Consider the following 65,096-nt stretch of genomic DNA (forward strand, 5'->3'; position numbering starts at 1 on the left):
GCTGTAATGGACACACTACAAATATCACTGAATTCATTTCAATATGCATATTTAAACAGAAAGCCAACTGCCACCACACTGACTTTGTAATTAATAATTTTGTAAACGAATATTCTAGAACCACCACTAACATAAGTAATGGGTCACCTACCTCTTTGTGGCATTATGAAATGTCTGTCTGGATGAGTAATGACTACCATTGCACCACACCTAAAGGCAAGTGAAGCCTCTTTAATACCAGAAGATACAAGCAGGTGAAGTACTTATACAGCACTGGAAAACATTTATTTATCAACACTTTTATCAACTTCCCCAGAAGCTTAATTCTTGCCCAAAATGGGTGACAACGAAACAATCTCACTTGGTGTTCCTTTACAATGCAGCATCTCTAAAAAGATCATGGTCCAGATGATTGTCTCAGGTGATTGTAGTATTTAAAACACTATAGTTCCTGTATTATTACCCTACTACAGAGACTTTCATCCTTACAAACATTTTTCAGAGGCTTCAGAATAATGGAGATGCTCCTGTAGTACTGTATGAGTACGCTCAAGTACAAGAACTAAAACCTTCTGAAAGCTTGTGTACCATTTAGTGAAGGAAATGGAACACAAAAAAAACCAAACACTATTTCCCCCAAAAATACAAAAAGGAAGGGTGAACAAAACACCACAAAACTCATGACATGTTAGATTTCTCATCTCATGATCGTCATCAAAATTCATAGTTACCAAGTAGAAAATTTTATTCCTTTATGTTCCAAGTACATCCTACAGGTAATGATGCCCATTGAAAGGAATGGGAGGAGAAGGACTGAGAAGGAAAATAACTAAACACAGAACTGAAATTAGTTTTATAAACAGAATTCTCAGTGTCAAGTTATTAGAAACAACTTACAAAATGTATAGAACAATGCTCAGAATATAAATAACTGATAGTTGGCATGATAGATAAGAAACAGAACTGAGCGAATACAGTCTGTAGTACAATTCATTCCTTGGCTCTGGATTGTTTACAAGTAAAAATACAATATTTCAAACTGAAACAACCATGTAACAGTTATTGAGGTAGCTTATTAGTTTTCCAGAGAAATTAAAGTAATTGACTGTATATCACAAAATGGTCCATAACGTCCACATACATCTTTTGATTGTATAGTAAAGTAGTACTTCTTGGAGGCTGTAAATTGTGATAAAGAACAAGCCATTGGTAGGGGCAAAGCCTTTATTTCTCCTATTTTCTTCCAGTGTGGTACAGTACTGTTATTGGAGTGTTCATGGTATATGAACAAGTGATAGCTCTCTACAGGAGCGCACATGGGATCAATCTCTGTAACAGTCCATGAGAGTGCAATACCTTTTGGATTTTGCACCTGAGCCAGTTTTAGTTCAGGTTTCTGAGGTGGCACAGTGTCTCTGACTCCATCCTTGAGTTCTGGGTATGGAGGTATCCTTGGTAGCGGAGGAAGATGTGGAAAATGTTCAAGAACCTACGGAGCATAAAAAAAGAAAAAAAGGTGAATAACTTAGCATTACTGTAATATTTCTTTAATGAACAAATCAACCAATGTGCACTAACTTTTGATTCAGATTAAGTGTTACCATTTTAGGAAACAGTTTTGAAAGTGTTAAGGAGTTCATTGTATCAGCTTTACCAAACAAGTTTTTTTGTATTGTGGTAAATAATGCTGCATTAGTTTCATTTTAGGTATTTATTAGTTCAGTAGTTCTTAGAATGACTGTATGGATAAGAATACTAAATTCAAACCAACAATAGTATTTTGTTAAATTGTTTTGTTTTCTGGTATGTCATGCTGCAATGCTTTATTTACTGAATTTATGTTACTTTACCACTTTTTAAAAAACCCTTCCAAAGACTCCCTCTAAACTAGCCCTATTTTACAGTCTCTAAGAGGTCAACAGACAAGAACAGCCACAGGAAATGATCTACTGCTGCTACATAAACGTTTAAGTTTTGCTAACTGATTTTATTTTCCATAAATCCAATACTCCTCCTCCTCCTCCTCCCCCCCGACACAAAAGCGCAGAAGACACTACTAACAAGCATTGTGTTAAGATTATTTTTGGTTGTCCCAAAATGAGTGTTGTAAAGGTCAACATTATATCTAGATAGATTTGCATAGTCACAGTTCAATTAGTGTTCTGTTATTGCACTCTGATAAATTTTCCAAAAAATACCTACAGATTCAGCCAGACAGCAGCACATCCATAGGACTGAAAGGTTTTAAAAAAGTTAACTTTACCAATATGAATAATACTATAGGTATCTTGATCAAGTTTAATTATTATTAGTGAATTTTGACAACCATCCTATAATCGGATTGTTCTGTACAGATATCATACAATGTAAGATGCTGAAAGAAAGAGCTTATGTTCCTATCTCACTAGCAATTACCAGAGCAGAAAGCTTGCACTCTATGTAGGTCTTCAAAAAGAAAGAAAAGTTAAACTGACAGATCTTTAAAAACTGCTGCTTAGATTTTATCTCAGAAGAAATCCAAGAAGGCAGCTGTGAAGAGAGTGTCATAGCTATTTTAGAAGGTTTATTCTGGTTTCATATCCTTTTGAACATCCAGAAGAACAGAATAAAAAGCAGAACTGACATAGTGGTTCCACCCTCCTCATAGTACTAGAGTTAGTTACAAAAAAATCCCAAACCACAGAACTGTCTTTTCTCCCTGTACATTTTTCTTTTTGATAGTTAATTATCTCTGAGGATATACTGTAGACAGGTCTGTACATCTATTAACAAAATATTTTAGGCTGAGAACAATTTACTGCTCCTGGAAGCATCTGTACTGATCCACTAAAGAGTTATAGTCCTGACAGGTCACAAGATAGATCATAAAATCCTGTTATTACATTTGGTTTTACACTTTTAGCATAAGGCACACAAAAATTTCTTGGGTGGATAGAAACAGATTTTTCTCACACCCGGATGTTCCCTGGCAGTAGTCAATCTCTTCTCTCCTATCATCAAGCTCTTCCAAGAATCACAACTCCCCTTTTTATTTCCCACGATGCTTCCTTAGAAGGATCCTGGCCAATCTCTTTGAGGTGAAAAAGACACAAAAATTATTGGAGTCACCCCTTCACCGTGTGCTGGCAACTTCTGCAGATACCACTCTCCCATTGTTGGATCATATTAAAGTAGTTCTGTATTAAAATCACAAATGAGTTTGATTCCCCATAGTTTAAATTCCAGGATATTACTAATTAAGAGTACTTGTGGCACCTTAGAGACTAACTAATTTATTGGAGCATAAGCTTTCGTGAGCTACAGCTCACTTCATCGGATGCATTCAGTGGAAAATACAGTGGGGAGATTTATATACATAGAGAGCATGAAACAATGGGTGTCACCATACACACTGTAACCAGAGTGATCACTTAAGGTGAGCTATTACCAGCAGGAGGGGGGGGGGGGGGACGACTTTTTTAGTGATAATCAAGGTGGGCCATATCCAGCAGTGGGGGGTGGTGGTGGGGGATTAAACATGCAGAAATAGTTTACTCATTATTACACAAAGTAAAACTATTTCCCCATGTTTATTCCCCCCCAGGTGACAGCTCTCTACAGGAGCGCACATGGGATCAATCTCTGTAACAGTCCATGAGAGTGCAACCTTTTGGATTTTGCACCTGAGCCAGTTTTAGTTCAGGCTTCTGAGGTGGCACAGTGTCTCTGACTCCCCCCCCCCCGCCCCACTGTTCCTCAGACATTCTTGTCAACTGCTGGAAATGGCTCACCTTGATCATCACTACAAAAGGTCCCCCCCCGCCACCCCCCCCCCCCGGCTCTCCTGCTGGTAATAGCTCACCTTAAGTGATCACTCTGGTTACAGTGTGTATGGTGGTACCCATTGTTTCATGTTCTCTATGTATATAAATCTCCCCACTGTATTTTCCACTGAATGCATCCGATGAAGTGAGCTGTAGCTCACAAAAGCTTATGCTCAAACAAATCTGTTAGTCTCTAAGGTGCCACAAGTATTCCTTTTCTTTTTGCGAATACAGACTAACATGGCTGCTACTCAAACTAATTAAGAGCTCTCTTGGTTTTTGGTACTGTTTCTCTCCCTCTATGTGTGAAACTTGCAAGCTGCTAATTGTGTTAGTACATTCTAAGACAGAGTCTGTTCTCAAAGCAATTCTTTGTAACAACAACTACTCACACAGAGAGAGATTCAAAGCAATACTCTGTAACAACAGAAACAGCACCCAGAGACTCCCCGCCCTTTTGTTGTATTCATCTCGCTTTGTTAACAATTGTGATTAAAAGAGAGATAGAGGATGTATGTGGATGGATGCTTGGTGTGGATAATAACTGAATGATCAGGGAGGTGCCAGCCTAAGAATCCAGTGTCCATCGGCTGAAAAAGGTGTCAAGTGGAAATAATCAGAGGACCCCTGGAGGGCAGACTAGAATCCACCCAACAGCCTCAAGAATGGGAGAACCAAAGAACAAGATAACATCTGGCAGCACGGAGCCGTCAGGAATGTGCCATCTGCTGATTGATTCAGCAACAGCATGATGAAGCAATTCCCATAGACTGGCATAGGAAGAAATTTCTATAAAAAATGGACTCTAGAAAGTGAGAACTTTGGGGTCTGATTCTGCAAACCAACTTCCAGGAGCATCAGATGGGCATCTGACAAGGCCCTGCTCCCTCCTCATGTCCAGGCCACCTGGCCTATGGCTTGGCATGAGCAACTCTAAGGCTGGTAACTATGATAACAACCTTGCAGAACCTGTGTGTGTGTGTATGAATGAATGTGTGAATAAATATGAGATTGAATGGAATGTTACAGCTATAACTAACTGCTCACTATGATTCTTTCTGTATTCACAATAAATGTGGCATTTTGCCTTTTCCCCTTTAATAAGATCCTGCTGGTTTTTATTTTGTTGGTATAACACCATGGCTCCCAGCCCTAAACCAATGGAAAGCTCTGCAAGTCATACAAATCACTTTCTCAAAAGCAGGGACATCATTTCAGAAAAATTCAAGGGAGCAAAGCTGTGTCAGCCTATACAATACTATATGTGACGAATGTGACACTGCACTCCATATTCTTCATAGTGATATTATAAGTCATGGGAGGTGTCATTGGAAAAGTTCTGATTTGCTAAATATGATTATCCTATTTGTATGCATGTATCATTTTTGTATCTGAAGTTATTAATATTGGCTATGTATTTGTATTTCAAATGTAGTTACACCTGGGTAACGTCCTCTAGACAAGATGCTTTCAGTCTAGATAGTGGGTGGGGAAGGACCTATTCAGGGCAATGGGCCATTCGGGAAAAAAACAATAGGCCTCAGGAGAAGCTTATCTCCCACCAGGGGAGCTTTCCTGAAAACGCTACAGACAGCCTCCAAGTCATGGCTGCTTTGACTCTACAAGGACATGTGATGAGACCACATGTCTCTGGATTCCATCTTGGGATGTCAGTATTTCTCCACAGACTATTCTGGGAACCAAGTTTTGGGAACAAAGAGATCCTGCCATATGCAAAAGCTATATAAGACAAGGAGTGACATCATCTGGTGTTCTTCACTCCCCACCCAAGGAGACTCCTAAAAACACCTGTGGAACAAAGACTGAACTGGGGGAAGTGCTGGACCCAGGCTAAAGGGATTTCTAGCCTGTGAATGAAACACCTGGGGATTCCAAGCTGTAAAGCAAGTGCAGCTTGCCCCTTAAGAATCTGAAGCCTACTTGTATCATCTCAGAGAATCTGCTAGTCATATCCAATCTATTTAGTATATTAAGCTTAGTTTGCATTTTTTGTCTATTTGCTCAGTAATCGGCTTTGATCTGTTCGCTATCACTTAAAACCTATCTTTTGTAGTTAATCAGCTTGTTTTTGCTTTATCTAAACCAGTGAGTTGGAGTGAAGTGAAGTGTGTGGGAATCATAACTCAGGGAGAAAAGCTGTACTGCAGTTCCAGGTACCCTGGGTGGAATCCATCACAATTATCATGTAATATTCTAAAAAATTGGTGCCGGGGGGACGGGATGGACAAAAAGATAAGAGATATAATGGAGCATATAGACCTATGAAAAGCTGTAGGGGTTGGGGGGGAGGGAGAAAGAGGCAACTGCCACTGCTGTCCCATAACAAATGATGCTCCTGTCCAAGAAGGGAGAGCTCCATCCAGAGTTATATTTTCAGTCTCAGTGCTCAGAAGCCATCCCCAAACCCTTTAATGGAACTGAACTAATATTAATTATTTGTTTCAAGGTAGTGGGCAGAATATGCTAGGCATAAACACAAAAGGCGACAGTACCCATCCTGAAGAGCCTGCACTCGACAGAGCAAGGCTCTCTTTCATCCATAATGTGATGCTGCAGTCAGGGAGAGGCTCCAGCCTCTCACTTGTCATGCTTCTTGTCCAGCTGCTGTGTGGGTTGCCTATAGATATTAGATAGTTTTGTCTCAGAGCTGCGGATGGATGGGTGGATGGCAGATGCTCAAATGTTATTAGGAGGTAAGAAGAAACTGATGTCCCTTGTTGATGACACTTTGATCTGTCTTGCCATTACAAAACTGAAGATGCTGTTGTGTGGTATATCTTTTATAGTGGCACGTCCAGGGCTCAAACTGGGCTAGTATGCAGCAGTATGATATACCAGCTCCTCTCCCAAGTTGCTATTATATAGATAATTTAAGAGAAGAGTTAGCGGTTATGGTTGAAGAGAAACTTGAAAACGTGAATTAACCAGAAAAGTGACACCTACCTAACTGTGTCTGGAATAACAGCTCCAAGAAATGTGAGGTGACGTATACATCTCAGTGGGATGTTAACTCACATGCCCAATCATGATACTTTAAAGTAAATATGCCATTGCTAATTAAAGCATGCAAGATAGAAGAATGGGGTGGGAGTACAGACTGCAGATCTGCACTATCCACAGTGAATGATCTCTCATTTTGGTACCATGAGTGGGTGATGTTTTAGAGATGCCATTGCGTTCTTTTTATTTGTTTTTTTGGTCCTCAGCCAAGGAGGAGCCGAGCACAAAAAGCACCACAGAGCCTGAGCCCCACCACGGCTAAGCAGCCTAGTAGAACCCAATGGAATATTCAAATACCTCAAATATGAGACAAACTCATGGACCCGAGAGACCACACATGATCATGTTTTGAACACTTGCACAATCGATTGTGAACAGTGCCTCATTCTGGCAACTCACAGGAGTGGAACTTATTTGTGGGTGGAACAGTAATAAAACATGCACACTTAGATACTTGATGTTTAAATTACTGCTCCCTCATTCTCGCACTCATTTTTAGACACTGGAGGAGGACTGAACACAGAGTCTTGGACCACCGATGGCTGAAATTTTCAAACCCCTTTCCACTTGCTCAATTTCAGAAAGGTTTTTTCCCCCCTTGACTGAAATTTTCCTTGCTGGTCTTTGCCCCACGATAGATTTTCTACTGCAACATTTTCTACAATATTTTTTAGAAAAGTTCATTTTAGCCTGCCTATCTGATTCATTCTCTTGCTTCAATATTGCTTCTTCTAATAGTTAGTATTTTCATTAGAAATCGCTGCCATTTTAGGAGCCATTATTGCAATAAAAGTATTTCATGGTCACTGAAGTCTTTATTACTCTTTTCATAATACAGTACTACCTCCTTGTGGCTCAAAGGAGTAAGCTTACCCTTTGCCAAGGAATCTAGTTTAAAACAAATGTAATGATACATTTTCATCAAAAATGTCCTTTAAAAGTCTGTTTTAATTCCCATTAAGTTGTACATCATAGATTCATGAAAAGCTAGTCAGTTGGAATTTGTAAACACTACAAATTTAAAAATAAAAATTGTAGAAAGCTTAATAAAGAAAAAAATTACCTGATTTGATGCTTGTGCTGGTGGCTCAAGGCGATTTGATTTGGGGCTTGCTGTCTTTGAATTACTTTTGTTTGACACAGAATTCTGGTCTTCTTTTAACTTACCTGTAAACAAAATGCAAGTTTTAAATACTGTAATTTACCACCTAATGAAAGTGAACTGGGTTAAAAAACCACAAATCTGTGAAACAAGGTTATGTTTACATACTGAGGATTTCTCAGAGACTTGTGAAAGGTGCTAGACTGTGGATCCTGGAGAATGAAATCTCCATTTTTCTATAACACACACAAGCAGCAGAGTTGTTCACACTGTTAAAGTGCTTCAGCCAGACGTGTACGGGCTATCATTAAGTGAGAGTCAGAGGGATAGTTCAGTCTTCATTTCATTTAATTGTCCATCTTGATATTTTACATCTTGATCAAAACAGAATTAGGTAAGTTAATGGAGGATAGGTGTATCAATGGCTGTTAGCCAAGATGGTCATGGATGCAACCCCATGCTCTGGGTGTCCCTTAACCTCTGATTGCTAGAAGCTGGGAGTGGACGACAGGGACGGATCACTTGATAAATTGATCTGTTCTGTTAATTTCCTCTGAAGTATCTGGCACTGGCCACTGTCGGAAAACAAGATAGTGGGCTAGATGGACCATTGCTCTGACCCAGTATAGCCACTCTTATGCTCTTACTTACTGTTCACACTGGAGGCAGACGACCAACTCAGTTAACAGAGTTTTAGCTGAACATCTCTGACTAAGATCTTACACTAAATACAACATCTTCATTCATTCCAAAATGATCTCTGAGTTTCACATATTTTACAGGTTTCAGAGTAACAGCCGTGTTAGTCTGTATTCGCAAAAAGAAAAGGAGTACTTGTGGCACCTTGTGGCATCACGAAAGCTCATGCTCAAATAAACTGGTTAGTCTCTAAGGTGCCACAAGTACTCCTTTTCTTTTTACATATTTTACAAACTACTATACTAAATACCCACCACTAAAATGCAACATGCTCTTGCATCCCACCAAGACACTTTTAACAGCACAGGAACACTAACGTGGCAGTTTAGAAGAAGAATATGACAAAAAAGAAACCAGTTAGCTGCAGGAAGAATTTAGGAAGTAGTAACTTATTTATTCCAGGATACTGCCCAACACCCATTCTACTGCAAAAAAGTGGCATGTGATCTTAAATTACTACAAAGATTCTGATCCAGTTTTAAAATTCATACGAAACACAAAATTAACAACAGTACAGTACTTTTTAACTCCAGGATAGAGCATTAGTTCTGTACACACTGAGATGGAAGAAGGCAACCTACCAAGCCAGCCACTAATACTATTTCCTGCAGCACCCTGAGTTCTCCCATCCAGGTCTTGACCTAGAACAAATCCTGCTTAGTTTACAAAAATTAATGAGATTACAAATCACCTCAAGGCAGTATATCGCCAAGTAACAATTTCCACTGAAACCAAACTACTTGAGTTCAAATCCTGAAGTTGGACAACTGCATATGATTTATAGCAAAAGGAATGTTACTTACCAGCAACTAGAGTTCTCCAAACATGTGACCCATGAAAGTCCATATTAATCTCCCTGTCTTTGGTTACTACACTTCCTCCTCACCTAAACATAAAACACTCTTCACCTAATTTGGGGTCTTCTCATTGCAGGAGCAGTGGTAGGCAAGTAGCCAACTCATTCTGTGCTGGAGAGCAAGTCTTCACCCACAGATGGATGAGGAACAGGAGTCTCTCCTCATTATGGGGAATATTTAAGATTTATATGCAAGAAGGCAAATCAGGCTGTGTTGTGACTAACTGGCTCTGGGTTCCTGGCTCCTATTTCAGTTGTTAGGCAGGTGGGAAGAGATTGGTCAGCTGCAGCCTTCAGTCTTAGTGAAACACCAATTAATGACTGGCATCTGCTTGCAGCATTGGAGAGAGGGACTAGGAACAATTGTAGTAGCAGGGTCTAATATCATTACAGTGGGACACTGGATCCATGAGTCAATAAGCATACATCCCTTAAAAAACAAACTACTTTAGAACTGTTCTTGAATTGCAAGGTACTCTACTGCAGTGAAGATATGCAGAAGCAGTTCCCTTCAGGAGAAAGATTTTTCTTTTAAGGAATGGGTCCCAATCTCAACTCCACAAGATTATTTTCTCTTAGGTTTAAAATTGATTTGATTTAGTACTTTTTCATACTTACACTTATTACATTTTAAGTTCTCATTTTCAGAATCTCTATAAACAAAATTATTTTTTCCTTCACCTTTATCAAAATTGTGCTTTTCTTCTTCTGTTAGATCAATCACTGCACATTTTTGTTCTTCAGCACGCTGTAAAAACAATGTCAATTCCAATTAAATTGTTTCTACAATGGCTTAATTGTAAATATTTCTGTTAAAATTTATGAACTGTCAGGATGCAAACTTACTTGTAAATTAAACTACCAGAAATGCTCATTTTTATATAAAACTTCTTGTAGATGTGAAAAACAACAGAAATAAATACAGTGTATAAGTGTCAGTATCTGTAAGAACTCAGACATTTAAAAATACACTTGATATATCACAGTAGATCACCTAGCCAATCAGTCAACAGTACGAGGACAAAAACTATAAAAGATGGATTTTATAAACATTAATGGATCTCAATGATAATTATACAGGTCTTGGCTCTCTAAGAGCAAATCTACATAGACAGTTTTTCACTAGTTTCCTTCCAGGTAGGTATGCTTTAGGATAAGTTTTCACACAGCTTGCCAATGCACAAGACTGCCAGTAAGCTTCTTATTTCTAGAGCTGTCTGAAATAAAGCCTTTTTTCCCTCTTGCTAAGGGAAGATGTAGAATTGTTTATTATTTTATTCAATACAGTAATTCAGTTGTAAACTTAAGGAATCATTTAATGTAACTGAACAAGTGTTTGTAGAATGGTTTTATATAGATTTTAAACAATTAGATCTTATACACACTATCCCTTCCCCCCACTAATTCCTGCAGTTGCTCCCATTGGTGTAGTTCCACCATTGGTAGCAGAAGTGTAGTGGGAAGAGAGCAGTTTTTCCACCACCATCTTGTCTAAATATTCCCAAGCAGGCTTATACTACATGGTAGTAGAAATCCCAGGTGCCCCGTATATACCAGTGTTTGCACTTTTGCTACCACCAGTGAAGTCCCACTTTTCATTAACCAAAACAGGCTTTTTATTTTATTTTATTGGGAGGGAGGGGGAAGGGAAGGCAAGACAGGAAGCTTTGTGTGTAGACTGACCATTTAAATGATTTAGAACAATTTGGACACAGACCATCTAAAAAATGGATATAATTTTAACATGTTCTGTTGCTAAAGTCTAACCAAAAGCTTAGCCTGCTTACATTATATATACACAAATTGGTTTATATAAAAAATATTCTCAGACTTGAACTAAATAAAAAAATGCTGTTTTGAATAGCATTTTCAAACTGTTATGTGAAAGACCGGGTGTAACATTTAATCTACATTTTGAAAAGTCAATGTTAAATTAAACTCTTCAGCGATAAACCCAACCTAACGTACTTCTGTACACAGTGGGGAAATGCACTCTAAGGAGATGCAATTTCTAAAGTGCACTAATGTACTGATCATTAATTGGTCCACACGCACCCTGCTGGTACACACTAAAGGTTCTCTAGTGTGCTTTAACGTGTTTCAAATGGCACTATGTTAAAGAGCATTAAGAAATCTTTAGTGTGCAACAGCAGAATCTACACTGACCAATTAATGTGTACCACATTAGTGCACTTTAGAAATCACACTCATATAATGCACATTGCCACACCATGTAGAAAAGCTCTTAGTGTGTTGTAAGTGAATACCAGATAAGCTTATTAACCATTGGAATAGAAGTATACAAATGACATAATCCAACTGTACTAGTGTAGCAAAAACATTCACACAAAAAAATGGCTACGGTGAAGTTAAGGTTGAGACTATATATCAGTAATGTAAGAGTTAAAGTCCCTATGTTAATGTTTTTGAAGAATAAGTCCACAAGTCTGCTTTAGACTTTAGAGACCACTCTTGTTGACCTTATCTTGGCAAATTATATGGTTTCCTAGCCCAAATTTTGCCTGCAAGATGAGAGCCTTTTGTTGGGTCACCAGTCCCATAGGAACACAGACTCCTGACAAAGTGTTTGGGATTGCACCTCACCTTGCTTATCAAAAGGGAACAAAACATGAAAATATTTAATACTTGTTACATACACGCAAAAAGAGATGAAAAAATATTTCTATTGATGATCAAAATTTATAGACAGGAAAAGAAAAATGCTGCTTGAAAACTTAATACAGTTTGATTTAAAGATACTTACTTTGTATATACTGACATGTGATGTTGACAATTTGTGTTTTAATGATGGTAAAGCTTTAGCTTTTTGAATATCAGTGTCTACTGTCATTAAATTGTCAAATCCTCTCCACAAAAAAAAAAAGCTTTAAAAATAAACATCATTATCTGTCAAAAATTATAAACAGCAGCTAATTCTGCCAAGTACACAGGAAGAGAGGAGGGTCTGCTTCCCTGATCTTTTCCTTCCCAAACTGCTTGTACAGCAGATCTCCTAAAAATTTCAAGAGTAGATATTCCATCTGATGAGCTTTGGGACTGTGTGTGTTTGGGTGGGTGAATCCAGGGTCCTTGGAAGAAAGGAAACAGATGAGACACACATTTTCTGTGTGTTCTATAATCCACTCGATATTAAGGCTTATCTTTTTAAGGAATGCCAGAAGTGACTACCACAGTTATTTATTTTAGGGAATACGTTCTGCTTTTAAAAAGGGACTTGTACATGATTATTTTAATTGGAATTGCACTTTATTTTGTTTCCTTCTGATGTATGAAGATGGCCTAAGAAAGTTCTGCTTATTTTTTCCACATTAGAAATATGAATAATGTCAAGCCTCGTTTTTTGCTTAGAGATATCAAAGTACGCTTATGGTGAGCTCTTACTTGAGGGATGGCGGTGCTGAATTTTTAAAAAGTTATCCTTTACCCAAACTATTATTCACTGAAGTTGAATAGGTGCTTACAAAAAAAAAAAAAAAAGGTTTTGGAACAGTGAGAAAAAAATCCCTTCTCCCTTTCATATACTGAACTTTTCGGTCTCTTGTGATCTCATCATTTCACTAGTTCTCCAGACATTAAAGTCATCCAGGGTAGACAAGAGCTACAGAAAAGTAGAAGGTAGCACAAACCCAATATTATTTTCATTGCAGTTCACCTTTATGATGTGAAAATGAGGTAACACAGCAATGTGAACAACAGTACCTCCTTCAGCAAGGTGCAAAAGAGGAACCAGAATGTGCTGTATCTGCACAGAATGGTAAATGACCCGAAGTAACAAGCATCACTACCACAACATTGGAAAAAACAGGCTTTGTTTCATTATCTTATGTACAAACAATTAAATTTAGCTTTAAGTTTTAGCAGATGAGCATGAGAAAAAAAAAAAAAAAAAAAACTCTTAACCTACCTTGTTTTTGGATTGAGCTTCAGTGGAAATTTCTGCTTGTGTAGAAACTAATTTTTTTCGAACATCTGAAACAAGTTTCACAAAAGATTAAAAAATTCAACTTTCATTTAATAAATCTGGTTGATGCAGGATACAAAAATGTCCATCTAATAAGTGGAATACCAAAAAATTACCAAATAGACTTGTAGACATACATGCAGCAATCAGCCATAAGTGAATGACACGGAGACTCACAGCCCCAATGCAATGGTCTGGCAATCAAGTCAGCCAGCCAAGATTTCTTCTAAAGGGGCCCCTGAAGTCCAAAGACACCTCTGTAAGACTAGGGAGAAGCCTCTGCAGCTGCGTATTTAGGAATGCTCACAGACAATGGGCCAGCACAGATGCTAAACTCTTTTTCAACTGGATAGTTCCCTCAAAAGAAAAAAAAAAAAAAAAAGCAGCAGCGCTAATTGTTAGTGAGAAAAAATTTCAAGCATGGTTAGTGAGATGGGTAAAGCAAATGGAAGTTATGGTTAAAACTGATGGGTTGCTCTTACTTTTCTTAAACAGCAACCAAGGAAAATTATATTTTGATACAATTAAAAAAAGTAAAAGCATTAGTTGTAGGCTAGTATGGTGGTTTAATTATTTTCATCAAATCTGTTTTGATTAGGATGTATGCATGCCAAGGTTAGTTTTGGATACCTGAATTGTTTGTAGTTGTTACAGTTGTTGAATTTCTGCTTTCCACAGAAATCAGTATAACTTCATCAGAGCTGACAAACAAAAGAAAAAAATTATTCACCAAAATCAAAATGTTAGAGATGCATGAAAACAGGCCCCCCTTCTCTTCAAATGTAAGATATCAAGAACTAGCTACAGCACATTTAGAAGTCAAGAAGCTCAGACGGTTGATTTAACAAGAAATCAATTGTATTTCACTGAAGAAAACAAATGCATTTTATAGCACCTTGGCTAGCTGTAAACTCCAAAATAATAGAATATGAATCATTCAAATAAAGAGCTCCCCAAATACCATGACTCAATATCTGATTAGGCAGACACTTTTTAAAATCCCTTCAGCTTGGCATTACAATGTACTGATCTGACCGTTACTATATCTCCATCACATAACAGCAGAGAAGGTAACATACTTCAAAAGTGTTCATGTTCTAAGATCCCATTTTCAAAAAACAACCCTGGTTGTTTCATCTTAGAAAAACTAAGAGATTGTGAAGGGTTCATGCACTTGGAAACATTCAGGGCACACCCTGAGTGTTGTGTAGGAGCAGTGCACACACTGCTCCTTTCAAGGACATGAACCATGGGAAGTCGCCCAGAGCACATGAACCGTGGGAAGCCTCCCAGGACTGGGCTCAAGGCCCGAGAGCAAGGAATGTAGTAGACAGAAGCTGGTAAATAAGAATATTAATCAAAGTCATATTATTCCTTTTGCTGTTTCCTTTTGCTGTTGGAGTATGTAATGCGCATGGGAAGAAGGAGAATAAAAGAGAGGGTGGAAAGCCGACACGGCAGACGTTCCCGCTTGCTTGCTAAAAGCTTTGTTTGTCTTGCATTTGAACCACAACAAGATTGGGAAGTCTATCAATTTCTTTATGGCAACAATGACCCTAAACGAATCCACAACAGAATAAATGTGCACATCCACAGAGGTGTGGGTATCTGAAATTTTCTTATCAATTAGAAATTTCTATGTACGCTTTGAACCTGTAACCTTCTAGCCCCCCACATTAAAACAAACAAACAAAAAAATCAAACACCTTATTATCCCAAGGTCCTGACCTATGACATATCAAATATCCACTGATCAGATCTCTTATCTCAAATCCCAGGAACATGTATAGTACCTAAAACTACTATTAATGTTTTTTTTTTTTTCAAATTTACTATGTTTCATGCTGACAGTGTTGCCTGAACACCGGACACCATCCAACAATAAGTAGTTTTATGAAGTTCATATTAAGATCTATATTCACTATGAAATATTTCTTACATTGCTATTTGGATGCAGATTATCTGTTTGATAATACAAACAGTAAACAAAATATTACAAGATTTATTAATTCAATTTCACTTACTTGATATTTTCACCTCCTGTGACTGGATCAGTACAGAACAATTTCTGGGTCTTCCCCTCCTGCCTGGGAAAGGCATGCAGGATTGACCAATCAATCAATCTGTAGCATGTTAAAGCCCTCTAAATTCTCTCTTCAAGCCCAATGTTTTGATCCCACCCCAAAAGTGAAGGAAAAAATGCAACTATCTTATCTCCTTAAATCCTACAAACCTCCCTCCAGGAATCAAAATCCTTGGGTGGAGGGGGGTGGTTTCTGTGCTGTACTGATCCAGTCATGGAAAGCAAATTAGCACGTAAGTGGAATTAAGGATTTGCAGTTTATAACCGCATTTATTATAGCACTAGCTTTGTGATCTGAAAAGCAATACCCCAGCTAGCACCCTAAGAAAGACTAAGAAGTGAAGAACAAGGAAGCCTTAGGAATGTGGGAGGAGAACTCCATTTCCCATTCACTCCCTTTGAAAGATGTCTAAGTACAGCTCCAATTAAATGCTGCTTCAGCTGACAACATTTTCTAAAAGGTACAGAGAGACCACCACATGATTCCTTTGCAAAATCATCCAGTGATTCTTCCCTTCTGTGTCTAGAAGACAGAACTGTTCTAGTGTAATGGCATGAATCTATATACCAAGGGACCCGGTATGCCCTGACGCAGGATTTATTTGCCAGAGACAAAATTTTGAAACATTTTAGATTCTTCAGACATGATGAAAAGAGACCACCTTCCTGATGTTAACATCTCTAATTAACATGGTGCTTGCAATTATGGCGCCAGTAAGAGCTGAACAGGTGATAGCAAAGATGGCATAATTTTTAAAATTTTTACCAGTGGAGATGGGTCCAAAAGGTTAACGGTCTAGAGGGCCAATGATAACCTGCTAGGAATATGAAGGGGAGAAGAAAAAAAAAAAAGACTGCCGAAAGAATTCTAGTGGGGATGCTCTCACTGTTTCCATCGATCTATGAAAGGCATTAAAGGCTGATGCTTGTTCCGCCATTAAACGCTACAAGAATCAGATCATCAACAACTTCCTCTTGGAAGACATAGAAGGTAATTAAAACCTTAAATTAACAGTTCTCTAAATCACTGGTAGAAATCTAGCAGAAACAGTCTGAGTGCACTTAGCTTGAGGGAGTTTATAAATAGTCCTTCTCTTCAGAATGCAGCCCCAACACTTACAGCGCCCATCCATTCAGACTTACACCAACTATTCAAAGATTATAAAGCTGAAAGGTACCACTATGATCATCTACTCCGACCTTCTGTATAACACAGGATATAGGACTTCCCTGAATTAATTCCTATTTGAACTAGAGCATATCTTGGAGAAAAAACATCTAATCTTGATTTGAAAATTGCCATTGATGGAGACTCCACCACAACCCTTGTAAATTTTTCCAATCTGTTAATTACCCACACTGTTAAAAGTCTGCATCTTATTTTCAATCTGAATTTGTTAAGCTTCAACTTGCAACCATTACATTATGTTATAACATTGTCTGCTAGATCGCAGAGCCCATTATCAAATTTTTGTTCCCTGTGTAGACACTTTTAAGCTTCAAGTCACCCTTAATGTTCTCTCTGATAACTGAAATAGATTGAGATATGTGCATCTTTCATTATAAGGCATGCTTTCCAATCCTTTTATCATTCTCGTGGCTCTTCTCCAAACCCTCTCAAATTTACCAACATTTTTCCTGAACCGATGACACCAGAGGTGAACAAAATATTCCACCAGAAGCTGCACCAGTATCAAATACAGAGGTAATATAATCTCTAAAAAAAGAAAAGGAGTATTAGTGGCACCTTAGAGACTAACAAATTTATTTAAGCATAAGCTTTCGTGAGCTACAGCTAACATCCGATGAAGTGAGCTGTAGCTCACGAAAGCTTATGCTCAAATAAATTTGTTAGTCTCTAAGGTGTCACAAGTACTCCTTTTCTTTTTGCGGATACAGACTAACATGGCTGCTACTCTGAAACCTGTCAATATAATCTCTGTACTCTTATTTGAGATTCTCCTGTTCAACATCCAAGGATCATATTAGCCCTTTTAGCCACTGCATCGTAGTGAGAGCTCACATTCAGCTGACCCACCTTATTACTTTGTATCCCCCAGATTAAAAAAACTGCCAGCGTAAAACTACTTTATCCCCAAAAAGGGAAATTAGAGGTTGTTGATTACTCTGCATTAGAGAGATACATTAGGTGGGGAAAAGAGTTCACTGTAGAAGTTGTTAGCATATAGGCCAAGTTTCCTAAAGCTTTATGCAAACTGTGCTAAATGGAACAATGGAAAAATATTAGCAGATAAATCTTATACTGCTTGTAGAGTGAAAATATATCTAAGAGCATGACACATTTTCATAACCTATTTTTATGGCTGCTTAAAGGTATTTTTAACTGCATGTATGGTTGTTAAATAAACGTGACTGGCTATGAAATTATAACCAAAATCAAAGAAAGGAGTATAAAGGGAAACACAGACCATCTCACAGGTGCATAGGAGATGCTGACATTATTCTCCAGCTGAATAACCCAAGTGTGTTCCAAATTGCAAAGGGCAAAATTAAATGATTGATTGAGAAGTATTATGCCATTAAAACACATTTTGTTAAGTTTGCCAAAATATGATGAAATTGTTTAAGTACGTCAAGCTGAAAAATTAGGGTGTATTAGTTCATGACTTACTCTAGCTTGCTGACCACAAGATAGATATTTGAAGGTGACTGAATAGTGCTAGGTGCACTAACCTCAACTGTCAAAAGAAGTAAATAAGTAAGGTATTAAAAAACCATAAAACAATGACCAATTCGGAACTGTGCAAGCTACAGGCCTGCACCAGTAAATGTATTAATCTGTGTCTGCTGATTAATCTTACATGCCTAATCTTTGATTAATAAAAACTGATTGATCTTGGCTAGTTCATGTGTCACTGATTAATAATCTGAGCTGAACCCATTCTTACAAAGTCATTCTGTAAGTGGCAACTTTGAAGCAGTCTTTGTATTGCTTCAGAGGGCTAAGAAGCCGACTACATTTCCAGAGTAAAGTATGTACAAGAATTAATCGTATGCCAATCTAGCACCTTTAGGAAAAGTAAAATTTGAGGAAAAGTAGATGATTTTTTCCAAGTAAATGCTTTAAAACTATACATAATATGTGGGTTATATTTATTGAATTTATTTTTTTTGTGTGGTCATTATAGACACCTACCTTACAGGCTCTTCTGCAACACATTCAGAAGTAGAACCAGTTTGTCTATGGGATGATGATACATGTTTAACTGAAGAAACTGATCGTCCATTTATGTTATCAGGAAGCAGTGGAACAGATTTAGTTCTATTTAGTATCGCATTTTGTGAGTTTGCACCTGGAAGATTTGCCTGAGAAAAAGAAAAAAGGTCACAAGTCATGGCAAAGTCTGTTCGTGTCCACAACCAGTGCTGAGTTAGTCGGATGTCCTGGATTTCATGCACACCTTGTTTTTAGAGCAACAGATGGCATTTTTTGCCTCTGGGTGATTTGTGCCTTTCTAAACCTTCCCCCGCCTCCATAATTTACATTATATATGTGATCGTTAAACGAGGGCCTATCTTTACAATAACAAGAGATTAACATTTACAGATTCACTAGACACACAAACAGCTAGTAAATGGTCCAAGAGACACTGATAGGAAATTAAAATTAAATAATAAATTAACTTGACTGTCAAATATCTAAACCACACAAAACCTACCAATCCCTTCTTATTCTGTGCGAAATAGTTAGTTCCACTATCTCCAATTTTGAGCTTGTATGAATCTCGAAACTGCCCTTCTAGACCAGACATTGAGGGCACGCAGAGACAAACAAAAAACAGAATTACAACCTTCTTCCCGAATACTTCCTGCTCCCTGCCATGGGAACTGGGTGATAATTGTCACCTTATTGTTGGATGATGTCACCTTTCATCACTCTCCAGACCCTGCACACTGTGTTTCAGTAGCTCACACAAGCAAAGCACTCATTTCGTTCCCCAACCTAAACATTCCGTTGTTTTAAGAGCAAGCACTTAAACATATTCTGGGCCTAAATTCGATTACACAATTGGTTCCTTTAGTTAACTAGAGAAAAAAATCAAGGTCAAATGTAGTAGGGATATAAGCATGGAGTAGCAGCAGACAATTAATCTATCAGGAGGATATAAGAAGTCAGGTTTTCAGTATCCACTACCACCAGTTTTGCTATTTTCCTGCTAGACTCTCTTGTTGTGTAGAGTTACTTGTTCTTACACGCACTGAACGTTAAGTCAGTACAGAAACATTACTTCACTGTTCATACACTTTTCGAATTAACATTATGTTATTTGCACATCTGTGCTTACGCTGTGTTTGAATAGCTGACCTCAGAAAGGTATAGCATCTAATAATAATTTGGTTTGAAAAAGTTATCTAGTGTAATCTTCAGTAACCACTCATAAGTGCCTTACTTGTAAATGATGATTTCCCTCTCTGCCTGAAGAATTTAAAAAATACCAGACTGAGACATGGTGTGACTCACCACTGCAGCACCTCCTCAGTGACACTGCCCTCTGGCTGTGCTACACTCTACGTTCCCCCCTTCTGGGGCGACCTGCAGTCTACTGTCCGGCCACTCCCTTCAGTGGCAAACTGCAGTCTAGCCACTTTCCATGTGGCTCCAGCACCCTCTTTGCCCTTGCATCAGGGTCTCAGTCTGCAGATCCCTGCAGCCTTCCAAGAGCTGCCTTTAGCTCTCTGCCTGCAGCACTGCTCTGTCCAGAGTCCTTGGTGCCCTCTGCCTGCAAGACAGCCAGTCCTCCTCCCATCTCAAGCTCCAGGGAGTGACTGAAACTGCTCTGTTCTGCAGCCCTTCTTATATTGTCCAGCCCGGCCCTGACTGGCTGTTCCTATAAGCCCTTCTGTGATTGGCTGCCTCCTGCGTAGCCTCCTTAGGGCTGCTTTTAATCCCTTTTCTGCCAGTGTGGAGCAGACGTCCCATCACACAGACATAAAACCAGTTTTACAACACATTAGAATATTTACAACAAGGGTGAGATCTTATATTCAATTTACAAACAATTCTTACTTAAATTAGACTTTTGCATGTGGAAGAAATGTGGACTTGGACCCAGAGCTGGTTTTGGAAATCAGACCTTTTCCTTTTACACAAGCACATTTTCCCTAAAAATGAATGTGATTTCCTAAAAGATGTATTATACAGACAGTCAATATAAAGCAAAGGAAAAAAAGTGTTATTTGCTATTCCCTTCTTTCCAAAGTTTAGCAAAAATCTTCAGCATGACAAACTATTTGTTAAGCATTTGCCACTAAGGACTTTTTTTATTTGTATATTTAATCCGAGTTACATTTTTCTAGAATACCATTGTGTACAAAAGAGTTTCTGAAACCTTTTCAGAAAAACATAACCGAGAAGCAGAGTAAGATATTTCTGCAGTGAGACCTTTAAACCACGATTTTTAACATTTGTCATTGCATAAAGTATATAAATTTAAGATAAAAAGCCAATTGTTTCATAAAAGAAAAAATAACTATGGCTCAGGTACATTTGACTAGTCCTACAATCTTTACTCAAATCCTTGGGGCAAATCCTCATCTGCTTTAAACTGTCATAGCCCCACTGAAGTCAATGAAGCTATGACAATTTACACTAGCTGAAGAGCTTGCACCCTTAATTTTAAAAGCCTGCTAAAGGATCTCAAGCCACCCCTGAAAACAGTCTGAATTAGCATCCCAAGCAGGTTTACACAAAGCTTGGCACTGGTCTAAATCGTGGGTTTTCTTGGCCAACAAATCTTCAATTTTATGTCATGTCAAGAGATGTTGTCCATGAGGAAGCAAAAAGCCCCATACCAGATATTTTCTTAGGCTATCATTCTGGCAGTATCGTATCCAGACTCCAAATGAAATGCTTGTGTTTTATTGACTATACTATTGAGGGTCTAAAGTACTCAATCATCTATGGGAAGGGATGTCAGCTGATACCTCAGAGGCTGCTCCTCCTGTCAGAATGGGAGCTGCTTACCTATGACCTCTGTAGCAATACAAAAGAAAAAAATAATTGTATTTTATTCTACTGAAAAACAGAACTTCTCAATGTAACAACTCAGTTGCAAGTAAATAAAATTCTTTTAACATTTTTTGAGTCCCAGTACCAGGTGTCTGTAGGAGTTTAGGTTTTTCTCTGAGTTGCTATTGTAACACCAATGCAATACCATCTCCTCCAAATCTATTTAGTTATGTTTTCATATTGCACGTGTTTAGTATAGATTGTTTATAACTGCCCATGAGCTCATGACTAATTGCAAATAGAATCCCTACGTTGAAGTATTACATATTATACTATACCTTACTAGTGACCATTTTCAATAATATTTTCTTCTGAAATGCTATCACAGTATTAATACGTCTCTCGAGCTTAGACACTTTCTTCTACAACGAAAGAAAAAAGAGCATCACTTTAAATGTTAACCTGAAATAGTACACATATTTCCTACTCTGCATATGTGATAAGCACGAGCAAAACACCCCCAAACATCAACTGAGATTTGCATGCCATAAAATAAAAAGGTAACAAAATGTACAGCTTCCAATTCATTTTTCTATGAACAAACAGAAGTTAATCTTCATGCCAGTGCAAGCAATTCCAGCGCAAGTTATGCACACAATGTAGGTGCAATTCTGAAAATTTAAGACCTTCAGGAACAAATAAATTCACACTTTTAGGATACACACAATGCAAAGAAACTTACTAGAAATGTAATAGCTATTTCTTCATGTTTTTTTCGACATTGTGTTTGATCAACTCTTCCATTTAAACTTTCCAGTTTATGGTTAAAGACGTCATTATTTAAAATATCCACACGCTTTTGAATCAAGTGTTTGACCTATAATGGAAAAAAAAAAGCTACATTTCAAATCTAGAAATCATTCATTGCTGAGGTAATGAAAACATACAAATAAATTAATATTTTTTAATTTTAACTAAGTTTGATTTTTTAAAATGTTTATAAATTAAAACTGCTTCACCAATGTTCTGTCAATTACAAATGTAATCTGTAAAATTTAGTATTTTTGTGCTTTGGCATTCCCCCTCCCTTACAGCTCACCCAGTCTAGTGCAAGTCAACTGTTTGCAAGGACAATCATGCCTTCTGAATCTTAAGAGATATGGTTCATACAAAATTAATGATTCTCAATGTGGTGACGGTAACATGTTGTAAATATTTTTCTAGTTCAGTTTGCCATGGTTATAGTTGAATCTTACATGGATCTAGAAGAATGGTTCTCAAATTGTTTTCTTGTACGTGCAACAGACCATCATATTTGGGTCATAATAGAATTTTTCCCCCTTTTTGTGGGTTGAGGATCAAAAGTGCTGAAGGGCTGCTGCTGTTGTTGGGTAAGGAGAATCGATACTGCTCAGTGAGTGAAGCTTGTATACCTGGGAAATGAGCCTTTTCCCCACAACTACACTTTTTACATTATATTAGCTTAGATAAGGCCAGGTTTACACTAAAGAGGTTTGCTGGTATGACTATTCTGGTAAACCTTCCTAGTGTAGAAGAAGTTTATACCAGCAAAAAAAATCCTTTTTCTGATACAATTTACAGCTTTTACTAATAAAATACGTTATGCTGGCAAAACAACTTTTATGCCAGTATAACTGCGTACACAGTAGTGTGTTGCTGGTATAGAAATGTCAAAAAAAAAATTACACTGACATTATTATAGTGACAAAAAGTTTCTAGCGTAGACTTGGCCTGAGTATGTTACCTGAATAAAGTTTGTGCAGATAGTAAGTCACTATATTTATGTTGACAGATTAAACATTTGTTTTTCTTACTATTACCAAATTGTAAACTCATCAACAACATCCTAAACACATGCAGTAGTCACAACAGATAAGTGACAATACAGCAGAGAGATTTAAATATCTCCTTGATATTCTATTCCAGGACAAAAAAAATACATTAAAATGGGGTTAAAGCTGAGAGCATGCATCTGGCAAAAATCTGTTACTTACAAGTCCGTGCTGATACCAATTTTAGGACTTCATTTTTCTTTAGATGCTATAGTTGCACAACTATCACAGGAAATAGAATAAAGGCTTATGGAAGACTAATTGCCAGAATCACTCCTTTTCTTTCAAGATCAGTACTGAATCAGACAGGAAGCATAGTTTCCTGGAAGCCTTTTCAGTTTCAGATTTCAAAGCTTAATAGGTAGTGTAACCATAACGAATAAGGTATCTTTGCATCTTCATTTTCCAGTTATGATTACAAAACAGTTAGAAATGAGAATTCCACCAGCTATGTCTCATGTCATCTAGTTTTTTCAGTTATGTGGAGAAACAAATGTTACATAAAGCTCAAGGTTTTCAAGCTTTTGCCATTAGAAGCAGCTTTCCTTGCTTTCACCATTATGCTACATCACACTAGCAAGGCAAAGTGCTCCTCAGCCAGTTTTCCAGCCATAGCTTTGTTGCTTTCACAAATTAATTTATAAAAAACAACAACATTTTCATTCATATTCTCTCTGTTCTCAGGTTCATACCCAAAATCTCAGGCACTCTCTATTTTTCTTGTATGTATTCTGTACCATTCCTGAAAAGGGTTCAGTTACTCCCAGTCAGCAGAGAGGCAGAACACAAACATTTGAGGTTATATTTTCACATGTAAAGGTCTAACCATTTCTCCAGCAGGAAGAGAACACTATCCCGTTTCCACTGAAACCAATGGCAGGTTCCTTTTAACTTCAATGATATAAGATTGTGTCCTGAAATCATATGGTATTTGAAACACGACAACCCATGAAAATAGCTGCAGTTCTAACCACAGTTTATGATTTTTATCTGTTTTCTTTGAATTTCATGAGATCGAAAGTGTCTGGTGAAAGTCTGAAATAAGAATTGGGGTGAAATCTTGTCATCACTGAAGTCAATGGGAGTTTTACCACTGATTTCGATGGAACCAGAATTTCACTCTAGGTGTTTAATTGTCAAAATAAATAAATAGGCCTATCATGTTCTGTCTGAGCCACTTAAATTCAAGAGATGACTTCTTCTTGGTGGGAGTCTACAAGAGTTCAAAGTGAGTAACCTAATATATCCTAGGTTCTATGCTTTAAAGCTCTAGCCCACCAAAACCTAGCAGCTAACACGGGCACATTCAACTAAAACAGGAATGAAATAACTCAGATAAAACTTTCAGTTAGCAACTCTAATGGGAATGAAGTCACAGCTCTAATCAATTCTGATCACAATTTTTATCTTCTGGAAGGTAGGACTGTGCCAATTGGTCTAAGATATTTTAACAAGTGAAAGAGGAAACCAGCTATCTGAAGCGCTGTCAGGTTACTCAAGAAGAAGTTAAGTAAACATTGAGTTTAAATGAATGTTACTTCATCTACTAAGACATGCAAAAATTGGGTGTATTTATAAAGTAACCCATTTTATTTGTCTTTTTATGGTAAGGAATAATTTTCAAATCTCCAGACTAACGGAGGAACCAATTTAGAATTACTAAAGTTCTTAGTTTCCTCAAACCAATCTGAATTCTGTCTAGAAATACAATTATTCACATTCATAAAACTTGGCTTAAGTAGTTCAGCACAGCTGACAATTATATCTGAAGTTAACATAAAAAACTACTTTCAACAGGAGAATAACTAAAACATTTAATGCATGAAAGATTTCAGCTTTAAGCATGTAAAATAAAGCAAGTTACCTTTCCCAAAAAATTTTCCTCTTTTTCTGACACTGTACAAATATTCTCTTTTTTGTTTTCATCAGAAGTTTTGAAGCGTTTACAGTGACTGTCTTCCTTGCTTTCTGAACATATCCTCTTCCTTTGAGCATTGTCTTAGAGAAAAAAAATGACAGACATTTATCTCACAAATTAATTTTCTTAACAGTGCTATGTGAAGAAACAAACTTATAATTAATGCCTCAGTAAAGTATAGGACCATTCAAAGCAGAGGTTAAATTTGTAAATGTGGTTCTATTCCTTAATTACATTACACCATAGTTTGGTCTTGGCATCAAGTGGGAAGAAGAGTCTTACTACTTTTTTATGGGAGTGAGGGGGAAACCATGAGCCCAAGTAAAATGGAAAAGACAAGGTCACTGACAGGGTGCCAACCAGCCACATTTCCATAGCCAAGTGCTAAGATCATTTTTAATTCTCAGGATGCCTTGCACTGGGACAACGGCCAAGAACTGGCTACATCTCCCTTTCCCCAGTAGTGATAACATGCTGTCTGCTACTCCCTAGAGACAAAAAATTGAGAGAGAAGAATATGCTTCTCCTACTGCCATAGAAAATAGGTAGATAAGGGCCACTTCAGGTGACCAAAGGCTTTTCCCCTGCATTACCTTAGATAAGTGACAGACAGCCTGTTAGCCGTGTTGGTCCCAGAATATTAGGGAGACAAGATGGATGAGGTAATATCTTTTTATTGGACCAACTTTTGCTGATGACAGAGACAAGCTTCCGAGCTTACACATAGCTCTTCTTCAGGCCTAAGAAACTTACTCAGGCATGGCTACACTGGAAACTTCAAAGCGCTGTCACGGCAGTGCTTTGAAGTGCGACTGTGGTTGCGCGCGAGCGCTGGGAGAGAGCTCTCCCAGCGCTCCTGGTAATCCACCTCCACGAGCTCTCCCAGCGCTCGGAGCCTGTTTACACTAGTGCTTTAAAGCGCTCTGACTTGCTGCGCTCAGGGGGGTGATTTTTCACACCCCTGAGCCAGCAGGTTAGAGAGCTATAAAATGTAAGTGTAGCCAAGCCCTCAGTGTCACAGCTAAATCCATGATGGAACAGACTGTTTAGTGTAAGTAGTTAACACATATTTCAAGGGAACATTCAAGGTGAAGTGGTCCATTAACACCCCTTTAGTCATAGGGAGGAAATGGGGAGGGGGGAAAGAGGAAGGAGTTAGGAGGTTGTTAGTGGGTTATAACAATCTATAAACTCCCTATTTTTGTTTTTCCCAGGGTAAACAAGACTCTCTAACTATGTTTGTGGACCAGCCAAACGAGTTACCTCATCCTCCCAGCTGTTTGTTTAGTACCCTATAGAGTGTACTGCCAATAGGTTATTATTAATTCTGCTCTGTGTAGTGTCCTCCAACCACCTTACAATTGCTGAAGCACTTTCAGACAAATGCCCAAAGTTTCCCAGAATGCATCTATGTGAACATGGCAAAGCAATGAGCTAGATGCAGATGTACAAACAAGACTGTGATGACAGAAAAGTTGCTATGTGGATACAAAACTAAGCCGTGTTATTTGTAACCAGTTAAGAGGACAATTCCCCTAACTGTCCTCTTAATTGGTTGCCAAAAAAAAAAAAAAAAAGTTGAAATGGCAACTGTGGAGGTGGCTTTATTTTCACCTGAAAAAATCTCCAAATAAGGATCACATAAAAATGTTCAGTGGACGATGATAGAGGATCTAATATTGATGGCCATAGGCCTGAGGGAATCTTGAGCACAGTCAGTAGGAGTCATTATAGTTGTGAAACAACTGTTAAGCTGTTCTAGGAATTCCATCAGTTGCCTATTCTGTACAAGCCCCAGAGATCCAAGCACCAAAGCCAACAGTTCATTAGTCTTCTTTATTCAAAAATTCTGCACAGGGCACCTTAACACAATCAGGGTTTAGTCACAATTAGCTGACAATACTTCAACACCATTTATCCTGGTCTGTGTGTTCAGCATCATGTCAGCTAACATGGTTGCTGACAAACATGTTCAGACATGGTAACATTTCATAGTATAGGCCAGACCCAAGCAGACAGAGTGAACTGGAAATGATATAGTAAAACTGTTTGGCCACGAGAGGCAATGTGCAGCTTGCAAAAGTTTAAAACAAAAAATAAAAGAAAAAGAAAAGAGGTGCTTATGAAGTTGATTAGGCAGGATCACTTAACAGTTGGAAACAGTCAAATTTATAGATCATTAGAAGAAGAGAGTGCTTACCAATACTATATTCAGGTGATGTATCCTGCAGCATAACAGTAGCTTCCACATCTGGTAAAGTATTTGGACTACCATTTCCATGGGCTGTTCTACTCTCTAAAACATCAGCTATTCTATCTATCCCAGGCAGTGTGGGGGAAACTGAATGAGTAAGGTTATATTTGTGCTTCACATCATTTGAATCAGATATCGTGTCTACCTTCTTTAATGTGGGAATAACCTCTTCTATTGCACTCTCTCTTTCTGTTGTTGTGTCTATCTTTTCTAAAATAGGAATAATCTTGTTAGTTCTTTTTTCATCCCAATAATCACTGTTAACTGGATCTTCTAAACAAGCATTCTCTTTTAACTGGTCAATAGGTAGGTTATTTGGTTTTGAATACAAATGCACTTCAATTGGCTTGGAGGATGGTGTATTTAGTTCATTTTCATACCATTTATGCAGTATATCTTGTAAACACCCAGCATTTAGAAACTGTTTTGCATCAGAGTTTGTGTTACAAGATTTCTCATGGGGAGGCTCTTGGGATTCTTCTTGACAGTTTTGATCAAAATTTTTGTCATAAGAACATTGTTTTATTTCTTCATTTACTTTTGAGTTAACACTGAACCCCTGTATTGAGGCTGTTAATTTTTGAGGTAACATTTCACTTTTTTCAGGGAACGTATCTGTTTTTGATTCAGTTAGTGAGCTTCCTTTTACAGAATCATTACTTCTGCAGTTTATGTCCACAGTATTTAACTGAACGTGGTGAACCTCAGTATGCAAGCCGTTTAGAATCTTTTCTTGTCCTGAAATACTCTTTATTTTACTCAGCATTTCCACTTGTTTTCGACTACTTGGAGTCATTGTTTTTCTTGCTCTCAAAGGCTTGTGGATGATTGTATTTGAACTCTCCATCTTTCATGCCTTAAAATAAGAAAAACAAAAAACAATTTTAAAAAACAAGAATCAATCCTCTATCCAATGTCAACCTGAAGCCACTGGGAGACTTCTGGCAGTTCCAGCAGTAAGCACAATAGCCACCTCTACAGTACTGTTCATATTTGGTGCAAAGGAACTATCTCCCAGCTCTTTCAACATCTAAGTGAAATGAGAAGTTAGATGAAAAGCAGCAGGCTATACTTAAACCCAGGTAAGTCCACAGTGATGCTAGTAGGAAGAGAGAAGTGCTTTGAAGAATGTGACTCTCTGCAATATCCCCCATTATGAAGGCCATCTGCCCCCAGATTTTTAAATCAGTCCACAAGCTATGATTTCTTTTGTACTCTTCAGTGCTAGTGGATGCCCAAACAGCTGCACTGGCAAAAAGTATATTTCCATCTGTAAGTGGTTGGGAATTTTTATCCCATCCTATTGGATGCAGCCACGGCCACGTTGATCCATATAGTCAGAACCTCCAGGCTTAGTGCATGCCCTGCAGCACAGACCTCTCTGAACAAGTTCCTATGCTTCAATCTCTTAACTGGCTGCCCACCGAATATAGTCTAGTTCAACGTCTCTGACCTGATATTCAAAGCCATCCACAAAATTGGCCCGAGCTACCCAAAATATCACTTCTCCCTCCTTGACTATGGACCTCCCAGGACAGCTACATTTCCTTGAAGCAATGGAACTGTGAGCCCCGTGAGCCTGACACACAGAATTTCATAGGAATATGACCTTCCTAGACGATGGAATTCAATTCCACAGATTACAGCAACCACAGGTGTCATTTCATTTTATGAACAAAACAACTAATTTCTTATATTCACTTTCATTTAATAAGTTTTTCACTCTTTCCTTCATCATACTCGCTTGCACACAAATCTAAAAATCCTTTAAAATAACCACTTTTCTCCTATAATTGGAAAGGAAAAAAAAGACTTATTTATATATTTAATATATACCTTGCTATCATATGCCACTCAATCTATAATGGTAGTATCACTTCAAACCCAGATTTAAATCAATATCTTTAACATTTTCAAAACCATAAATTATGTACTCTGCTTTCAGAATAAAAGTTTTTAGAAATTGATCCTAAGAGCCTACTCATTTCTTCTATGATTTTTTGTTGGAAAAAAGTTCAGACCTCCCACAACAAATGTGCACAAAGTCAGTAATTGACTTTTGTTATACAGAGCAGCTACAAAACATCAGTCCCCACGTTAAAAGAAAAGCTCAGTTTCCCTGTCCTATGCAACCAATAAGGCATTACCTACCTCCAAACCCAGAAAGTCCTATGCTGATACCTACAGCCCATCAGATGAGATGCCTTATCACCAACATCCACTTTTCTTCTTTTATGTCACTGAAAACATGCTAGCCAAGTCTGCTGAAAATTAACAATTAGCTACTTAGACCACAGCTGAGATGATCTTGATCATAATATGGAGTGAAGTTTAGAGTCATACTGAGCCCAATTCCATTGTCCCTATTCTGCTGATCTACAGCAGACTGGGAAAAACCCAGAGTTTTGGATTGATGAGATGTGCCAAACACTACTAGGAAAAGAATTAAGGCACTAGAGGTTTAGATCCATACACCAGTACAATAATTGTGGCTTGAGGAAAGAAGAAACAGAAAAAAAAAAGCCTTCATCGCTTCTGTGATGAAGAGACAATTTTTGGTACAAAAAACAATGCAGCCCTCTCACTGACAAATCTGCAAGTGTATTTAAGACCAAAGAGATACAGCCACTACTGGAGGTAGAGGACAGTGACACTAGTCATGATGTTGATCATGTTATCAAAGATCAGTAATAGATTTTTTTTTTAAAAGATTTAAAATTACTTAGTAATTAAAGAGACCTCAGATAACTCAGCTTAACAGAGTTTAACAAACAATTGTCAGTCAGCAAATAACAAAAAGATAAAGATGTGTAGAACTGAGCATTCAGCCAATGACTGTTTGATTCTGATGCTGCCTGGTTGTTATAAGCATATTAAGCTGTAAGTAAATACTAGAGTTGTTCAGTTTCATTCTCATTATTTCCTCTTTTTCCATACAGTCATCTCTTATTTTTGGTATATTTTATGGTTTTCGATTACATAATCAAACATCTTTTATTTACCCATGTCTTATGTCTTTTTGGCAGGTACATCATATTTTGCTAACTTAAGGATTGGTTACTTCTTGTGGTTACTGTATCACTAGAAGTATTAACAATTCTTGCAAAGGTTCTATCTTTCTGGTAATTCTAACAAGCTAATATTTTTCTTCTTCTTAGCATAACTGCAGAGCATTATGGAGTCTGTCTAACAGACAACCTACAAGGCCTTCACATCAGGCTTATAGGCCAACAGTCTCAGCCTTGTCACTTTAAAATTATTTATGGTGACAATTAATTATAAGCAAAGCAGCTATAAGCAAGGTATCCATGACTAAATTTCTAACATTATTAAAGTCATATAAAGGTAGCAAATAAAGCATCATAGGGACAACAATTAAGAGGCGCAATCATGGGATAGGAACTATTTGCACAAAGTTGTTGGTTCAATTTAGATTACTGAACAACAAGACATCAAACCCAATTGAACTTAGTTATCAGTCAGACAGACCAGCACAAACAGAAAGGTAAAAGTTAATATATCACCAACCTGGGGAAACAGGTTGCAGCTTCACTTCTGTTCCAGCTTTTTCCTCTCTCTAAGCAGGGTTTCTGTACCACCTTTTTTACAGTATTTTACTTGCCGCACTTATATTATCAATTCATACACTGTAAAATGTGAAGGTAATATTTCCTATTTGTCAGCAAGATGATTCATGTCTGCAGCACATTTCCATTTTATACATGATACAAAGCTCATTTGTGAGTAATTTTTCATGAGCTCTCTTAGCATAACTACACAAAGCTTTCTGGGAGTCTGGTTCAGGTTTGGTACCTATCTTAGTTCCCTCAATTATGTTGTTTACTATAAATGAAACTTCTTATTTCTTCCTTGTGGTTTTGTTTACAGTTTCATAATTTGTTATTTAGGTAGCAGAACCGAAACACATTTTACTTAACAAGCACATTTCTTATTTGTTAGCACGTATGCAGCTAAAATCTACCTTATTTAGCCATAAATTTAAGTCAAGAAAGTGAGTCATGCCCTGGATATATTAGCATTTCTTCTATGGTCTATCTTACATAGCCTTTTGACATGACACGTCACATATTTCTTCTAGATTCTCCTCTTGACATGGTCACAAAAGGTTTGAATATACGGCCACAAAGTTTTGTTTTGAATTGTTATAATTTCTTGGAAAAAAAATGAATTTTTTAAAAGTATTTAACTCATAGCATGGATGCTACCATTACTGTTAGTGCTATCATTCATTTTTCTGGACATTATGCATATTTAAAGTAGTAAAATATTACTCCCAGTCCTGACCCTTAACTATATTCTCTTTTGCAATTAATCTCCCATTTCTGTCAACCACTGAGAAAAGGGGCTGTCATTAGCATTAATGTGAGGGCAGAAGAAACTTCTTAAGAGCAATAGGGGCTTCAGTTGCCTAGGAACTAATAAAACTAATCACTGTCTCAAATCAATCCCCACTGGCAGACACGATCAGAAATGGTATTTAATACACTACACTACTTTTATTTAATCTTTCCCCAATCATCTGCTGGCCATGGGCAAATTTCTCTATAACCCAAGTGGTGTTTAACAAGCAAGTTTTCCAGATGGCTCTTCCTTCCTATTTGTCACTTGGAAATGAACTGTCTAATCCCACTATCACCACCACTCCCATAACCGCATTGGTCGTTGGGTCACCATAATTGATGAGCAAGCAACCAATGGTCTCCACCCCGACGACTGTGTCAGTGCTTGAGCCTCCGTTCAGTGTCCATTCTTGTCCACTCTTATGTTGTCAATCCATCTCTTCTTCCGGCTACCTCTTCTTCTCATCCCATGTGCTGTCCCTTGAAGGATAATCTTGGATAGGCGAGATGATCTTGTTACACGGCCATAGCACTTCAACTTGCGTTTCTTCCCAGTCATCAGGTGGTCTTCTGTAACATCGTCACGCAACGTGCTGGGTTATATGACATCTTCATCAGTGACGTGGTCTAAGTAGGCTATGCCCAGGACTTTATGGAAGTATTTCATCTCTACTACCTGTATTTTCTGTTCAAGGTCTGCCATAAGGGTCCACGTCTCGCACGCATATAGAAAAAGATGACCAATGCGTGCAGCAGTTTCAGTATAGATTCCAGGGAGATGTTCTTGTTCCTCCAAATTGGCTTTAGTTTTGCCACTGTTGCAGTTCTTGCCAGAATTTCAGCCTTTGATCCTTCATCAGTGATGACTGCCCCCAAATACTTGAACTGTTTCACTGTCTCCAGCTCTTGTCCATTGACAGTGATATATGAGCTGATCCGGTCATGTTTGTTTGTCATCAACTTGGTTTTCTCTGCACTGACTTCCATGCCATATTTTGGGGAGGTTTCATCCAATTGTTTCACAAAGTTGGCAAGTTCATCTTCACTACCTGCCAGGCCATCAATGTCATCAGCAAACCGAAGATTTGAAATTGTTTGCCCCCCAATGCTGACGGTGCAAATGTGATCTTCTGGGGCGTTATGCATTCCAAGTAGATGTTCAACAGTATGGCAGTGGAAAGAAGGCAGCCTTGCCGGACTCCAATAGTGGTGTGAAACCACTCTCCTCTTGTGCTATTAACGAGAGCTGCACTGCTGGCCTTGGCATACAGTTGTTTAATAGTAAGAATAAGCTTATGACCAACATTGTACTTCTTCATGGTTGCCCAGAGAGCTTCGTGCCATACTCTGTCAAATGCCATCTTGAAGTCAACAAAGACGTGGTAGACGTCCCTGCTGGCGTTGTAAGTACTTCTCACATAGAACACGAAGATTGAAAATCTGTTCTGTGATACTTCTTCCAGCACGAAAGCCAGCCTGTTCTTCAGTGATGATATTCTCCACTTTTGGCTTCAATCCGTCCAATATGACTTTCAACATCACCTTGCTGGGATGGCTAATTAAGCTTATGGTCCGGTAATTTTGACACAACTGCAGGTTGCCTTTCTTTGGCAGACTGATGACTAGTGACTGTGTCCACGTGGAGGGCCACTCACCGGTTTGCCAGATCTTGGGGAGTACATCTATTACTATTTCTCCTCCGAATTTCATCAGTTCGGATGGGATGTTGTCAAAACCTGTAGCCTTTCCGTTCTTGAGTGATTTCACAGCTGTCTCCACTTCTTCATACAGTACTGGAAAGTCATCCTCATCAGCTGAATTTGGGCTGTCTAGGACACTAGGATCTCTATTTGTCTGGTGGTTGTATAGATCAGAACAGCAATTTGTCCACCTATTGATGACATCCCTTTCTTCTGTGAGACTGCTCCCTTCTTTGTCGTGAATTGCGTTAGTTTTGGTCCATCTCTCCGTCACCAGATCTTTAGCAAACGAGCCTTCCACATTGTAATTTTTATTATTGATACACTCTTCAATTTTAGAGCACTGTTTTTCGATCCATATCTCTTTGGCCAGCTTCATTTCTTTCTTGATCTTTCAGCCAATTGCTCTGTATTTATCAGCTCCCTCCATGCTGTTCTTATCTCTCGAGTGCTCTTCTTATGTCACACATTTGTAGTATTTCATTTGTGACCCAAGATTTTGTCTTCTTATAGTGTTTCCCAAGGATGTCTATTGCTGCCTCACTCATTACAGCGTTGAAACTGTTGGTCATTGTTTCTATGTCTTCCTCTAGAGCAAGCAGTGGAGCAAATTTTCTGCCAATCATTGCTTGGAATGACTCCGCAATGCTGCGGTCTCTAAGTCTTTCTAAGTCAAACTTGATTCTGGTGAACTTTGACCTGATGATTTTCCTTAGACATAGCCAAAAGTTTAGCTTTACAAGGTCGTGATCATTTCCAATATCAGCACCAAGGAAGCTCCTTGTTTTGCACCATGATGTAAGCCAATCCGACTGTGATGTAAACCATCAGGTGCTTTGTCTGGATCCACTTTGATTGTCTGGATGCTTTATGTGCTCCTAATGTGTTTGTAAGAATCAGATTGTTATAGCTGGCAAACTCCAAAAGTCTCAGTCCTTTCTCATTGGTTACTGCATTACAGAAAGGGCCACAATAATCTCACCAATCTGCCTGTGCATCAGTACCCACTTTAGCATTCCAATCTCCCTGTACAATCAGGATATCTTTCTTGTGTACCTTATCGATGTCTTGAAGAGGATTGTAAAAATCTTCAATTTGCTTACTGTCAGTCTGTTGTAGGGGCATAAACTAGTACCACTGTGATACTGAACTGTACTGCCTTTAGACAGATGGAAATAAGCCTGCTGGATATTGGGTGGCATTCTAATACTGAATCCGTAATATCTTTATTCACAAGAAATCCTACGCCGTTTACATGTTTGTCCTCTCCACTGTAATAGAGTACATGGCCTTCTTCTGTTAGTGCCTCTCCAAAGTTCTTCCATCTGACTTCAGAGATTCCTAGGAGGTGCCAGGTGTATTGTTCCATTTCGTCCATGAGTTCTTTCAACCTCCCTATTTGTCTCAATATCCTTACATTCCATGTGACTATGGTAATGTTATCTCTTCCACGGATCCTCTTTGTTGGGGTTACACCAGTAGTATATTTGTTGTGTCCGCCCTGATAGGAGACAGGTGGCACAGTCATTATAAACCTGGGCTGTGACCAGTCCAGTATGGACATGGTTGACTTGCATTAGACACTGGTGTAAATCACGACAGACTGTTTAAAATGGCCAAGTCCAAACTTATCCAGGCAGCTATGTTCTTGATTATAAATATGATCCTGAAACAGACACCAAGGGTGCTATTATTGCTGAGGAAATATCTATAGCCGGCTGCGGCCCCATCCATGGCTTGGCCCCCATCCATGGTTTAGCCGTCCCCAGACAGCAACAGCTTCTGCTCCTGGGGAGGAGGGGCAGCCCTTTCCCTTATCTACTCCCCAGTTTTTGCTTTTTCAAATGCAGTCTTTCTGTGTAGACTTCCTGTCATGTCTAAAATTGCAGTTTGCACAGTTTCCTGTCTGAACCACAAACACCAGCCCAAATCCTCGCTGATATGAGGGGCTTGCTTAAAGCTATATTACTAATTGTATTCATGCTTATGAATATGCAATCAATATGTAACGAATGAGTGAGACAGTATGAGTGTAAGAAACCAATCACAAGGCTTGAAACGAAATATTACCATGTAAGGATGATCAAGGTGTATATGGGGCTGTATATAAACCTACTGCAGTAGCGGCCAGAGAGAGATGTCATCCATGACAGCAAAAACTCAGGACCGGACCAGAAGCAGTAGAGTCCTCCTGCAGACCCGAAGGGGTTTCGGGGACTCTTGTCGCCTAGCGGTTTGGTCTCTGAGAAGCTGGAACCTGACCAGTCTCAGTCACCCAAGATCGAAAGCAACGTCCGCATCTACAGCCTGTCACCAGTATGCATGGAATGTGTGTGTGAGTATAATTGTGCAAATAAGGAAAGCAAGCAATAAATCAGCCCTCAGCACTGCTTTAATTCAACCTTTGTTTGTGGTTATTTCTTTGCCTGATTCCAGGGAACGGGCAACAATATCTGCCTAAACTGTGTAGCCATTCAGAACATCGTGGTTTTGAGGTTTCATCTGCAGTATACAGTGTGTGTCAAGAGTAAGTGGACAAAAGATAAACATTAGCAAATGGAAAATGAATGTAAGAATTTAAAAGCTTGTTCAGCCCTTTCAGTTATCATGTTACCTGTCCTTGGGACTAGCCAAGGAATGAGCCCCCACAAAAGGTGAACTTGAGCAGCACAGAGGTTTGTTCATTGGCGTGAGCTGAGCTTGTCTAATACAGCTATACTCATACACACACACACACACACACACATCACATTCATGCTAACCGGCTGCAGATGCGGGCATAGGTGGATTTCGATTTCACAGGTTCTCAAGGCTGACCGGGCTACAGCTGCCCAGAGACCGGCTGCGAGGCGACGAGAGTCCCCGAAGTCCCTTCGGATCCATGGGACGGTTCTACTGCTTCCGGTCCGGTCCTGAGTTTAGCGTGCTGTTACATTTCCCTGTTGGTACCCTTGACCTGGCCACCTGTCTTGAGATGTATACTGGCACCAAGATAATACCATGGTTCCATAAAAGGCGATATTTGCTTCTTTGTTTTGCCATTTGCTGTTACTCACACTCTCTCACTCATTCCTTACACTAATTGATTACATATTCATAAGCATGAATACAATCGATTATATAGAGCAATGCAGCTTTAAGCAAGCATCTAACATCATTCGGGACTTACTGCTGCTTGTGACTTTGTAACGGCATAACAGGAAACTATGCAGACCGCATTCGAAAGAGCAAAGGACGGGCAGGGAGGGAGGGCACGTCTGGCTACAATTAGAGGATGGAGAGTTTCTTATCTACTAATGTGGTTTCTTCAAGACCCTTTAATTCTACAAGCATGAAGTCCCCTCACCAGCAGTGGGAGACATGTTTAAAAATAAAGGCTTTTTAAATGCTACTCCAGGGGACTAGTTATCAATAATCCCTGACTGGAACTTCACAAGAAATAGTAATGTAACCCTTCTGCCAATTGTCATTAGCAGGAATAAGGTTCATGTGCTATTTAGGAGCTAAGTTTTAAATAAAACAAAACACTTGGCTTGAGCCCCAACCTAAAAACCTTATTCTTTCCCAGGCATTAGAAACTTAAATTTAACCCCATCACCTTTGCAGCTATTTCTTCCTGCTCACAAGGATTCATGAGTCCCTGGGAATAAAAAACCACAAACTATTTTTTTCAAAACAAAAATATTAACATTTAAATAATTAGCCTATTTCATGCTAAAAGCCTTATCTTGAAAGTTGAACTGCTGTAGCATTTGTTCTTTTAATGTGCAGAATATGTCAAAAATCTGTCAAAAAATGCGGTGTTCTGTTGAGGCTCGCCAAATATGAACTGTGTGCTAGTTACAGTTACCACAAATGTGTCTACAGTCTACTGATATCTGAAATGTTACGTACAAACCTAGATAAGAAAAGATGTGTAGGGGTAATATAAATATGAGCAAAACTGAGCTCAAAAATGGAACAGACTGAAGATATAATCACTGCAAGATTGTTTTCCAGATGGGTAATTTATTAAATTTTGCTGATCTAACTTTCATTAATAAATTAATTAATTCTGCTTATCTGACATCTTATCAATAACCAAAACCTTCAGCAACTTAAAATTAGCAAAACCCAAATAGTATATGAAGGGGTATCGCTGACCTTACGATCCCAGTTATTAGTTGCCTGGCTTATTGAGGCAGCGCTGGAGTTTCTAATAATACTGTTAAATCCAACAACTCACTACAGCCTTACCTTAGATCTTAGTTCCTCTGTGCTGCTCACACATTGGGCACGTTACCCAGGGTTTTCTTAACACGATACTATCGTATCTTATCTTTTCCTATCTCCAGGTGGATTCAGGAAATAAATCAATGGGGACACAGCTCTTCTGTTTTATAAATGATTGGTACAAACAAGAGTGCTTTACCCAAAAATCTTTTTTCATTGAGTCAAAGCACACATCTAAAATAGCAATAGTCTAGAACCAGGGAGAAGGTACCCACTCTATGTGGGCAGGGCCGGGATCCCAGACCGGCAGCGGGCTGAGTGGGGCTGGCAGCTGGGACCCTGGCTGGCAGGAGCCGGTGGACAGAACCCCAGACTGGTAGCGGGCTGAGCTGCTCAGCCCGCTGCCAGTCTGGGGTTCTGACTGCTGGCCCCTTGCCAGCCAGGGTCCCAGCCACAGACCCTGCCCAGTCTGCTGCCAGCCTAGGTGAACTGAACCCCAGGCTGGCAGTGGGCTGAGCAGGCTGATGGCGTAAGATCAGCATTTTAATTTAATTTTAAATGAAGCTTCTTAAACATTTTGAAAACCTTGTTTACTTTACATACGACAATAGTTTAGTTATATATATTATAGACATAGAGAGAGACCTTCTAAAAAACATTAAAATGTATTACTGGCAAGCGAAACCTTAAATTAAAGTGAATAAATGAAGACTCGGCACACCACTTCTGAAAGGGTGCTGACCACTGGTCTAGAGCAACCCAGATATAGCTACCCAAAGTCCGAGATGTTTTGAATGATCAGTGGCAGGTTTTTGGTGGCCAGCCTTCCTCCTAGCTGCTGGGGAGTTGGATGTCAGCCTCCTAGCTCATAGAAAAGCTCTCCGAACTTCTCCAAAATTATTCACTCTGACTAATCTTTTTATACGTTGCTCAAAACAAAGCTAATAACTCACAGGAAAATTGTTAGTTTGCAAGGGGTTACTACAAGCAACTCCTTATCATAAAATCAGCAAAAACTCATAATCGGGAACACCCAGATCCAAGATCAGCCATCCACACTTACACCCATTCTCATGATTCTTCCAATTTTACTTTCCATCCTCATCAGCAAAACTGCAGCTGCAGCTATTTCATACGCTTATATAAACCTCAAGTTATTTCTACCTACGTGGTGTTCTCGCTTCCAGTTAGTGGTGGCTTGAGTGCACAAAACGTCTGTGGCATTGTCAAATCAATTTCTCTTGCAACAGGCAATCCAGTTCCTTCACTGATTATGGTCACTCACTAAGTATGGTATTGCTTCCCAGGTAATGCCAGCTCATTCAATAGCTTCCGGGGTGGTCTTCTGCCAATATTTTTTTTTTTTGGCCTTCCTTGCTTTCTTTTTCTTTCCTTGAGTGCCCAATTCAATGATTGCTTAGCATGTCTCCCATCTTCCATACAGTGCACATGTCCTGAGCACCTGAGCCTGCTTTCTTTAACAATATTTTCTAACATGTCCTGCTTTGTCAGCTCCCTTACTCTCATGTTATTTTGTTGTCTTTCTAGGAAATATGTTGCATCTTTCTCAGCCATCTGTGATGGACAGCCTCCAATCTCTTTTTTTGTTAGCCATGGCCATCAGCAAAGTGTCTACTCCGTACAGTAGCATGCTTGGGGATAATCTGCCCTTTAGTTTGGTGTGGAAACCTCTGTTTGACCAGATGATGTTCATCCTTCCAAAAGTGGTTTTTGCTTTTCTTAATCTCGTATGAATATCTTTATGGCAGCCACCTTCAAATGCCATCACACCCACAGAAAGTAGAGCTCTGCTATTTTTGTGATTTCTTTTTCATGCATGTACCCCTTTGCATCTCTTGTCCAGTTTCTTATCTTAATTGTGGTTTTCTCTGCATTTCCTATCAGTCCAATTTTTGCTACTTCCTGTTCCACCTCTGATGTAAGGGCAGTCATTCCATTCCACATCACACTTGGTAAAGCAAAGCCTTCAGCAAAGTCAAGGTCATGTAACTCATCTCCACTAACCCACTTTATACCATCCACAATGACTTGTTCCCCACTTCATCACCAACTCTATTGCTAATACAAAGAGGATTGGTGATAACACACACCCTTGTCTAACTCCGGTCACAATGTCGAACCACTCACCTAGGCCTGTGCATCTACTTCCATCTTATTGTGCATCTACTTCCATCATATTAACTGCTTATTATGTTGATAAGCTTGTGCAGTATCCCATAGCTTCTAGCAAAATTCGACAGGGTCTCTCTGTGGACACTATCAAATATTTTCTTAAAATTGAGGAAGTTGATTAAGATGGGTTTTTGCCAAGCAGAAGGTTTTTTTTGATGATCTGTTAAAGAGCGAATATGTATTCCAAACATGATCTCCTGCATGGAACCAAGCCTGTTCTTCTTGTAATATTCAATCCACTGCTTCTTCATTCTATTCAGCATAACAGTAGCCAATACTTTGCCAAGGATTGAGATAGCAGTACAATACCTTGCCAGTTCATGCACTAAGATCACCTTTTTTTTGGCAATGTCACAATGATGCCATCTTTCCAGTGTTATACCACTTGTTCTTTCACCCATATTTTGTTAGAGTTTTGTTAGCTACTCAATCAAAACTTCACCTTCTGCCTTTAGTATCTCTGCTTGAATTCTTCAACCCCAGTAGCGTCTCCTTGTTTGAAGCCTTTGATGGATGCTTTCATTTCATCAGGTGTTATTGGTTCCTCTTCTATTTCTAACTTAGAATTGGCATTTCCTTCAAACCTGTGCATGATCATTAGCTCTGGACAGTTTAAAATGGAACCAAAATGTTCTTTCCAGAGTCCAGCTTGTTCTTCATGCATTTTCAGCATCCGCCTCAGAGCTTCTCATGGACATCACTTGCAATGGTCTGATTTTTCTGGCAAAGTCTTTCATTATTCTATAGAGCTGCTTGAAGTCTCCCCACTTCTGTGCTGCTTCCTCTGCCTCCGCAGCTTCTTGTGAAATCATTTTTATCTTGCCTGCATCTCTTCTTTGTCTTTTTCTCCATATATTTCACCTGCCTCGAACAGTTCTGCCCGCGCCTTGCATGGTTACTTTTTCACCTTCAGTGCTGCCTGTTCATCGATCACTGCCTATGTTCCAGATGGAATCCAAGCATCTTTCTTCTGCACTCTGCACTCCACTACTACTTCTGCTGTCTCTATACAGTTTTCTTCCAGTTTGGCCCTCTGTCATCCACACTTTTATCAGCCTGGTCCTGTAAAACACTGGAACAGTTGCTAAGTGCAATCTGATCTGCATTTCTTTGACTCTGAACTTATCTACATCTATAACACTAAAATATAATGATCTGAGCCAACACTGCTGCTCTGATGACTGTGACACCCCCCAAAAAAGATTTCATCTCTTAGATATTCACCCATGTTCTATCTGGTTGACAGTTGCATTCACTGCTGATGTCCTTGTGAGACTGTAAAACCTCCTGCTGGAGGAAACTGCCTCTTATATTTAGAGTGTTTGTGCCACAGAGATTCATGAGCTGGTTACCATTATCAGTTCAGATGCCTTCCACTGCTGTGCCTATCACTCTTTCCCAGTCAGCAGAGCTGTTGCCAATTTGTGCACTTAAGTCACCTATCATCAATTTGATGTCATGGTTAGGCATGTCATCCAATACATTCTATGAGCAGGTGCAGCAAGTATCCTTTTCAGTGTCACCTATTGTATGTGTTGGTGCATAGACAAGGATTGTTGTATATTTGAAAGGTCTTATTTGCAGCTGGCTAGTACTATTCGGTCGTTCAGTGGCTCCCAAGTCAACACGGTCTTCTTCACTGTAATATTATGCAGAATAATTCCTATACCTATTTTGTGCATTCTTCCTCATCAATAAGATTATAGCGCCATCAGACACTATCTTGCTACTCTCTCACCTTTTCATCTCACTGATGCAAAGTATCAGATGGTATTTTTTCAATTCTCATATAACATGTGCCAGCTTTCCTATACTATACAAAGGACATATATTCCCCACGTCCCTATTCTTGTTACAGACTTGGTCTTCAGGATTTGATGTCTCAAGTTCTCAGCTTTCATTGAGATCTGACTACTTGGGTTTTGAGCTCTATCTGCACCTACTCTCCTCAACTTTTGGTTTAAGTGAACAGTTTCTGGTGCAGTAAGGTTTTACATGAGTGGGTAGCTAACCCAGCTGCAGAACCCTCCTCTTATCTGGGCTTGGGTCTGGCATTGTTGCTAACAGTGGCAGCTCTTTACAAAGTAAATTACAAATCATCCCAATTCACAAAATACAGAATGGAATGTTATCAAAAAAGACTGACAACAAAATAGTAGGTAAAAAACCTACAGTAGAATTTTATCTGTATATTATTAATATACACATTTATAATTTGCACATAAATTAACTTGTCCCTTCATTTCTCTAATATTCAGTAGAAGTCTTTGTGAGGTCTCAAACAGTTTACTACCTTCAAAATAATGTGCTTAAATTTACTTGACTATTACAAAATATCAAAATTAAATTGTGCCGTGATTGCCAAATTACTGAATTTTGTGAACAAGTAAACAAACATGCTCGTTTTCTAGGGTTTCCCAGTCAAAGTGCATTAAGAAGATTTTACTATGCCATTCTCTGAACCAGCCCTGACATTGAAAACACCAACGGAACTCAGATACACAACATACAAAGAACTGAGACCCCCGAAAGGCTGATATTAATGAAGCACAATACAGAGGACTGGCTGGCCAAAACTGAAATCCTTGTCAAATCTTTAACAATGTAAAATGATATGTAAGAATGCCCAAAGGGCTGCCTTTACAATATCATAGAGGTTGGGCATCCCTTTCTCAACACAAGTTGTGGAGAATGCACTTGAGGAACAAACGTCATTAGAAGTCTTTTTTTAGTCCATGCAACATAGATTTTTAACGCAGTCTAATACTAAAAGACACAGATGTCTTAGAAGCGGTCTATTCCTTGCATCCAACTTTGATGTTCCCCTCTGGTGTCATCCGGACCGGTGATCTGCTAGGTCACTCCAGTCCTTGACTCTGGGATCCAGCCTTATCCTGCTCTGCTGTAAGAACCCCCACTCCTGGGCTGTTCACACACAGCCTCTGGCATGTAAGCTGCTCCCAACTACTTGCAACTGAATGACGCTAGCCAATATATCTGGTCCCAGACACAACCCTAGGCATCTCCATCATGCAGTGTCCAGTTATGCTCGCCAGATGCTGCAAACTTATATAAGTTCGTCAATTTAACAAAGAAATTGATATGTACCAGGCTTATTATCCCAAGGAGAGCCACTGATACATCTCAAACCAAACGCACCTCTTCAGGTAGAACAAACAAATGTATTAACTATAAAGACAGATTTTAAGTGATTATAAGTCAAAACATAAGCCAGATTTGGTCAAATGAAATAAAAGCAAAACTCATTCTAAGCTGATCTTAACACTGTCAATGCTCTTACAAACGTAGATGATTCTCACCACAGGCTGGCTGGCTGCTCTTCAGCCAGGCTCTCCTCTTTGATCAGTGCTTCAGTCGCTTGATGTGGTATCTGCAGGTGTAGGTGGAAGAGAGACGAAGAGCATGGCAAACATCTCTTCCTTTTATCATGTCCTTTCCTCCCCCTTGTCTTTGCCCCCTCCCCCCCCTTTCAGAGTCAGGTGAGTATTACTGAGTCTCTCCAAGCAAGGTCGAGCAATTCCCTTGGCATGCCCTCATGCAGGTGAGTCATTGCATTGTAGCTCCCTTGCTGGACAACGGCTGTTGATGGGTTGTTTGACACCTTGCCCGGGCGTTGGTTACTTTACTTGCTGTTGCCTCTGGGGAGCTAATATCTGGCTGAGTCCCCCAACTTACCGCATGTTTTAGTGACAACCATACTACACAATTCTCATTACTTCATATGCATTAATGATACATATGGATAGAGAAACGACTTTCAGCAGATCATAACCTTTCCCTGATACCTTACAAGGTATGCTTTATATGTAAGATCATGATTATATGAAAATGAGGAATATGGGGGTTACAGCACACTCCCCCAAAGTATAGAATGTCACACCAACCCTGGAAAATCTGGGCAACTATCCTGTAATGCTTTACAGAAAGGAGAGGTAGCGTGTTTAGCAGATATGCATACAAAGCAGCAATAGGTGGGGCAATACATTCCAGATGTCCAACCAAAGAGGGCTAGGTGGAAAGTCAACTTGCCTATCTGGTTATGTAGGCAGAACTAGGAGCATCATTTACACCTCAAAGTAAGTGCGATGACTGAGTTCCAAGCTAACAACCGCGTGACAGCCTAGGATATTTGCAAAGTAGACACGCAGTTTTCTAAAGTTAATGCATATTAACCACATGGGTTGCCACAAACTGTGTTAGGTGCCAACAAATTATTAACTGGTTACAAACCCCAAAGGAATGAGGTGCTCAACTCCCACTTAATTTCAATGGGGTTTGGGCACCTAAATCCCACAGGCTACTTTGAAAATCCCAGCCAAAGAAATTGTATTGCATTATCCTGAAGACATTCTTTCACATTTTTCTGTCACAAAGTAATCACATAAAAGGAATGTGGGGGAGAGGAAGGAAATATTATTCTATCTCATGCCATTTTAATTCATGACCTAGTATAAACAGATTATACCATCTATAAGCAAATCTAGATCACTGCTAGAAAAACAGTCATTTTTCAACATATTAGACAGCAAGTTAAGTTTCAAGGAAGAATAAAGATCCAGAGATTCCAAGGATCACCTAGCCTGACCTTCTGTATAACACTGGCCAGAGAACTTTCCAAAAATAATTCTTAGAGCAGATTTTTTAGAAAAGCATCCAATATTGATTTAAAAAATGGTCAGCGATGGAGAATCAACCACCACTCTTGAAACTGTTCCAATGGTTAATTACGCTTGTTACCCTGAAAACGGATGTAGGGTACCCCCAGAATGTAACTAAATCTGTTCTCATTAATTATGGGTCTCCAGGGTGACTAAGGAAATACTTGGAAGACACAGATATAGCTTTCCGATAAATGACTAACACATTCAGTACTCTTTCCACAACAAGGCATCTTTTTATTGGTGCAAACAACAATCCCTGACACAATAACCACCAAAAAACAAATCCCTACAATAAAGTAAAGAGCACCCCAAATTGCAACAACATACAGTGGAGATGATCCTAGGTAGCTGCACCTCACATCAGATAGCCGGTCTTTCACAGGTCACTGACAGCAGTTCTTATACGTTCTTTAAGTCTTATATATGTAAATTCCCCCCACAATTAACACAACTTCATTAATGCCCACCCACCCACGCACACAGTACTATAACTATGACTATAACTTCGTCTAACAGACTTACTCCATTTACTGACTATGCTGCATTGTCTCTCCTGTGCTCACTCTCTCTCTCCATGCTACTGCACGCTCTCCAATTAGTGGTGAAGCTGAGTTGGCCACGTTCTGTGAGGGTAATCAGTCTCCACAGGTCGTTGATGGCAGCAGTTCTTCTCTCTTCTCAGCTCTCTGCTCAACTCCTGTGACAGGACAAGACTCCCTCTGCTGCTGTTTTTCCGAGAGTGTTCTCTTCTTAACTGTCAGCTTTTAACTGACACACTGACCTTTATACCATTTCTCAATTCTATTTTTAGACACATCATCCTACTTGTTTACCTTATTGTGCTGTCAGTTTCTATTTTTAGCTTGCCACTGTTATTTACCTGATAGTGGTATGATTTGCTGAATCACTGGTTGTTTCACACCTTTCTCCTCACCAATTTGGTTTTCCTGACAATTCTACATTTAGTGCTCTGTGACTTGCAGCTTCCATCTATTGATGGAATGACTCTTGCTTTTTTAAAATGGAAACCAGGGATCTAGGGATTTTAAAATGGAGTCTCTGATATCACCCTCACTGTCAATAATTTATGACTGATTTCCTATCTTAATTTGTCTAGCTTCGACTTCCAACCGTTGGATCATGATATAAGAATAGAAAAACTGAAGGTGTCTATGACTCATCTATGGGGTAGCTGTATTTTCTCTTGGCTTTTTCATATCAATTCAGCAGGTCACACACACACACATCTAAAGAGAATGTTCCTCTTTGAAGGGGAATAAGAGTCAGATAATGTAGCTTCTATTTCCAAGTCTGACAATTACTTGCTACTTAGACTTGGAAGTCTGTATTAGTGACTTAACCTAATGTGGCTGTGTTGGAATTATTAATATTTGAAATTAGGGCTGTCAAGTGATTAAAAAAATTAAACATTATTATTAACAGTGCGATTAATCGACTACCATTTATTTAAATATTTTTGGATGTTTTCTACATTTTCAAATATATTGATTTCAATTACAACATAGAATACAAAGTGTACAGTGCTCACTTTTTATTTATTACAAGTGTTTGCACTGTAAAAAACAAAAGAAATAGCCATGTTAGTCTGTATCAGCAAAAACAGCAAGGAGTCCTTGTGGCACCTTAGAGTCTAACTAATTTATTTGGGCATAAGCGTTTGTGGGCTAAAAGCCACTTCATCAGATGCATGGAGTAGAAAATACAGTAGGCAGGTATAAATACACAGCACATGAAACGATGGGAGTTGCCTTACCAAGTGGGGGTGGGGGGGTGGGATTAGTGCTAACAAGCCAATTCAATTGAGGTGGAAGTGGCCTATTCACAACAGTTTGACAAGAAGGGGTGATATCAAGGGGTAGGGGGGTGGGGGAAAATCACTTTTGTAATGCTAATGGGTCAATATAATCAAGGTGGCCTATTTCAAAACAGTTGACAAGAAGGTGTGAATACCAGCAGAGGAAAATTAGTTTTTGTAGTGACCCATCCACTCCCAGTCTTTATTCAGGCCTAATTTGATGGTGCCCAGTTTGCAAATTAATTCCAGTTCTGCAGTTTTTCATTGGAGTCTGTTTTTGAAGGTTTTTTTGTTGGAGAATTGCCACTTTTAAGTCTGTTACTGAGTATCCAGGGAGACTGAAGTGTTCTCCTACTGATTTTTGAATGTTATAATTCTTGATGTCTGATTTGTGTCCATTTATTCTTTTGCACAGAGACTGTCTGGTCTGGCCAATGTACATGGCAGGGGGCATTGTTGGCATATGATGGCATATATCACATTGGTAGATGTGCAGGTGAATAAGTCCCTGATGGTGTGCCTGATGTAATGTGGTTATGGCCTTCTTGTCAACTGTTGTAAATAGGCCACTTCCACCTTAACTGAATTGGCTCGTTAGCACTGACCCCCCACTTGGTAAGGCAACTCCCATTTTTTCATGTGCTGTGTATTTATACCTGCTTCCTGTATTTTCCACTCCATGCATCTGAAAAAGAAATAGTAGTTTTCAATTCACATCAGTACTGTAATGCAATCTCTTTATCATGAAAGTTGAACTTACAAATATAGAATTATGTACAAAAATACTGCATTCAAAAATAAAATAATATAAAATTTTAGAGCTTGCAAGTCCACTGAGTCCTAACTCCTTGTTCAGCCAATCACTCAGACAAAAAAGTTTGTTTACATTTGCAGGAGATAATGCTGCCCCCTTCTTGTTTACAATGTCCTCTGAAAGTGAGAACAGGTGTTCTCACGGCACTCTTGCAGCCAGCATCGCAAGATATTTACGTGCCAGATGAGCATGCTTCAACTACCATTCCAGGGGACTTGCGGCCATGTTGATGACGGGCTCTGCAGTGCGGACCGACGCATGTTCATTTTCATTATCTGAGTCAAATGCTACCAGTAGAAGGTTGATTTTCTTTTTTGGTGGTTCGGGTTCTGTAGTTTCTGTATCGGAGTGTTGCTCTTTTAAGATTTCTGAAAGCATGCTCCCTACCTTATCCCTCTCAGATTTTGGAAGGCACGCCAGATTCTTAAATCTTGGGCTGAGTGCTGTAGCTATCTTTAGAAATCTCACATTGGTACCTTCTTTGCGTTTTGTGAAATCTGCAGTGAAAGTGTTCTTAAAATAAACAACATGTGCTGGGTCATCATCCGAGACTGCTATAACATGAAATATGTGTCAGATTGTGAGTAAAAGAGAGCAGGTGACATACAATTCTCCCCCAAGGAGTTCAGTCACAAATTTAATAAACACACTATTTTTTTTTTAACCAGGGCTTTGGAGTGGAGCCCGCAGAGCAGCTCCGGAACAGCGGAGCTGCAGGTTTTTGCCTGGAGCTGGAGTGGAGCTGAAGTACTGCTCCAAAGCCCTGTTTTTAACGAGCATCATCAGCATGGAAACACGTCCTCTGGAATGGTGGCCGAAGCATGAAAGGGCATACGAATGTTTAGCATATCTGGCATGCAAATATCTTGCAATTCTGGCTACATAAGTGCCATGCAAATGCCTGTTCTCACTTTCTGGTGACGTTCTAAATAAGAATCAGACAGCATTATCTTTTGTAAATGTAAACCAACTTGTTTGTCTTCATGACTGGCTGAACAAGAAGTAGGACTGAGTGGACTTGTAGGCTCTGAAGTTTTACAGTGTTGTGTTTCTGAGTGCAGTTATGTAACAACAAAAAATCTACATTTGTAAGTCGCACTTTCAGGACAAAGATTGCACTACAGTACTTGTATGAGATTAACTGAAAAGTACTATTTCTTCTGTTTATCATTTTTACAGTGCAAATATTTGTAAACAAAATATACACTTTGATTTCAAATACAACACAAAATACAAGATATATATGAAAATGTAGAAAAACATCCAAAGTATTTAATACATTTCAATTGGTAGTCTCTTGTTTAACAGTGCTATTAAAACTGCGATTAATCGTGATTAATTTTTTTAATCACGATTATTTTTTTCAGTTAATCGTGTGAATTAACTACGATTAATCAACAGCCCTATTTGAAATTGATATTAATATGGAAAACCACCAAAAACTAATTTACCCATAAATTCCTCTGTTAAATCCAATTGCTCTAAACATGCCCCAAAAGCCTAAATAATAAGCAACTTACTATATCCAAACAGTAATAAAACATTGATAAGAATTTGATCAAGATACTTACAAACAGCCTAAACCCAGGGCTGCTTAGATCCATATCGGTTGGCTCCCAAACGGTCAGGTAGGTATTAGCAATGAACCCTTTAAGAATTTACTTTTTATACCCTTTAACAAATGATATCATTGCCAATTACTGGCTTCAGCTAAAAACCAGTGTGAGACAATTAACCCCTATTTCTAATCTTAATCCAGATAAGATTTACAACCTCCTTTCTTCCCAAGGCCTTTCCTCCCTATCTCTTCCCCACCTTCTTGCTGGCCAAAAGAACAGTAAGAAGGTTTGTGCTTGTTTCTTTTCCAGACAGTTTTTGTTTGTCTTGTTACTGCAGCTCTTTAGTTTACTAGTTACTTTTGAACCAACATCCTTCTCACACTGCAAGTAATACTACTTATTATTCTTTCGGCTTTCTTTTACTTGCTGATTGGGGCCTTTTCCTTACAAGCCACAAACAATACGCAGATATTATTTTCTAGTCCCCCAGCATCTGGCTCCCCTACTGAGCTCCCCACACTCAGACCCAGCTGCTGAGCTCTATTCCGCCCCCACTCAGACCCCCCTGTGGAGTCCCAGCCACCTTCACCTGGACCCCCTGCAGAGTCCTATTACCATTGCACCCAGACCCCCCCACCCTCAACAAGCCCCTGTGCACCCACATCCCTCCCCCGCACTGCCCCACACAGAACCCTCTCAACCCACACCTGGATTCCCCCCACACTAGGATCCTGCCTTGCTGAGCCTGCCTGCCTGCCCACACCTGGTGCACCTGGCACAGAGGGGCAGGGCTCTGGGGTGTTTCTGGAACAGGCCCAGTCCTTGCGCTGTGTCAGGGTTGGGTGCAGCCTTACTGCTGAATCCATGACCTGGGGGTTGGGAGAGCTGCACAGTGATCTCCCACCTCTATGCTCCACATGTCATGCTGAAGCTTCCATATTTACTTGACAAATAAAATTTGCAGAATCTTAAAATTTTGTGCACAGAATTTGTAATTTTTTTGGCACAGAATGCCCTCAGTAGTAATTAGTATGTAAAAAATTTAAAACCAAAAGATAGACGGTTCCTTTTAAAATAGTACCTTAGGCCTTGAAACAATGAAGTGTTTGAGGCCACCATTAAGATTTTGCATTAGAGAGCAAGTTGTCTTCACTGATGTAATAAAAATCAGTAACTTGTGAAACTGAAATTGAAAACTGAACACTAGAAAAGTACTTATCAGATGCAGAGTAATCAAATCCCAGGATCTTATACTTTTTTTCCCGCAAAAAAGGATTTAAAAAAAAAAAAGAAGACTCCCAGCCAAAAAATTTTTAAAATGGGGTTTACTTATTATTCTGTATGTATCACCTCAAACTGTATCAATACAGTGTGACAAATTAAACTATCTGAATTTTAATTTTTACGTTCTCTTTTGTCACATTTATCTCATTTCTGAAAAATAAAAGTTTAAACACTCGTCAAAATGAAATCTTTGCTTTAACTCTTAAGATCACTGCCACCTTAATAGTTATAATCAATTTCTATCAATATGAATAGATTTGTTCGGCAGTTAGAATTCATGGAATTTATGTTACTAACTTGTAGGAATATATGCTCTATTAATAAAAAAATCCTAAAGGAACCTAAAGGCTCTACAAATGGTATACCAGAGGTTCTCAGCTGTGGATAATGGACCACATTGCAGCTCACATTGCATATGCTGTCTTCCTTCATTCCTGCTTCCAAACTGAACTGATACAAGCAAAAATGCCTTAAAAACTTAACCTTTCCATGTAAGCAATTAAAATACTTGTCACAGAAATGTGGTGTAATCTTAAGTAGGAAGAGAGGTGGTCCTCCACAATCTCTGTATTAAAATGCAAGCTACATTATGAAAAAGTTTGATAATTGCTCTATACAAAGTGCACTGAATTGTAGTCACATGAAGAGGTGGAAGTTAGCCAACTGGTACATCTTGGGGAGGGGAAATTTTGTCTGAAGACAACAAGGCACACCAGTCCTCTTATAAAAAGCGCTGTTGGATGTTTAACATCTATATCAATCAATGAACCTCTCAATTCAATGGGACTCTGGCATTAGACAATGATCTAAGATGGACACAGGAGAGTTTCCAGGCCACAGAACTATTTGAATGTGATCTGCAAAGTATTAATAATATAAGATGGGGCTTGTATCTTACTTGTTTCCTTATGACCTAAAAAGAACAAAAGTTTTATTTTGTTCTTTAAAGATAAAAAGCAAGCAGGACTATCAAATTTAGTTTCCCACGATTTTAAGGAAGGACCTCGGGAAAACCCTACAGATGATTATAACTTCTAACCCGTTAATTTAAAGGGCTTCAAGGGAGCTGAATCTTTAACACAAGCTATCATAACCACAATACTAATTTGTTGCTGAAGTTAATGGCTATTATCCAGAGCTCTGCAACCAACTGGAGTCACCAAAAATTGTAGATATTAATTATATTAACCATTAATATGGATTAACAAATTTTGTATCATTGAGTGGAAGCGTGTAACAATATACCCAGTTACGAGACAGCTAAAATACAAATTAGCATAACATGATGTCATTTGAAATAGGATATGAAACTGCTTTAGGAGTCTCTACTAAAAAGTTACATTATCGTTTGATTAAATTTCTGTATTTAACACGTCTAATGATCAGGTGGAGGTTTATTAGTGGACATTAAGTGATTTACCGGAATATAAGGTTGAGAATGTTGAGATCAGTATCTAAAGAAGGGATCATATCTGGCTCTCAGAATTTTTAGCAAATGTGACCTAAGACACCATGATTTTTCAGAATGACTACACCGGGATATTATTAGACACTTGAATGGGTCTATGACAGAAGTTATGCTTTTTCATCAAGGAGGCACTATGGAAAAGCAACAGAAATCCTCATGGATAAAGAATATTTCCAAATGCCAAAACAAAGCACCAGGACATTGTATCTTGAGCTAAACACCAAGATGTTGCTGTGGCCACATCACTTCTGAGCCAAACACCCCAGAGAAAGATTGGAATCATAATTTGGATATGATCTCAGAAGTACTACTAATCCTTTCTCTCAAAGTTCTGCATTGAGGAAGTCTGCCAAGGAGATCCAGAAATAACACAGCACAAAAAGATGACGGTTACAGAACTCTGAACTGAGTTTCTCTTTCTACGACCGATTACTGCCAAATGCCAACTCAAGCTGGGGAATACACTTCCATGCTGCTTTTGCCTGGTAAGTAGAGACACTCATAGATGTACTTTCTTTTATTAAGCAACAGCTCAATTAATTGAAGTTAAATGTTTTGCAGAAAGTGAGTAAGTCTGTGCTTGTCTATAGCAAAGATTGTTTGTCAATATCTGTAACTGTGGGGTTCCATGTGTGATGTACCCAAGTGAGAGAGCAGAAAGGCATGTCTATGAAAATTGTTACCTGAAAGGAGGTAATTCTGAACAATAATATTTTTAGTGTCTATATTCCTGATTCCAACTTTGGAATTGATTGGTTGACTTAGTGCAATCAAACTTTATTAGTGTGAATGACAGGCTAAAAAGAACCAGTCAGAGTTTATGTTGATAACAACATTCCCTTTTGTAAATATGTTAAAACGATTCAATAAGTTAGTACTGTGTCCAATGATAAGTAATGTGATAAGACATTCATTCGTTTCATTTATTGATTCTCAATAAAAATTCTGTATTTTCTTATATTCATTCTGCTATAAACAACTTTTTAAACCATTTTTATTTTCTGTTCTGTAACTTCTAGTACTACTGTAACATTTGCTTTTGTTTAATAAAATGTATAAATTCATACGAATTTTCAAGTCTGTACTTTAGCTAAGCCAACTGAGGTCTTCAATAATTATGATACAGGTAGTTTATTTGTTACTTTACTTAACGAACATTTGTTCAATCCCACACCTACTCTGTTGGTTCTTACAAAGAACAAACAAAACAAAAGGTTAAAAAAGTCTAGCAAAAAAAAAACAAAAGCACCCTTCTCTTGTCAATTTTATTTTTTGACTCTTGTGACATCACCATTTCACTAGCTCTCCCATATTCAGAGGCCTAGTCTACTCATCCAGTTTTGTAGGTATAACTATTTCAGCTAGAAGCGGAATAATTATACTGGTAAAAGCCCTAATGTGGAGGCGTCATACCGGAGGAAAGGTGACTTAGACTGTACATTTATTCCTGTTCCAGTACAGGAATAGCTACATTAGTATATAGTGTCTCTATACCAATGTAACTGTGTCCACACTAGGAAGGGTTTTACTGCTTTAGCCATAGCTAGTACATGGTACAACTTGCTAGTGTAGACAAGCACTTAATTTTGAATGTTAAATAAATACAAGCCAAAACTCTTCCCCTCACTCTCCCCCTTTTGGGGGAAGCAAATAAAAATCAGGCCTTCACACCTTTGAAAACAGTGAAGTCCTGTGTCTTTTACCATGGCAGGCCACCCATTTACCACCTTATGCTTGGTGCCCCCCATTACAGTACCTTCAAGCCACCTTGCACAATTTCACTCTCACAGTTTCAAGTGGGGCTGATTTGCAGCCTAGGAGGGCTCTCCAGTTGCACACAGGGCAGGTGGAGAAGAGATGTGCACGCTGCAGCCAGGGGACCACGCCAGGGGGCGGAGGGAGGGTGCTCCCCTAAACACACCTAAGGAGCAGGGCAGGATGGGCGCCCCCTTGAAACACCCCGTCCCCTCAGGCATCCACTGCCCTGGGGGCGGGGCACAACGCTTCGGAGCGAGGCTGTACCATGGACTCGGAGGCCAGTGGCTGCCCGCGGGGGGCAGGGCCCGAGTCAGCCGGAAGCAGGGAAGGGGAGGAGCGGGAAGGGGGGTTCACACGCTCGAGAAGGTTTAAGCTCCCCCAGGGCGGGCGGGCGAGGTCCCCTGCGTGACCCGCACTGGGAAAGCCCAGGGGAGCAGCGGGGGCCGGGCGCTCTCCTGGGAAGGGGGTGCGGGGTCAGGCGCCCTCCAGGGGCACCCCCCGGCCCGGAGCAGGGACGGGCTCTGCGCTCTGGGCAGCGTGATCGGCGCACTCACCGCGGAGGGGGGGGCAGCAATGAGCCGCTGCTTCGGAATCGCCGCAGAGCCCTGCACCGGACGGTTGCAGCAACACTTGACCGCCCCGCAGCGCGCGACCACACGGAAGGGCAGGATTACCGAGTGCGGGGCACGTCAGGGTGCGCCGCCGGCCAATCAGGGCCTAGCGACCGCCGGGAGCGGACCCCGGCGCCTCCGAGCCTGCGCCAAGCTCGTCCCGCTCGGGTGTCGGCCAGGGCTCCCGCAGGGCAGGGAGAGAGGGTTCCACCGGCCCTCAACTCTTCTCTCAGGGGAGCGAGAGGGCGGGAACTCCCTGCCAACTGTCAGGCGGGAAATAAGCACCCTGACTTTCACAATAAACCAAAAACGAGCTAATCCCATTGCAAAACAAACCAATCCCTACCACTCTTGGACCAACACTCTTATGTGACTAGATCCACGCCCCCCCGCACTCCCTTGGCGTGCACCCCTGACTCTCTCCCACACCCTCTTACCCCTACTTGCCCCCCCCTCGCCGCCCCCCAGCCAGAGCTGATCCAAAAAAAAAAAAAAAAAAAGCAAAAAGCTATAAAACCAAAATCTCGCCAACAAGCAACTCACAAGCCAATTAAGCCAAAAACAAGCCTAATTTCTGTCCCCACCCCGTTCTACCTCCCCCCACCCCCACCAGGTTCAGCATGTCTGCTCCCTGCCCCTTTGCCTGGGAGAGCAGCTTTGGGCTTGCCTCGTGGAGAGCAAGCTGTGCGCCCTGGGCCCTCCTTCCTGAGGGTTCAAGATTCTCCCTATGCTGAAGGGTTGTAATGTTGCTGTGTCCCTTCAAAATCTCACTTTATTCAGCCATGCACCCGCTCTCCTGTAGGTCTCCTTGCAATGCACCCGCTGAATGTGTGTGGGGTGGAGATCGGGCCTGCACTAAGGTGCTGCAGTGTATTGGCCCAGCAATGTGCAGTGTTGGGCCCAGGATATGAGCGAAACAAAGTGGATGAGGTAATATTGGAGTGCACCAACTTTGAGAGAGAGAGGCTTTCAAGCTTACATACAACTCTGCTTCAGGCCTTCCCCATCATTCCCCAGACCCAAAGAAGAGCTCTGTGTGGCTCAAAAGCTTCTCTCTCTCACCAACAGAAGTTATTATGAGGTAAAAAGATATTACCTCATCCACCTTGTCTCTCAAAGTTATGGGCTCATTTAAAAATCGAAGGACAGGGCCTAGGTCCAAGAGTGATGTTACCAGTAGAACCTCAGAGTTATGAACTGACCAGTCAACCACACACCTCATTTCGAATCGGAAGTATGCAATCAAGCAGCAGCAGAGACCAAATTAAATAAATACAGTACAGTACTGTGTTAAACGTAAACTACTAAAAAATAGAGGGCAAGTTTAAAAAAAAATTGACAAAGTAAGAAGACTGTTTCTGTGCTTGTTTCATTCAAATTAAGATGGTTAAAAACAGCATTTTCTTCTGCGTAGTAAAATTTCAAAGCTGTATTAAGTCAATGTTCAGTTGTAAACTTTTGAAAGAACAACCAAAATGTTTTGTTCAGAGTTACGAACATTTCAGAGTTACAAACTACCTCCATTCCCGAGGCATTTGTGACTTCGAGATTCTACTGTTTATAGGCAATGTTTTTGTCATTCTTACTGTCATTTTTAAGTGCCTCCCTTTCTCTATCAGCAAAAAAGTGTCACCAGTGCACTTAATATTTCCAATCTGTCATGGAAAGGAAAGGAAAATGGCTTGAGCAAGACTCTTTCACTGGTAATGCTGGGAACAGTAGGTGGACAAATATAGCAGCCATTATGTTATTTGCAGTAGAAGTTCTATGCAAAGCTTAAAACTAGGACTGTCAAGCGATTAAAAAATTAATTGTGATTAATGGTGCTGTTAAACAATAATAGAATACCATTTATTTAAATTTTTTGGATGTTTTCTACATTTTCAAATATATTGATTTCAAATACAATACAGAATACAAAGTGTACAGTGCTCACTTTATATTTATTTTTATTACAAATATTTGCACTGTAAAAAACACAAGACATTTTTCAATTCACTTAATGCAAGTACTGTAGTGCAATCTATTTATCATGAAAGTTGAACTTACAAATGTAGCATTATGTACAAAAAAAACCTGCATTCAAAAATAAAACAATGTAAAACTTTAAAGCCTACAAGTCCAGTCTGTCCTACTTCAGCCAATTGCTCAGACAAACTAGTTTGCTTACAATTTGCAGGAGATAATTCTGCCCGCTTCTTGTTTACAATGTCACCTGAAAGTGAGAACAGGTGTTTGCATGGCACTCTTGTAGCTGGCGTCGCAAGATATTTACGTGTCACATGCACTAAAGATTCATATGTCCCTTCATGCTTCAACCACCATTCCAGAGGACATGCGTCCATGCTGATGACGGGTTCAGAGTGTTGCTCTTTTAAGATTTCTGAAAGCACACCCCGCACCTCGTCTCTCTCACAGTTTGGATGGCACTTCAGATTCTTAAATCTTGGGTCGAGTGCTGTAGTTATTTTTAGAAATTTCCTATTGATACCTTCTTTGCATTTTGTCAAATCTGCTGTGAAAGTGTTCTTAAAACGGACATGTGCTGGGTCATCATCTAAGACTACTATAACATGAAATATATGTCAGAATGCGGGTAAAACAGAACACGAGGCATACAATTCTCCCTCAGGGAATTCAGTCACAAATTTAATTAACGCATTATTTTTTTAACGAGCATCATCAGCATGAAAACATGTCCTTTGGAATCGTGGCCGAAGCATGAAGGGGCATACAAATGTGTAGCATATCTGGCAAGTAAATACCTTGCAACGGTGGCTACAAAAGTGTTGTGCAAAAGCCTGTTCTCACTTTCAGGTGACACTGTAAATAACAAGCAGGCAGCAGTATCTCCCGTAAATGTAAACAAACTTGTTTGTCTTAGCGATTGGCTGAACAAGAAGTAGCACTGAGTGGACTTCTACGCTCTAAGTTTTACATTGTTTTGTTTTTGAGTGCAGCTATGTAACAAAAAAAAATGTACATTTGTAAGTTACACTTTCATGATAAAAAGAAGAGGAGTACTTGTGGCACCTTAGAGACTAACCAGTTTATTTGAGCATGAGCTTTCGTGAGCTACAGCTCACTTCATCGGATGCATAGCATATCGTGGAAACTGCAGAAGACATTATATACACACAGAGACCATGAAACAAAACTTCCTCCCACCTCACTCCCCCGCTGGCAACAGCTTATCTAAAGTGATCCTCAAGTAGAGCCATTTCCAGCACAAATCCAGGTTTTCTCACCCTTCCACCCCGCCCCCCCACACACACACATACACATACAAACTCACTCTCCTGCTGGCAACAGCCCATCCCCCTTTGAAACTCCTCTTTATAATGCGCATGATAATCAAGGTGGGTCACCTCCAGCACTAATCCAGGTTTTCTCACACCCCCCACACCCCCCCCTTTTCCAAAAACCGGGTGTGGGGGGGGTGTGAGAAAACCTGGATTAGTGCTGGAGGTGACCCACCTTGATTATCATGCGCATTATAAAGAGGAGTTTCAAAGGGGGATGGGCTGTTGCCAGCAGGAGAGTGAGTTTGTATGTGTATGTGTGTGTGTGGGGGGGGGGGGGGTGGAAGGGTGAGAAAACCTGGATTTGTGCTGGAAATGGCTCTACTTGAGGATCACTTTAGATAAGCTGTTGCCAGCGGGGGAGTGAGGTGGGAGGAAGTTTTGTTTCATGGTCTCTGTGTGTATATAATGTCTTCTGCAGTTTCCACGATATGCTATGCATCCGATGAAGTGAGCTGTAGCTCACGAAAGCTCATGCTCAAATAAACTGGTTAGTCTCTAAGGTGCCACAAGTACTCCTCTTCTTTTTACGAATACAGACTAACACGGCTGTTGCTCTGAAACCTTTCATGATAAAGAGATTTCACTACAGTACGTGTATGAGGTGAATTGAAATCTACTATATCAGGGGTCTCAAAGTCCTGGCCCGTGGGCCGTTTGCAGCCCAAGAACCTCCGTACTGCGGCCCGTGGAAACTTTTTAAATGTTTTTTCATCCAGCCCTCATGGCTGCCAGTGGAGGGGCAGGGGCGGGAGGGGAGTGGGCAGGAGAGAATCACATGCCCCTCCCCCCAGCCTTGCTCCATCCTGCTGCTCCTGGGACCCTCCCAGGGGTTGTACTCAGCAATGTGTCATTCACCTCGGGCAGCTCGGCTCCCTGCAAGCAGTTCCCTATCCCTGCTGTTGCCGGCAGAGCCGCGGAGGAGAGACCCATGCAGCCACGAGGCCAGCTATCTGCTGCAGGCGCCGCCCCCCGCTCCCCCCCGCAGCTCCCGTAGGCTGGGGAGAGGGATAGAGGTACCATCACTAGTTGCTGGGCAGAGTCAGCCATGGAGGCAGCGTCACTAGTCGCTGGGCAGAGGCAGCTGGGGCAACATGAAACCAAGGGAGCGAGGGAAAAGGGTGGGAAATGGGCTGTGAGGTGGTGTGAACACCACCTTCAGTGACATTATTGGCCCGCTGGGAGGATTTGAGGACTGGCACTGGCCCTAAGGTAAATTGAGTTTGAGACCCCTGTACTATATTTTTTGTTTATCATTTTTACAGTGCAAATATTTGTAATCAAAAATAATATAAAGTGAGCACTATACACTTTGTATTCTGTGTTGTAATAGAAATCAATATATTTGAAAATGTAGAAAAACATCCAAATATTTAGTAAATTTCAGTTGGTATTCTATTGTTTAACAGAATTGTTTAACAGGGCTGTTGATTAATCGCGATTAATTTTTTTGAGTTAACTGTGATTAATCAACAGCCCTACTTAACATAGTAGTCGCTAAGGCTACGGCTACACCAGAGAGCTTACAGCAGCACAGCTGCACCGCAGCAGCTGTGCCACGGTAAACTCTCTAATCTAGCTGCTCTAAACCGACAGGAGAGAGTTCTCCCATCGGCTTAACTACTCCAGCCCCAGCGAGAGGTGGTAGCTATGTCAGCAGGAGAAGTTCTCCCACTGACATAACACTGTCCACATCAGCACTTATGCCAGTGTAACTTATGTCGTTCAGGGGGATGGTTTTTTCACGTCCCTGAGCGACATAAATTATGCCATCATAAGCAGTAGTGTAGACATAGCCTAACTTGCACATGAGCAACAATTAGAGAAAGGCACAAGAAGCTATGCTTAAGGCCCGGTCTGTACTGCAAACTTACATTGGTATAACTATGTCGTTCATGTGAAAAATCCACACCCCTGAGCAGCACAGTTCTACCGACCTCACCCTCAGTACTATGTCAAGAGGAGAGCTTCTCCCACCAACATAGCTACCGCCTCTCACAGAGGAGGAATAACTATGCCGACAAGAGAAGCTCTCCCATTGGCATGGTAGCATCTTCCCTAAAGCACCGTGGCAGCGCAGCTGCACCAGTGTAGCTGTGTCACTGCAGCTTTTTAAATGTAGCCCTGCCCTTATAAGTCTTTCTGCCTCAAATACTGCAGTGCTATAAAACATTTATACTAAGCATATTGTTAAGGTCTGTCTGAAAAGTAAATATCACTGAATGAATTGGGTTGAAATTACATATCAGAGGAGAAAGTGTAAATGCATATGGATTTAAATAATAATAATTAAAGAAAACTGTTGCTGTTCAGTAGATTTCACTCTCACTTCACCACACTTACTAAGCCAAAACAATTTGCTGGTATTTGTCTTTGCTGTAATAACATACAAAGATAAGAACACAGCTGTAAATAATTAACTCCCTAAAGACTGAAGTATTGGAGAACAGCTTGACTTTTTATTTTTCAGAAAGTAAAATACATCTTTGCATCTTGTCACATGCCACTATCATGGAGACTCAATCTGAGGGAATGGCTGTAGTTTGAAGAAGCAAGGCTAGATTGTTCCAGTTTTTTTTTCTTTCAAATTTATGTTTTGTAGAGCAATACCAGCAAAATTAGCAGTACCAGACATTTATACACAATGTCCATAATTATTTGTGTTATACCACCAGATCTGGTTTGAAAATTTCCCTGGCCATGTTGACAGCGGAAATCTATTTCTAATTATTTTGCTCATCCTGTGGGTTTTATCTTTAACTATTTTAATCCTGAATGAACTGTTCTGCAAAGTGGGCCTGAACAGCTGCAGAAGTGTGGGGTTTTGCCTGTTATGTGTCTGAGTTAATGACTGTAGAAGAAATACAGAGCCTGGAGCACTGGGCCTGGTGCAATATCTGAGGCCTGAACCAGAGGCTGTGAACCAAAGTTAGGGCATGTATTAAAGCAGATGTTGACAAGTTCACTATACGACCTTGGCAAAAATATTGCTACTGTGTCTAAAACACAGGCACTCCTAAGAAGCAACAGATACTGGGTATAGAACACACTCCAAAAGATTAGCTCAGGGACATCCTGGCCTAACACCAGATTAGAGGGTCTGCTAGAAGTAATGAATAAGGATGTTGTGCCTGAGACACCTGGAGCATGATACAAGGGGATGTAAAAAGCAGATAATTAAATACGTAAAATGGTATGAGAGTTGTTTGTCTCAGTCTGTAAATAATGGATTGTCTCACCATAACCCTTTGTGCAGCCTTGGGGACAACAGAAATGCCCACTGCTGACTGAAGCATTCCTTGTCACAGGACACTCATGTGTTAGCATACCTGTAGCTCCTATGGAGTACTAGGACTGTGTCTTGAGGGCAATTAACCTGGCTGAGTGCCTTTGTCACTGAGCCATGCCTGTGGTCCTTCTTTCTGCGTAATATTATCGAGGTCTGCCGAACCAACTGTCTGCGCAGGGCTGGGACAGCATACAGAGAGAGCATACATGCACCTAAGTGACAACAGTGACAATTTGAGATTCTCGAATAACAGGCACTACAAAATACAGAAAGAATACGTACATTACCACCCTTGATGTAAGGTCAAGAGCTGACTCTGTGTTTCTTCTTCACTGTAACTGGTGGCATGAATAGTTTCATTCCCCAACTAAGTTCCCAAACCTCTTGTCATTAAATAAGGTTTTTAGATAAGGAGACCCCTCTTTCCCAAGAATACTCTCCCAGAACCATATATTCTGATTTCATTTCTTTTAACGTACAGACATTCTGAGTTTACCTGATTGGTGTATGAAGACATGAATGTTTAGAGCTGAGAGGACCAATGTTCTTCAGGATAATATCTTTTAGTGGGTCCTTCTTCCTTCTTCCCCCATAATTATTCTTCCCTATTGATTCCCCAATAGGAAACATCTGCAGTAACAATCCCTCATCAATGTTTGTGTGTGTGTGTGTGTGTGTGTGTGTGTTATGGCAATGGTTTCCATGAACATCTGGAATTCTATAGACATGGAGGTGGCAAGGATTATTAGATATAGCTTAATGCATAGAATTCCCGAATAGGGTTACTTATAGGTTAAGGACCAATATTCTGAGCCTTAGAATTCAACATACTCTTTGTTAACATCATAGAGATTCTAAAAAAAATAGTTAATATATAAATGAATCAAATATACAAAAAGAAAAGGACTAAAAGGGTTAATATTTACTGAAGGTACTAACATGCCTCATAGGAGGCCCTCCTGCCTCTGCCACAAGAGTAGAGGTAGAGATATACGCCATTTAATTGGATTTATAAGAGCAAAAAGAGTACCGATCAGTACTGGGTTAACAATAGCACCAGTGGCGCCACAGACCCAGGCCCATGCTCAGAAGCAGCCCTGGCCTGCTCTGTTTGCCCTGCTCCCAGAGACCCCGCCAGTCTGCTGGCTCCCCTCTGCCCACCACTTGCTCCTCTCAGCCTGCCCGCCATCCGATGGGCTTCTCTTCACCCCCTGGCCCCACCTGACAGCTCCTCTTTGCCCCCTGCCTGGACCCCAATGCACCTCCGGTTCTGTGCAGTCTCTGCTTCCCACTAGATGTGGGGTCCTGCCTGTCTCCCCAGAGTCACCTGGGACTGGTGCAGAAACCTGGCTAGTCTCAGACAGTTGTGGGGGGGACAGTGTTGGGGGCTTGGCTGGGCCCCTCCAGGCAAGTGGGTCCTGAGGGAGCCTGGCTGGGATAGGCCATGGCCTGGCTGACTGCGCCACTCCCAAGAGGCCGGAGCGATTCCCCGCCCCGGCTCAGCCTGGCGGACATAGTCGCCTGACAGTGTTAGGGGAAATCAACCTAGTTAGCATATGTGACTCCATTTTGGGTTTCCTCTCGGCCATTAACTAGAAGCGAGCACATCACGTACCGAAGAAGGAAGAATCCTTCAAGGTGGACAGCTGCACAGTTTCAAGATAAGGGAAACAAAGGAGACAGGAACCAGCTGACGTGCCTGAAATAGTTGCCACTTCAGCCTTTTTGCATGGGGAAGATGGCTGCAGGGGATTGATAATAGATAAGGAGATGGCCTGTCTATTGGTTTAGGCCCCCCAAGGCACACAGGCAGGATGTTTTGCCAACAGTATATAATCTTTGTGTAACCTGTAATCGGGGTCCCGTTCTGCTTAACAGAGCGGTACCACGCTTGAGCGTAATAAACCTACAAACTTTGAGATACTCTGCAGTTTGTCTTTATTTGGTTGCCTCAGCCTAGAAACGAGCTGTACGTGTCCTAACTGGAATAATTCGTAACAACAGCAGGGCTGGTGAGTGCGGCCAGGAGGCAGGGCATGGGGGAGTAGCATCTCTGGGGGGGAGGAGCTTTGGGGGGTGCTGGGCTGTGACAGGACGGGGAAGATCTGTGTGTGTTGGGGCACTAGGGAGTGGGGGTTCTGTGTGGGGTGCTAGGCAGCAGTGGTGGAGCTGTGCGCAGGAGGGCGCTTGGGCAGGGGTGGTGTTGTGCTGGGCACTGTGCATTTGTGTGGGGACCAGGGGGGTGATGGGCATAGCAGGTCTGGGGGGGCTCTGGCTATAGGGAGTTGGGGGGGTGTTGGGCGGAGGGACTGTGTGGCAGGGCATGGGCTCGCCCCCTGGGGGAAGGGTCATGCTGGCAGTTGCCAGATGCACAGTGGCCCGCCAGTTTGTAAATAGTGCCCTCATGCTTGGCGGAGCGGGGCCGTCCCTGCCATGCCCCTGGCTGGCCCCGAACTCCAGGGACTGAACTCCCGATGCCATGCTCAATTGGCCCCCATGTGGGCCCACAAATATGTTTGGTGCCAGGCTCACAAAAGGTTAATCCAGCCCTGATGCCAATCACAAACTCCAGGTGCCCTTACCAGTAGCTTAAACACACTTGAGAGTATCTCTGAGGAGAGTTGAAAGGATTGACTGCTGTGCTTATCAATGGGTCTGTTAATGTACCTATTGTACTGTACTTCTGACTGATATTTTGATAGTAAAACTCATTGCTGGGGTACCAACACCTCATGTATAGGCACTCACAGTATTCTTAAAGTGAGAGAAAGTAGATCACCAAAAGCAAACTGGTAATACCTAAACTGTATAGCAAAGGAAAAATGAAGGAAAGCGACCCCCTGTCTTTCCCCTAAAAGCTCATATAAAAATAATCTTGCTGTATGTCGTGAAAGGCCCTCCTGCCTCTGGTAACTCTTCACACATACAGTAAACAGTCATTTGGTTAATATCTTCTACGTAAACCACTGGCACTACTAAATACAAAATAAATTTAAAGAAAAAACTACAAGATCAGCAGAACTGAACCACTTTTCTAATAGATCCATCATGGACACACAACTCAGCTAAAGCATAATTTATCTCATTATGTACTTATGTTATCTTATGTTCTTGTCATACAGTGAATGTGTATAATGGTTCAATAATAAAAGCATCAAGTTATAAAGTTTTGCTTTGACACAATTTTAGTCCATATAAATATATGCATTTATCCATGTAGGTTTCTCTACTCTGAAATCTTCCACCTTTATTTCTCTTCCTCCCTAATAAACAAGTTGTCTGAACATCAAATGCTACTTCTTAACTTCCAGGTTCTGTGACCTATTTTTTCCTCTACTTTATCACTCAGGACCACTGCTGTTACTTATTGCCCAGATTATGGAGTAAGAGGTTAAAATCAACAGCATTATACTAGCCTTAGAGCCTTATCAGGCACATACCAAAGTTAGAAATTTTGTTACTGTGAACTCAGGCCATCCAGTCCTACTTGCATTCTTTGAATAATCTTGCTTTAAACCAGTACAAAGTTGGTTAATTAGTCATGTCTAGGAAGTCTTGTAAATTTGTGTGTAAAAAGGTGGCTCAAAAATATGTAAGCAGTTGATTAAATAAACACTATAAGGAAAATGTAAACATGGAAAGCATGGAATATCAGTAGCACTGATTTCTAGGAACAGGCATATTTAGAGGAAGGAAGGTGTAAAGAACTATGTCCGTGAATTCCAGCATTTGATTTATAGAGACCAGGGCCCAGATCCACAAAGGTATTTAGGCTCCTAACTTCATTGTATCTGGGACTAGGGCTTTGCTAGGAAGAGAAACTTGGAGGCTCTCTTTATAGGTTGGAAATCAATATTAGAATAGATCAGAGATAGATATCTTAACCTTACCTGAGAGTATACTCTGCTGAGAGAGAAAGAGAAAGAGAGGATTTATAAAAACCAACAGCAACAGGAATTTTGCTTGTTGATTCTCAGGAGCCAGGGTCCAGACTCACCATAAATTGGAGATACTGTCCAAAAACTCAAAATATCTAAGCAAGCTGTACTTTTAAACATCTCACTGCTAGACCTGCAGCACAAAGCATGTGCCTGATTACTAATGTAACAGCCAGGCTTGGGTATCAAAGCTAAAATAAAATCATAAGTGAAGAAGGAGGTCAGCAGTTGTCATGAACACTCCCATGAGTTATTCATAGTATTCTATTAGGAATTAATAGAACACTTATCTTTGAATGATGCATTCTTTGCTCACATTCCTGGAGTACTTCGTGCCCTAACTCAATTCCTGTTTTATTCTTGAAATTTTGGTGTGACAGCGGTGAGCCTGTACTGGAAACAGAAACTGTGTTACTTGTTTGTGTGGCGGTTCAATACAAGACAGGACACGGCTTTAGGCAAGCAAGCAGGCTGGTTTGCTGACTGGATTGCCCCCGTCAGCTTTTCCAGCTCCCCTTTTATTTCTCTCCCCCTTGCGCATTACATACTCCAACCGCAGAAGGCATC

General features: G+C 40.1%; 1 protein-coding gene across 8 annotated transcripts; it reads right to left on the minus strand.

Moving 5' to 3' along the window:
• Positions 1-727: 727 nt before the first annotated feature.
• Positions 728-54,335, minus strand: ATF7IP2 (activating transcription factor 7 interacting protein 2). 8 transcript variants are annotated; one of them, XM_037910092.2, is made up of 12 exons: positions 53,944-54,075; positions 27,489-28,398; positions 25,235-25,368; positions 22,260-22,394; positions 21,856-21,939; positions 18,704-18,873; positions 14,094-14,164; positions 13,407-13,471; positions 10,100-10,229; positions 9,207-9,266; positions 7,888-7,991; positions 728-1,489 (listed from the first exon to the last, which is right to left on the minus strand). In XM_037910092.2, exons 2-12 carry the CDS (start codon positions 28,387-28,389, stop codon positions 1,076-1,078), a joined length of 2,268 nt encoding a protein of 755 aa, XP_037766020.1. In that variant the 5' UTR covers positions 28,390-28,398; positions 53,944-54,075; the 3' UTR covers positions 728-1,075. The 8 variants fall into 8 exon arrangements, with proteins under 8 accessions (XP_037766020.1, XP_027683611.1, XP_037766021.1 ...); XM_027827810.3 differs by having other exon boundaries at positions 10,163-10,229; positions 53,944-54,050; XM_037910093.2 differs by lacking the exon at positions 53,944-54,075 and adding an exon at positions 53,388-53,667.
• Between the last annotated feature and the right edge of the window lie 10,761 nt (positions 54,336-65,096).

This window comes from Chelonia mydas, chromosome 10 (genome assembly GCF_015237465.2).
Source record: "Chelonia mydas isolate rCheMyd1 chromosome 10, rCheMyd1.pri.v2, whole genome shotgun sequence".
Taxonomy (NCBI): Eukaryota; Metazoa; Chordata; order Testudines; family Cheloniidae; genus Chelonia; species Chelonia mydas.

Excerpts from the sequence above, each read along its gene's own strand:
- ATF7IP2 (XM_037910092.2), bottom strand. The coding sequence starts at position 28,389 with ATGGAGAGTTCAAATACAATCATCCACAAGCCTTTGAGAGCAAGAAAA. Across the intron at positions 18,874-21,855 it reads TGAAAATGGTCACTAGTAAG|GCAAATCTTCCAGGTGCAAA; the intron begins GTATAGTATAAT and ends TCTTTTTCTCAG. Across the intron at positions 9,267-10,099 it reads GAACTTAAAATGTAATAAGT|GTCAAGACCTGGATGGGAGA; the intron begins GTAAGTATGAAA and ends GATTTGTTCTAG.